The 58,116-nt window shown below is 39.4% G+C and overlaps 6 protein-coding genes across 6 annotated transcripts; 4 read left to right on the forward strand and 2 right to left on the reverse strand.

Annotated features, from left to right (window-relative positions):
- The first annotated feature begins 11,318 nt into the window (after positions 1–11,318).
- On the forward strand, positions 11,319–13,673 carry LOC103400281 (uncharacterized). Its single transcript, XM_008338933.4, has 2 exons — positions 11,319–12,324; positions 13,310–13,673. The coding sequence occupies exon 1, from the start codon at positions 11,417–11,419 to the stop codon at positions 12,311–12,313; it is 897 nt and encodes a 298-aa protein (XP_008337155.3). The 5' UTR covers positions 11,319–11,416; the 3' UTR covers positions 12,314–12,324; positions 13,310–13,673.
- A 643-nt stretch (positions 13,674–14,316) lies between these two features.
- Positions 14,317–18,264, reverse strand: LOC103400280 (uncharacterized). The gene is made up of 5 exons (XM_008338932.4): positions 17,802–18,264; positions 17,196–17,703; positions 16,542–16,743; positions 15,164–15,658; positions 14,317–14,903 (listed from the first exon to the last, which is right to left on the reverse strand). The coding sequence occupies exons 1-5, from the start codon at positions 18,172–18,174 to the stop codon at positions 14,493–14,495; spliced, it is 1,989 nt and encodes a 662-aa protein (XP_008337154.3). The 5' UTR covers positions 18,175–18,264; the 3' UTR covers positions 14,317–14,492.
- Positions 18,265–20,339: 2,075 nt separating this feature from the next.
- Positions 20,340–29,502, forward strand: LOC103456289 (uncharacterized). The gene is made up of 4 exons (XM_029093630.2): positions 20,340–20,812; positions 21,293–22,535; positions 28,791–28,865; positions 29,282–29,502. The coding sequence occupies exons 2-4, from the start codon at positions 21,630–21,632 to the stop codon at positions 29,396–29,398; spliced, it is 1,098 nt and encodes a 365-aa protein (XP_028949463.2). The 5' UTR covers positions 20,340–20,812; positions 21,293–21,629; the 3' UTR covers positions 29,399–29,502.
- Positions 29,503–30,273: 771 nt separating this feature from the next.
- LOC103431352 (uncharacterized) lies at positions 30,274–31,633 on the reverse strand. The gene is made up of 3 exons (XM_008369499.4): positions 31,021–31,633; positions 30,679–30,942; positions 30,274–30,554 (listed from the first exon to the last, which is right to left on the reverse strand). The coding sequence occupies exons 1-3, from the start codon at positions 31,468–31,470 to the stop codon at positions 30,363–30,365; spliced, it is 906 nt and encodes a 301-aa protein (XP_008367721.3). The 5' UTR covers positions 31,471–31,633; the 3' UTR covers positions 30,274–30,362.
- Positions 31,634–34,399: 2,766 nt separating this feature from the next.
- On the forward strand, positions 34,400–36,119 carry LOC103431353 (uncharacterized protein At1g10890-like). The gene is made up of 4 exons (XM_008369500.4): positions 34,400–34,599; positions 34,711–34,941; positions 35,134–35,353; positions 35,586–36,119. The coding sequence occupies exons 1-4, from the start codon at positions 34,514–34,516 to the stop codon at positions 35,844–35,846; spliced, it is 798 nt and encodes a 265-aa protein (XP_008367722.3). The 5' UTR covers positions 34,400–34,513; the 3' UTR covers positions 35,847–36,119.
- A 2,563-nt stretch (positions 36,120–38,682) lies between these two features.
- On the forward strand, positions 38,683–54,362 carry LOC103424871 (cyclin-dependent kinase E-1-like). Its single transcript, XM_029093954.2, has 16 exons — positions 38,683–39,127; positions 39,323–39,433; positions 39,541–39,644; positions 39,744–39,786; positions 39,906–40,004; positions 41,482–41,551; positions 41,787–41,881; positions 41,990–42,023; positions 42,104–42,188; positions 42,393–42,470; positions 51,185–51,232; positions 51,438–51,470; positions 51,704–51,809; positions 52,661–52,867; positions 52,964–53,087; positions 53,918–54,362. Exons 1-15 carry the CDS (start codon positions 38,840–38,842, stop codon positions 53,030–53,032), a joined length of 1,470 nt encoding a protein of 489 aa, XP_028949787.2. The 5' UTR covers positions 38,683–38,839; the 3' UTR covers positions 53,033–53,087; positions 53,918–54,362.
- The last annotated feature ends 3,754 nt before the right edge of the window (positions 54,363–58,116 follow it).

Raw genomic sequence — 58,116 nt, forward strand, 5'->3', positions numbered from 1 at the left:
CGGTCGGATTTACGTTATTCCAAGACCTCCGGTTTTGTGCATCAACATTTGGCGCCGTCTGTGGGAATTGACACGAAAAGTTATGTCGGTTCTCTTTCATTTTTTCACCTCCACCGTAAATCTGCAAAATCTGCAAAAATCCAACAACCCAAAGCTTTCCCAGAAAAACCCAATAAACTAGTCCCCCACAAACACAAAATCAGTTGACTCACTTCCTGCTTCAGTCTCATCTCTCCCTATCTCTATACTTTCTCTCTCATCTGCATACCTGTAACAAATAAGCTTGTTAATGGAGTCTCAGATCTAATCTAGACGAAGTTGTTTCCCTTTCCTCTGCTTCCTCTCTCTCTTTAGAAAACACATTGAAACTAAATAAAAACCCATTTTGAATTCCTATCTATGGGGCCATTACCTTCGTTTTTCTCCGGCTTGCTTCAAATCACGTCAGAAAGTCGGAGAGGGTGGTGGTGATAGGAGGAGCTGGTGGTAGCTGGCGGAGAAAGTGAGAAAAAGATGGGGACTTTAGAACAAGCAATATACACTGTCGGATTCTGGATTCGGGAGACGGGCCAGGCCATTGATCGCCTCGGCAGCAGCCTCCAGGGCAGCTACTACTTTAAAGAGCAGCGGGCTGTTTGGTTCGCATTTCGTATTGATTTCGACATCGCAGCTGTTGAATTAGCATGAAGTCTAGGGCTTTGCTTTTCATTTGATTTGATAGATTTTTGGAGCATTTCTGAGTATTGGAAGCAATTGGGTCTTCGTAAAGGTGGTAAATTGGTGGCCTTTCGACGTGTTTGACACAATAGAAGCAGACATCTCCAAAGATGAGAGTGCCAGCTATTTGACGTTGTGATATCGACGGTGGGTTTCCTGCAAACTGCAGACCAAACCATGATCATTACAGCCATCAAAGAAGCTGGCAATATCAAAAGATTTTTTCCCGTCGGAGTTTGGAAACCAAAACCAAAACCGCCAGGTTTGATATTCACGCCGCCGCTGCCGTCAAACTTTGGCCGGAAAGTTACCGGAGTCCGATTCAAGCAGGCTGCAAGTGTTCACATTTCTAGTGAGAACAGTAACATGGATAAGCAGCAGGAGGAACCCACTCTGAAAACTGGCGGCGCACAGACAAATAGAGACAGAGACACATTGGAAAGCAAAAGGAAAAGAGAAAAAGAAAAAGAAAAATGAGGAGTGATGGCCACAACCAGGCTGTCCAAGAAAAACAAATGGTTTGCAAGTAAAAGATACCTTACAAAGCAACATGGGTGGACAGAGAAGGAGCGGGGAGGAAAGCAAAAGCAAAGAATAAACATCACATCATAATGATGTGATTTACTTTCCTTTTTTTGAATGATGTAATTTATTTTTTTTATCTGTCGGAGACATCTGTATAAACCCCATTAGAGGGTAAAAAAAAAAGAAAAAAGCAAAGCCTAAAATAAATGGGCTGGAATGTTGTGTAGAGGGCGAAGGCCCATAAGCCCAAAATAGCTCCAACCAGGGGATCAAAAGTACGTCCAGTACTCCAAAACTATTCGGCAACCTGCCGCTATTACCACCAACCAGGTGATCAAAAGTACGCTCAGTACTCCATAATTATTTGGCAACCTACCGCTATTACCACCAACCAGGTGATCAAACGTACGCCCAGTACTCCAAAACTATTCGGCAACCTGCCGCTGTTACCACCAACCAGGTGATCAAAAGTACGTCCAGTACTCCCAAATCATAAATGAGCATCACTCACTCAATCATACATAAACATTCATGAGCATCACTCACGTCAACATTCATGAGCACCACTCACGTCAACATTTATGAGCACCACTCACGTCAACATTCATGAGCACCACTCACGTCAACATTCATGAGCACCACTCACGTCAACATTCATGAGCACCACTCACGTCAACATTCATAAGCATCACTCATGTCAACATTCATAAGCATCACTCATGTCAACATTCATGAGCATCACTCATGTCAATCAACATAAACATTCATGAGCATCACTCATGTCAATCAGCTTCAAAAGCTTCATTTACAAAGCTCTAGCTTCAAAAGCTTAATTTATAGAGCTCCAACTTCAAAGCTTCATTTACAGAGCTCCAACTTCAAAAGCTTCATTTACAAAGTTCTAGCTTCAAATGGTTCATTTACAAAAAGCTCCAGCTTCAAAAGTTTCATTTACAGAGCTCCAGCTTCAAAGTTTCACTTGCAAAGCTTCACCTACAAAGTTTCAGTGCAAGGTATACAAATACCACCTCCGAACAACCGCCACTTCGGCCCATACACGGATTTAATTTGAAGTCTCCAACCAACATACTCTATTGACCGAGGACTTGGGGGACTACATTATGTACCATATATTGGGCCTCAACTGGGCCTCATAAAAAATACTTGGGGGACTTAGCCCATTGTTTATGTACTGAGGAGCGAGCCCTTATTCTATAAAAGGGACTTCCCCACTTTCATTAGAGAGCATCCATCACTTATGTATTGAGGAGCGAACCATTATTCTATAAAAGGGACTCCCTTACCTTCATTAGAGAGTATCGCCGCCAGCTGAGCAACCATCTCACCGCGAGCATCACTCTTAGCCCATCACTTATGTATTGAGGAGCGAGCCCTTATTCTATAAAAGGGACTCCCTTCACCTTCATTAGAGAGCATCGCCGCCTGCTGAGCAACGGCCTCGCTGCGAGAATCACTCATAACCTATCACTTATGTATTGAGGAGTGAGCCCTTATTCTATAAAAGGGACTCCCTTACCATCATTAGAGAGCATCGCCGCCTACTGAGCAACCGCATTGCCACGAGCATCGACTCTAGCCCATTATTTATGTACTGAGGAACGAGCCCTTATTCTATAAAAGGGACTCCCCTCACCATCATTAGAGAGCATCGCCGCCTACTGAGCAACCGTCTTACCACCAACATCGACTCTAGCCCATCATTTATGTATTGAGGAGCGAACCCTTACCCTATAAAAGGGACTTCCTCACCTCCAACGCCACAAGCCAAGCCAACCAAGGCAACATAAGCCACAAGCAGAGCAACCTCGCAACATGTGCTACTTCTGGTTGAGCATCATTTCAAATTAGGCACCGCCTCATATCGAGTATCAGTTCTAAACGACATCTAGTTACTTTGGCCCACACATGGACTGAATTTCAAGTCTCCAGCAAAAGACTCTTTTGACTGAAGACTTGAGGGACTACTGTTTATACTATACTTAGGGCCTCTGTATTTAGATCTCGTACAAATACTCGGGGGACTTAAATGTAATTATGTAATAAAGGAATTGGCAAATATGTAATAAGTGAGAAGCCCTTATTCTATAAAAGGACTCTTCACCCTCACAATTAAGGGAGGCCAATTCCTAAGGCTCCTCACCCCCTCAAGCTCTCACTCTTAGAGCCTCTCAGATTCATTACAGATGCTCTATCTCTCCCCCTCAGATAAATACAATATCAGTGTGGACGTAGCCCAAACCTTGGGGTGAACCACGATACATCTTGTGTCATTTACATTACTTGCAGATTCACGGTCGAATTTACGTTGTTCCAATACCTCCGATTTTGTGCATCAACATAGCTGTTGGATAAAATTTCAACGGCCTGATGGGCTTGGTCAAGAGGATCCTCACCCTTTGCTTAAGATATGATCCTAATCCTATGATGATGGGATAAAGATGAAATGAAATGCAAAAGAAAATCTGATGTGATTAGACCCATGGAATAGATTGGGTTCAGAGTTCCGGTTTTGGTAAGATTCAACTGAAGCTTGAGTAACTCAATTTCTATAAACTAGCATTCATGCACGCGCTCACGCACGTGTAGAAGGTATTTTTTGAATCACGGCGTGCTAAGCGCGATTTACACATTTTAAATATATTTATATGCATAAATTGACAAAAGGAAAGTCAAATATTTGAAGTAAATGAATAATCTTATATCATACTAGAAGAAACATCTCATAAATCAATTAAAGCAGCTGAATTCACATAATAAAATCGGTCTTGATAGAATTTACATTAAGAATAGAGAAAATAATATTTAATAAACAATTGATTGAATCACATTATTGCTAGCCTATTGTGAGGCTAAGCCCACCCCCTTCCCCTTAGTGTAGATAATATCGTTTGTTAAAAAAAAATCATTTGACAACTAATTTAAAATCACATTATTATCTGTGTGCGAAAGACCTTTTTTATAACCAGCATTTAATAAACAATTGACTGAATCACATTATTGCTAGCCTACCCCCTCCACCTTAGTGTAGATAATATTGTTTGTTAAAAAAAAACAATCATTTGACAACTAATTTAATCACATTATTATCCGCGTGCGAAAGAGCTTTTTTAAAACAGGCATTACACGCCTCTTAGGATATTTTGAACGTGTTTAAAAATAGAGAAAATAATATTTAATAAACAACTGATTGAATCACATTATTGCTAGCCCATTGTGAGGCTAAATCCACCCCTCTCCCTTAGTGTAGATAATATTGTTTGTTAAAAAAAAAATCATTTGACAACTAATTTAATCACATTATTATTCGTGTGCAAAATACTTTTTTTTATAACTGGCATTACATGTCTCTTAAGATGTTTTGAACGTGTTTAAAATAGAGAAAATAACATTTAATAAACAATTGGTTGAATTACATTATTGATAGTCCATTGTGAGGCTAAGCCTACCCCATCCCCCTTAGTGTAGATAATATCGTTTGTTAAAAAAAAAATCATTTGACAACTAATTTAATCACATTATTATCCGTGTGTGAATGACCTTTTTTATAACCAGTATTACACGCCTCTTAAGATGTTTTGAATGTGTAAAAAAAAAAACAATCACTTAGTAACTAATTTAATCACATTATTATCCGCGTGCGAATGACCTTTTTTATAACCGGCATTACATGTCTCTTAGGACTTTTTGAACATGTTTAAAAATAGAGAAATTGAATCACATTATTGCGAGCCTATTATGAGGTACTAATTATAAAAAAAATAAAAATGAAAAAAATGAAAAAACACAAACACACACACACACACAATTTAATTATTAAAAAAATACTTTTAAAATGATGAAAATGCCCCTGCCTTATTTGATGCATTATTTTGGGATGCCTTTGAAGTTTTTTGTTTTGGGGGCATTTTTGTCCAATTATTTTTGTTGAAGCTTGGTGACACTAAAACACTATTCACCTTTTCTTCTCACTTTATATATAATAGATACAGAAGCATCAACTATGTGGAAGATTCTTTTCAAATCAACACACAAATTTGATGTGCGCAAACTTTTGCTCAACCAGCGACATTCAGTTTAGATAAACAGCACTGGAACCGTAAAATAAGGCTACTGATGAGCACTTTCAATTTGGATAAATAGCACTACTTTGAGACTGACTGATTATCTATCTAAGTCTCGATCAACAAGGAAAATCTCTGAATCTCTATTGGAAGAGGTCACTTCATTAGCTTTTCGATGAGTGAGGTGTTACCAAATTGCTTAGTATTCGGCACATTGAAAGCTGAATCTAATATTGAACTTCATAGTAGCTAGTAGCCTTATCTTCAGGCTTTAGAATTCGAAGGCTGAGACATGTTCTTTCATTGGCCGCAATCGTAAGATTTAGAAGTCATCACACCCAATGCCACAACACTTATGCACTCCCCGAGCAATTTACTTAGAACCTACTATTCTTTCTGGTTTTTGGTTCTTAATCTTATTTAATTAGTAGCCATGATTAGAGCTATAGTACTTACTATGCACAGCCTCACATGACTACAAAGGTGAAAAGACATGATGTATGCTGAAGAAATGTTATTGATTTTAAAAGGATGATGGCATGCCCCACATTCAACGAAGAATGTAGTTAGTTTATTAGTTGTTTGGCATGCGCGCCTTATAGACTAAACAGTTTTTAGGGTTAATATTGCCCTCATCGCGTCTCACATAGTCAACCGTCATTTGCTAAATGGGTAGGAAACATGGAGTCAGACCAACCACTTAGAGAGCATCACGTATGCCCTAACGAATCATTTTCAAGCCCATGCCAAACTTTATGAAAGGCATGTTCATTTCCATGTGAAACTAACCGTTCCTTGGCTAAGAATCTCATAATTTGAGATTCATTTTCTTAAAGTTAAGTCTAACTTGACATCAACGAGCTTTTGTCATCTCCAACCGAATGAGGCCCTGATGACTCGTTTTAGCCCTCTGGCCCTCCAATAAATTAATATTTTAATGAACAGTGTAGGGTCATATTTCTTACCATCTTTAACTGATGGCTAAAGGGCCATAGGGCTCTGTGAACACGGAAAATTCCTGAAACGAAAGAGACAAGAACAACGTGCACAAACAAATATTTGTATTTGATGATTTTGGGTTACAATCTCTCTCTATTTTGATCATCTGATTCGATCTCCGTAAGGTATTAATTTGTGGATGTTTCATTAATCCAAGGGCCGTCGAGGCTTGATCTTGGATGAACTGTTGAAAGTTTCTTCGAAGGGTCGTGGACTTGATCTTTGAAGGTGGATTTGAGCGAATCTTCAAGGAGCCGTTGGGGCTTGATCTTGAGGATGAGTGTTTCTTCAAGGGCCGTTAAGGCTTGATCTTGAATAACGGTGATGAACGGATCTTCAAGGGCTTTTGGGCTTGATTTTGAAGAACCGTTGGATGTGTGGATTTGTTGATGTTGTTGATCCAAGGGTCGTCGGGGCTTGATCTTGGAAGAACGATGAATGAAGAACGAAGAACGCTTTCTTCAAGAGCCGTCGGGGCTTGATCTTGAGTTGGTGATTGTTGATCCAAGGGCCGTGGGGGCTTGATCTTGAATTGGTATCCTGATTGTTGATCCAAAGGGCCGTTGGGGCTTGATCTTGGAAGAACGATGAACGAAGAACGAAGAACACTTTCTTCAAGGGTCGTCGGGGCTTGATCTTGAATTGGTATCCTGATTGTTGATCCAAGGGGCCGTTGGGGCTTGATCTTGGAAGAACGATGAACGAAGAACGAAGAACACTTTCTTCAAAGGCCGTCGGGGCTTGATCTTGAATTTGTATCCTGATTGTTGATCCAAAGGGCCGTTGGGGCTTGATCTTGGAATAATGATGAACAAAGAACGAAGAACACTTTCTTCAAGGGCCGTCGGGGCTTGATCTTGAATTGGTGGATGATTGTTAATCCAAGGGCCGTCGGGGCTTGATCTTGGAAGAATGATGAACGAAGAACGAAGAACGCTTTCTTGATTCTTCGGGAACCTGGATGCTTGAGAGCTTCGGAGTTTCAGAGCTTCAGAGCTTCAAGAATTTTGCCTAATGATTTTGGTTCCCCCTCAAATGAATGAATTAGCCTTCTATTTATAGAAATTTCCAAGGCCTAATTTTGAATATAATATTCCAGATGAAATAAGTCGTTTCTGCCAGGTGTTGACACGTGTCCTGTTTGATGACTTTTCCAACTTATTTCGATTTTTTGTTTAGACACACGCTACGTGTAAAGTTTATGTAATACATGAGCATTGACACTTTGATTTATCGGTCAACATTTATTTACCGAAATTTCGATGTCTACAGGCTCGTTTTAGCCCTGTCACAAAAAACTGTCTCCAACCGAGGGCTAAAGGGTCATAAGGCCAAACATAATTTATTATTTAAATTTAAAAACTACAAATTAAATTTTAAAACTACATTAACTTAAATTTAAAAACTACAACAACTTAGATTTAATATCCATAATCAACATCATCTTCATCATCCGACATTGTAAGAGTATAGTCAGAGGTAAACAACTATCGTTGGGTCCTAATGTCTTTTTTTTTCCTATCAAAATAGGCCTTACTCGTTGGAGTGTAATTCGAAATGTTCATTCTTATCATCCATCTCTTCTTGTATTTGTTTGGCCCGTTCTTCATGCCTACGGTTCATTTCTTCTGCGACAATGGCATTTTGCTCCACCATTAATCGCAATGAGGCCACCACTTCTTGTTGAGCGGCATAATCATCATTCGCCTTGCCTTTTTCCTTCAACCTTCAGGCCTTGTTTCGTCCCATAACCCTAGTTATGGAACCTTCACCCGAAGACGGATTTTCTACCCTTATTTGTTGAATGGTAAGAGATCCATCTTCATCCATATCTACAGCTGATGATGCAGTTCCGAACACCGGCGTAGGACCTACTCTATGTTGAGGTGGATCTTCAAATAACACTCACCCTTTACAAATTTCCCAACAACCGTGAAACTGAAAGGGTTTCGAGCTGCCTTCCATATACAATTCCTCTGCTTGGCGTACCTAGAAAATATAATTACAAAAATTAAGGAAATTAATTTATGAAATTAAATGTAATATAATTACAAAAATTAAAGGAAATTAATTTATGAAATTAAATGTAATATAATTAAATATTTAAAATAAATTGTGGAAACACTTATTTCGTTGTAGTAATTAGCGCCACTTTCATGTCTACTTATAGTTGCTAACAGTGCTTGATGCCATTTGTTCAAACTTGGCTGAAGACGTTTCTTCCATCTTGAAGAACAATTCTCGTGGTTTCGGTTATTCGGTGGAGTGGTGCTTTTGTAGAACTTTAAGTATTTTTTGGACACACAAGTCCAAACACCTTCATTTGTTTGAGAACTCCCCCTCACACTATCTTCCGACACCTATCTATAAGCCCTGCAAATGGCTTTATCTTCATTTCGGATCCAAGCCCTACCTTTCATTGTAGAAAAGGCCATTTGAAAATTATTGAAAAAAATTGAAGGAAATATTTTTGGAAGAGGTAAGAAAATATGAGAATTGAAATGGTGTAGGAATGGTGAAAAATTTGTGAGGTATGATGAATGAAAGATTTAGGTATTTAAAGGAAAAAATGAGATTTTTTTTCAGGCCCAAAAAAAATTCAAAAACCAACGGTAACTGACGTCATCTAGCCGTTGGGGATTCAAAATGGAGCTCAGCCTGGCGCTGGCTGGCTGGATCATTTGGGCTGCCCGGTTGGCCCTTTGGCCATTTTTTGTCCAGTGAGGCCCACTAGCCCTCGGTTGGAGACTGTTTTCGGGTTATTTTCGACCATCTGGACCCTTCAGTTGGACATGACCTTATGTGTACCAAAGTGGACCTAGTCGGAGAGATTACGCCTAAGGTTTCACCAATACTTAACACTCTATGTGGGTTGAGTATTAAATGCGAGATGAGATGTCTCCCGCTAGTCACGCCTAGTAGAGGTGATAACTGCCAGTGTGCACACCACACCTCATGTGATGGACTCATGTAAATCGATACGATGGACCACTCCCACTTAAGCATAGTTGGTGGGCTAATTGGGCCAAAGAAGACTTTGCAAGCCTAGAAGGGCTCACAAATGAGATCAACCCAGAAATGCCTGATTAGGCAATATTCGATTAGATCTTTAAGAGATAAAGGTTCTTACAATCATGACTCATACATAGCCATGACCACTGCTACTGTTAAGAGTCATTCCTAAACATGACTCTTGATTGGTGCCTGTTTGTATCTAAGGATGGGCAAATACCCATTGGTTATGGGTAACCGCGATTACCCGCCCATTTAAATTAAGCGATTACAGTTATAGGTATAATCGTTTACCCGCGAAATTTAAATGGGTGGTTATGGGTATTAACCGCAGTTATAAACGGGTAACCATTTACCCATTTATTTTATATATGTAAAACTAACACAAATCATGTTCTCGATCCAATAATACTTAGCACCCAATAAATTAGCAAGGAATTCATCGGTCATTCTCTCAATAACATTGCTACAGGAATGATGATTCTCATCATCAAAGAATTGGCCAAATTAATTTAAATTCCTTGTGGGAAACCGGAAATTGACAGAAATGCTTTGACAGAAATGTCTTCTAAACAATTTTTGTAACCTAATAATACTTAGCAATATTATATTTACCTTAATTGGCAACAGTTAAAACTATTGTTTGTAAACTATTATTTCAATTATTGGAATGATATAAGGACTTAAAAAATTAAAATATGAAAATGTATGATGAATGTACCTATAACAGTGTTTAATTGTCAAAAAAAAAAGAAATTATGACAATTTTTTTTAATTTTCAAGTTGTTAAAAAACATATAGACGGGTGAAAAGGGTAATAGTAAAAAAAAAGATAAACCGGTTAAAAAGGATAAATGGGTAAACGGGTATTAAACGGGTACGGTTAAATGGTATGCGGTTATGAGTATGGTTAACCGTTTATAAACGGTTATGGGTATGGATATAACCGTTTAGGTAATTACCCAACGGGTAAACGGTTATGCGGGTATGAGTATAAACGGTTATGGGTAAATAACCGCAGTTACCCATCCGCCATAACCGTTGCCCATCCCTATTTGTACCCGATTTTATATCATCGGCCATGCAATCGAGACCGTTCAATGATTAGAGTTCAAAACCGTCGGATGAAAAGTTAAAATTGGAAGGGAAACACTTGTTCTCAATATGAAACCTACTTATTTATTCATTTCTTGTGTTTTTTAGTAAACTAAGAATTTGTCAAACATTTGTATGATATCCCCTACTTTGCATTCCCATTCTTTGTAAGTGAACAATCAGGTCTCATTCCATCATGTTTTTCATCTTTGTGGCGAACGCTTTAGATTCTTGACATAAATTGTATGGTACCCCAACTTTGATTTCAAATCCCTTCCAGATACGTTCATGTGTGTTGGGATGGAGAAAGGAGAAATTAGGTTGCTATGAGAGTTTTACAAATTCTCCTTTATTCAATCGAAAAAAAAAAAAAAAAAAAAAACCTTACTAGGCCGATCCAACCACCTTATATTGATTTGTCATTTATGAAGTAAGATCTCTTCTCCAAATTTATTTTCTTTAACATTTTGTACTGATATTTTTATAGGGAAAAAAAGAAGAAGAGAAAAGTGAGAGAGGAGGGACTGAAGATGAGAGAATTTAGGTACTGTTTGGTATATGGGACGGGACGAAATGGAGTGGAATGAGGCGTTCTGTCCCACGTTTGGTGCACCTAAAACGGGTGGAGTGCGTTGTTTCACGGGTCGAATTTTGGGTGAATTTTAGTTCCGCCTCACTCCCTAGAATGACTCGTTTCATATCCGTGGAACACAAAATTATAACTTCTCCGCCTCTTTCTTCTTCCTCATTATTTCCATCCGATAGCATCTTTGCAGTCTCTTCGTTCCGTCCTATCCAGTTCCGTCCCTCTGCATATACCTTAGAGAAGAGAGAATCTTAGTCCGTCTTTTATAAGGTGGTGTGGAAATTAGTTATAATGCACATAGACGTTTACAAATTACTAAATTTGCCGTGGTAAAAAGTAACCCGGTTTGTGGAAGATAAGGAGTTAAGACGGAAAGAGTGAGAGAAAAGGTAAAGGCAAGATGCTGCCACTAAAGCTGGTGCGCTCTCTTGTGTTTGGAGAAACCATCAACAACAACCCTCTCCTTCTTCCCCAACATCACGACGACGACGACGACGACGACGACGACGACGACGACGACAATGGCAGTCAAAAACAAACGGGCGGCGGAGGAAGAAGCAGAAGCAGCAGCAAATCGAGAACCCCATTTCTCCTATTCCTCCCAACCAAAGAGATTGTCACTGACACTTACAGACTTGCCACCATAGCCAGAGACATGGGCATGGACTTGCATCCAACCCCATCTCTCTCCCACATCATTCTCTCCTTCCCGCCTCCGCCGCCGTCCTCCTCCTCATCTCCCTCTACAGCATCGCCGTCCTCATTTCCATCGTCGTGGTCCTCATCGTCGCTGTCGTCAACGTCTTTACCCGACGACGCGGTTCCCCTCCCCTTCCCCTGTCTCTCCGCCGCCCCAATTTCCCATCTTCGCGCATTTGTCAAGCTCTCCAAAGGCCTTTTCAAGCTGGTTTTTGTGCGCTCCGATTGCAAACCCAGTGAGGCAAATAACGTTGGCAGTCAAAGCAATTGGAATTGCAGCTCAATGTCGCTGTTTTCGCGGCTCACTGGTGACAGAATTGATACAATGGAAGGGTTTTCCCGGGCTTTGGCGGGACTGGGATGGACCCTTTTCAAGACCAAGGAAAACCCAGCAACGGATTCGAGGGAGAGGAGAGTTTTCGGTGGCAGACCGGTGTATCTATTTAGAAAGGTGGATACAAACAGGGTTAGAGCTTGCGCGGGTGGGGAGTGTAGGATTCGGGAGTTGAGGCTGCCCCCACTGGATTTTAGGAATGCCCCTTTGAGGATTTTGCACTACATTCTTCTTATGACTGATGATATCTTCTATCTTGCATAAACAACAAAAAGGTGTGTCTTGCCACCTCTGACTGTTTTGTGTTTTGTTTCTTCATTTCGACGTCGCTTGTAATCTCCTTATACTTTGTGTGTAGTGATACTATGCTAAGATATTATCAGTGAATCATACATCTTTTTGGAGTTTTCTAGCCAATGTATGCCAACCGTTGCCTTGAATTGGATCGTTTTGGTGTTTTGAACGTATAAATGTCTAGGAAGGATGAGCCATCCTTGGCTCGCCCCGGAATCAAAACGAAAATTAAGTTTGCTTTTGTGTTATTGCAATAGGGAATTCAAGGATGACATCATTTGAAACTTACAAGCATCCGAACAGTGGTTTAAAATTTCTCATCATGTTTTTGGAAGGCAGATTGAATTGACACTAGTTTAAGCCTAAGGGTGATGGTGCAGCGGTTTAAAATTTCTTATGCATTGTGTTTTTTGGAAGGAAGATTGACTTGATTCTAGTTCATAGTTTAAGGGTGACAATGGTTAAATCATAGTTTTGGGAACAAATTGACATGAGACTAAAGCAGAAGGGGGTTATTTTATAATTTTTTATTTCGTTTATCCTGAGATTTGAAATATCATGAGTATACTTATTATTTCTAGTACCATGACTCTTGAGATGACTCTTGAGCCTGTGGATGCACAGTAATTTAAAAAAAAAATATGGAAAAAGGAAGATGAAGAAAAACGTATGCTTGCTCACCCGATGTCTCTGGGGGTGGACTGATTGCAGCCATAATCAGTCCAACAATTGTAACTAGTTTACAACTTGAAGAACGTAAACCGAATGAAAATGAAAACCCATGAGAGCTGTTTAGGAAAATGGCCATGTTTGGCAAAAGAATACAAAAAGAACCCATCAGAGAAGTTCTTTCTTTTTCATTTTTCTTATTTTTGTCTCTTTGCTGCACTGGATTGGCTAAATTTTCATAGCTATCTCCTTCCCTCATCTTACTTTCTCTCACTAACTCTTTATCTCTCTTTCTAGGGATGTTCATGGCAGCTTGACCCTTCCTCTCTATGAAGGATTACCAAAATTGGCCACCGTCTATTCCTTCAAAAATATGATTTTCTTCAAAGGTACCCATTTAACTTTTTCTTGAATCATCGGAAAATATGTTATGGGGTTTTATATAACTTTCCTTGCCAATTGTAATTATGAATTGGTGAGGGATCACTGAATTGAGTTTTTTAGTTTTCAATTTTGTTTTAGTAAACCTCACCATTTTTAAATGATAGTTGTGATTGGGCGAGGTTTCAGTTATATGTATTTATCTTCTTGTAGACCTCACTATTTGTAAACTACTTATGCCATCATGTGGGTATCAAATTCTCTTCTTTCTGTTAGTAAAGGTTTTTAAGGATCTTTAAAATGTGGGATCCGTTTCTTAAAAACTAGGACTAGAAGTATGAAAATGGACTGAAATGAGAGGAAAACTGGGGCCATAATATTTGAACTCTCACTCTATGTGCTACAACGACTCTAAAATATTGTGGTACAATCATGTGGATGTGGGTATTCCAAACATGATGACATGTTATTGCTCATTAACCTGCAAGTTGACAAATTTAGTATTGTAAAGATTAGGTGGTTAGGATAGGCCTGCGTGGTTCACTTCAATCGTAATGAGGTGTGTTCGCTGGTTTGGCTTTGTGGTTTTGTTTCAAGTGTGATTTAGTAAGTGGATGACATTTTGAAACCTGGAAGTTCCATGAGTAGGTATTACAAACTTTCCTTCTTATTTTTACTAAAGAACATGTGACATTGGAACCATCCAAAGGGGAAAATGGGGGAAGAGTCGTTGATGAGAACGGGTAGGACTAGGAGGGGGTTATCGAGAAAATAGCCTGAAATAAGTAGGAACGTGTAAGTGGATAAGAGTGGTGGGTAAATATAATAGTATGTGATGAGGTGCCCTAATTCTGATTATGGGGTTAGCAAGTGACCACATTAGTAAAGTTAATAGAAGTCAGAATTTTTACTCTCTTCGGACATTGGGATAAAATTTTCTGGATGAACACAACTTTAGATTGTACGGATCAAATACAGTAGTGGTCATAATTCAAGGTCTATCAATGTAACTTAGCTAAATAGATATGAAGTTCACATTTTTTATGACAAAGAAACCGTACGTATCATAAAAATTAACAAACATATGAAAGAATTGTTGTTAGACTCTGAAGTAAAACATGTTGATGTCTATGTCTTCCAGAAGCCTATGCTGAGGAGGAAACTTGGGCAAGCAATTAGCAATGTTTGTAGCGGTTTCTAGATATAAGGAAAATTTAGTGAGCAGCTTATTGTTTCCGTCTTTAGATGACTTTCCCTGTGTAGCATTGTCCCCATGGGTGGGCAAACTATCGACATCGAAGTTGAAGTTGGTCTTCCCTATTAGGTCTTGAAGTGCCTTCTTCTTGTAAGTCCAACTTCCACTTCTCAAACTGAAGTTATATAAAGGAAGAAAACGTTGACCATACATAGCTATGAACTCCAGCGCAGCTAAAATGGACTCCAGTTCATCGTTTGACATGTAGTAGGGAAAGCTGATTCTAGTCCACCCTGGTTTCACTCCGAGATAGCCCTGTACATAATTTTCTTAGAACCCATAGTAATCTTAAACTGTGTGTTAAACGTTGAACATTGTAAGAAAATGTTTCGTTTCGGACTGTATGACATCATAAGTAAATCTTATGTTTGCCGAATTGGGTATTTTGACCATACATCAGGCTGTGCAATTTAGATTTACAGTCTGTCGCCATAAGTCTGGCAAGAGAACATTACCCGAGCATTGAAAACTTAGTGTGGTAGGAGAAGTTGAAGATGAATGGGATTAGGAATTACCTTCTGAATGGCAGATCTATAGGCATGTGAAAGAGTGTTATCAATTTTGAGGAGATTGTGACCATAGGGTGCAGCACAATCGCAGCCACCTCGAGCCTGAATACCGAATAGATCATTGAGTAGAGCTGCGACGAAGCCCCCATGAAGGGGCTTGCCTCTGCTGTTTCCTGTCTCTCCCCACATGTAGAGCCCTTGGTCAGCTCCCTCTCTGCCAATATCTGTTTTTGTGGCAGCCTTTGAGCAATTGGTCGTAGAATAAACGAGGAAGGACAAAATGGCTAGTCTTTGGGCGCTCGTATTTCCTAAAATCCATATGTTTTGGTTAGGGAGAAGCCTCTCTAGTGCCCTTTTAACATGGAGTTGCTCTTGCTTTTCAATGATTTGATAACCAATGTATTCCTTCACCCAGAAAGCCAAGGCTGCTCTAATTGTTTGGATGATTTGAGGAGTACCGCCGTTTTCCCTCTCTTCTATGTCCTCGCAGTACACTGTGTCCTGCATTTGTCACATAATATATGAACTTGCACATATGATAAAACTACAACATATGTGATGTTAGTTGCCATTAAACCGCTCTGTTAGAGAAAATCTCGAGTTCAAATCCCATGCCCGTTAGTTTGAATGGTCACATAAATGATAGAATTGGTTTAATAAATGCCTGAACACAACATTTCTTTTTTAATTTTTGTTAATAATGATTGTCATTGATAATGTATGAATGTAATATTAAGAGAAAATTGGAATATTGGTTTTTGAATTTTAACCTAATTGGACTGTGAGTATTAAGACTTGAACTTGTTACAATGTGGAGCGATGATCTCTTTCGGTAACTCTGTTCGAACCCATGTTCTTAGTTTTTCCTTTTAACCTTTTATTTTGGATGAAAATTCTAACGGTGTTACCTAGGAGGACTGTTGCTACATGAATCAATGCTCCAATTATCAGTAACATTAATTAAGACATATCTGTAAATTAATGACATAATGAAAAATTAAACAATCATAAAGCAGCAGAAGGAATTGCTTTGTTTTTGTGGTGTCAAGATGTCCAAGTCAGATGCTATGAATCTAGAACCAGATCACATGATTTTCGTGATTAATTGACAATTAATCCTACTTTTGGCAAAACACAAGATTAGTACTAGGATTAGGGCCAACAGGATCATTTTGGTGAGGAACCTGAATATTCGCAAATCGTGTACGTTCATCGTACATTATGCGGTTAGTTTTTGTCAAGTATTGTTTATGTTTATTTTTAAATAAAAATATTTAAAATAATTTCTGATCGTATGATGTACGATAAACAAATACGATTCACAAATTTTTGAAACCCTCACAAAAAGGATCCGGCAGGTATCGGAACTCGGGTTAGGGAATACCTTAGGATTGAAGCCATTGACGTAAGCAACAGTCCCACCTCCACAAGTTGACGGGGGAAGAGACCTGAGCTGATACAGGGCCTTGCTCATCACAAGTATGCCTGGGGTTCCGGGCCCACCTACAAACTTGTGTGGGCTCAGGAAAATACCATCGTACCCGTCCATCTGTCCACTCCTCATCTTAATTTCCACGTACGGCCCACTGTATTTATTTGTCACACACCGAATCAATACTAACACGAGAAAATTCAGTTTAATTAAATAACGACATGTGTCAGTATACCAACATCGCTTGTATACGAACAAAATTAATTTAATTAATTGGACCAATTTTTTGTTCAATTTAATTTAACCAATTTTTATTTTCAATTTAATTAATTAAGAACAAAATTAATTCAATTAATTTGACCAATTTTTTGTTTAATTTAATTAAATAAGAACAAGTAGCAGTATACCAAACTAGTTGATAAAAAATCATAAAAAAAAAAAAATTTGCAGTTTTTAGTTGTAATGTCCAAAGGTTCTACTTGCATTTGACTTTATATTTTTAACAAAGGCATTGAGGTTCTTCTGCGATCGATTCATCTCTCCTGATATGGCTTGTATGCAAAAACAAGATGAAAGAAAACGAGTGGTGGGGTGTAGTCGGTTTACCTTGCTGCGAAATCAAAGCATGCAAAGCCGCCATATTGATGAAGAAGTCGAGCGATTGCTCGTGTATCCGAATAAATTCCGGTCACATTGCTACAAGCCGAGAAGGAACCCAAAATCGGGCGGTTGGAGTACTTGTATGACTCGAGTTGTAGTCTAAGAGCCTCCATGTCCAACAAGCCATCCTCGTCCAGACCGATCTCGATCACTTGAGCTAAGCTTTGCCGCCACGAGAGGAGGTTCGAGTGGTGCTCGTAAGGGCCGACGAAAACCAACCACCTCTCTTCCATGCCTATTAAATCACTGCCCAGCATTCTATCTCTTAGGGTTGATGGCACGGCAATGCCCATCACTTCTTGGAGCCTTTTGATTGCTGAGGTAGTGCCTTGGCCGCACAGCAAGAGTGCATCATCCGCTCCAACCCCTAAGCATTTCTTCAAGTACTTGACTGCTTCTCCCACCATTTTCGTCGTCCGGTTTCCGACGAAGCTGTCACAGGTGTGAGTATTCCCTTTAACATGTCAACACACACGTTCATTTAGTAGATTTGTTCTTGAGATTAACCAACTACTCGTAACATTTGATACAATACAGAGTTAATATACGTACCGTAAAAGGGAAGGACATTTTTGACGATGAAGTTTTCGATGTAGAGAAGAGAGCGTCCGGAGGCAGTGTGATCGGCGTAGATGAGTCTTCGTCTCCCGAAAGGAGAACTGAATTCTGCAGCAGCACCGACGACTTGAGAGCGTAGCCAAGACAGCCTTAGCTGCTCGGACTCGCTCTTTGGCACCTCCTCCATCTCAAGTGTTGCACAGAATGACGATTCTCCGCCGCGGTTGCAGTCGTCATAAGGTGATGAATCTGATGATTGATGATCAGGAGAAGCTGATCTCGTACCAGTACTGCTGATGATTGCTGTTGGGGAAGGGGAGTATTGGGTTTCTCTTAAAATGGGTTCCTCCAAATATTCAAATTCCATATGTTAGTTAGCAAAGATTAACGAAAGGAAGAATTTATGAACAAGAAGAACAATGAGTTGGAAGGAACATGTCATACATACAAACATACATACATACATATATATATATATATATATATATATATATAATATAAAGAAGTTATGAATATTCCGGTGGGTTTGCAATTGTATTGACAAAGTAGATAGACAATGCGGCACCCGCATTGCATTAAACCAATGGGACCTATTAAATTCGATTCAAATATTGTGCCTTTTTCTTGCTGCCGCTGTCTTTGTGGAAGGTTGAACGCATTTGGATTGGATTTTACGCGGCTCTCATGCCAACAGTAAGTAAAATCCGAGTCTCTGACATCATTTTGGTTCCATACAAAACCACGGCTTACCTTTTCATTTTTTATTTATAAACAATATTTTACACTAAATTCATTTCAACAGCATGAAAGAGCTTCTAACGTGACTAAGGGCTGGTTTGGTATTGCTGTTCTTTGAAAAAAAAACTGCTGTGAGAATAAGCGGCTGTGAAATAAATCAGCAGAGTGTTTGATAAATTTTTTTGTAAAAGTGCTTTTGAAAAAAAAAGCAGCTTTGGAAAACTGGCTTTTTACAAAGCACACGGAGCTACCGTGCTCCTTTAATGAAAAGACCCACTATCAGACTGTTTTTTTTTTCAAAAGCACTTTTACAAAAAAGTTTACCAAACACTCTGCTGATTTATTTCACAGCCGCTTATTCTCACAGCAGTTTTTTTTCAAAGCATAGCAATACCAAACCAGCCCTAAGTATATGTCTGCAACTTTTTCTAGAAATAAAAAACAACCTAACTGTTTGAACTAAAAAATAAGGTTGCCACTTAGTACTATGATTTAGTGATATTCCTCTTCATTTATAAGTGAGAGGTCTTAGGTTCCATTCTCGCCAAAGATGAATTCGAACCACATCATTACTAGTCTATTGTGATATTAAGTTCACCCTCTCTTATTAATGTTGGCAGTATCCCTTGTTTAAAAAAAATGATGTCGGCCATTTTATGTTGGGTCAATAATCACTTACTAACCTAAACAACTTTGGGCCTTCGTTTAAAGAAAAAATAAACAGTGCCTCGGCCCAAACAGCTTTTGCTTTTTTATTTGAATTATTGAGCATGCTTTCACAAGGGGAAATACTTTGGACAATGCTCTGGTGAAAATTTTGATTCTGACTAGAGACAGAAATCTTTATTCTTCTTCAAGTATGTTATTTAATTAAATTTAATTCTTGAATTTAAATATAAGGATGATCATAGATTATATCATTTGAGTTATGTGAATTGGTTGATATTAAAAATGAGAATATGATTTGACGCTTGTATATGTTTTGTTTTCGGTTTTATTTTTTATCAGATTTAATTAAATGGAGCTTGCATGCCTCCTTCCTCTTATTATTCTTGGAGTTGTAATTTTCTATTACTCTGTTTCTGTAACTCTCATAATCCTTTAGTATTTTATTTTTTGAACAAACGATATTATTTACATTAAAGAAAAATATCACTAGACCGTAGTATTAAATGATTAATCCTTTAGTATTAGGTTTCTATTATGATGTATATATTTAGGATAGTTTATGAAGAAAAAAGAAATTAAGATGATCCCAAAAAGACTCCCACCTACCTCAACCTTTCGACTAAATTGTGTGGCTCGTAATTTAATCAATTAAGTTCATAATTAACTCTTTAATCTATATGATGTGATATCATTGAATTATTGCTTTTAATTTCTGTTTAAGAATGCACAAAACTTGTAACAAAATCCTCGCTAAATAATTATTTAATTGCAAAGGAAATTAAGAAATGATTTGTGCCATATTAGCACACTAATAACATAATTGACAAAATCTAAACAAAAGAACCAAATGGATCGAAGTCGAAATTGACGGACCAACAGAGGAGGCCAATTTGAGGAAAGAGGATCCTCTCTGTATCCATTTTGTGGGAATCCACATCTTAACCGTTCATCGTACATCGTGCGGTCAGTTTTCGTTAAATACTATCTGTATTTAGTTTTAAATAAAAAAATTAAATAATTTCTGACCGTACGATGTATGATGAAATATTAAAATATGAGAATTCCTAAAACCCTACAATTTAAATCCGGATGCGATCCAAGTCCCAATTTGAGAGACCTCCCGTTAACTATTTTCTCTTTGTATTCTACAAGGGAAACTTGAAGTAAACGAGAAAGTTAGTGTTGAATAGTGTCTGATGTGGGGACAGGTGGCAGCAAATATAATGAAGGGGACACTGAAACTTCTGGGACAAATCACAACCAGTCCCTTCCTTCAGTGTCCAGTCCTGCGATCTCAGGTCAGCTCTCTTTTCCGACGGCTTTGCACTCTACTCTTGCATTTCGCTTTCCCAATACCAAACCCTAAATCCCTCCCACTGTTTCGTTCTCAACCATCAATCCAATCCAATCCAATCCAATCCAATCCCCTTCGCCTTCAGGCTTCCGGTGCCGTACACCTCAATTCCAATTCCAATCCTATCCTATCTCCCTCTTGCTTGCTCGCTCTTTCTTCAACAATCGAACACACAAACACTTAATATCTGTCCTCTGCTTCTTCAGTCTAGTGCGGCGGCGGCAACAAAATTGAAAGGAGCAATGTAAGCACCCCTCATCGATTTTGCTTGTCAATTTCTTTCTGCATCTACTTAATTCTCTGAATTATACATTGTTATAGGGTTTTGATTTTCTATTAATAGGGGTTTGATTTTTCAATGCATTGCGATATGAGGCTCTGTGAATTGAAGTTTAGTTTAGCAAAATTGTAGCTTATCCATTTAAATCCAATCCAATCCGCTATACCAAACGAGGCCTTAATATGGGTGTGGGATGTCATGTTTGTGGTTGTCCTGCTGTAATAGTTTCTTTTTCTATTATTTGGTTTATAATTCTTAAACTATTTCCTGTTTACTTTTTAGGTTTGTGGTTTCTTCACATTGTATATGTTCATATAACAACTTAGGTTTGTGATTTTACAGTTATTATCCTAGCATGCTTTTATCTTATGTTGTTAATTATAACTTGGTCGTCGACATGCCTCTCTGACATATTTCCCATGCACTGCTGTTTTTGCTTGTCAGTGGATCTAACCGTAACAGGGTCTATAATGACTCTACGTGGGAGCAATGTTTAGATTAAGTCTTATTAGAGGCTACAAGGAGATGCAGAGTTCATGTTTCCGGCTTTTTTAATCTCTTTACCGGCCCTTGTATTATGCTTGGAGGGTTAACTTCCTTTTACAGCTGGAACTGAACTTTTGTTACCTGCCATTATTCTATGGAACGGCAGTTCTTGCCTTATGTTTCTTATGATTGTACACTTGATGTAATGACCTGGATGTCGGAATTATACCAAAATAGAGAGGTTCAATAACTCAGTTGCACAAATTGCCATCTTGAAATTAAACCTCAACACTTGATGGGCAAGGAAAGCTTATCGGAAGCTAGCATTGTAGCCTGTGAGGACGATGGCTCACCTGGACATAGTGATGATATTGGTACTCAAGCACGCCATAGTCTTGACAACGAGGCCAGCTTGCTAACTTGTCGCGTGTGCCATTGTACTGAATCGGACAAAAGGGGAGATGCAGCGTTAGGGTTTTTGGGTATTGTTCCTCCTTTACAAGAAGCATGTATAAGCAACGGGGAAGTAAAACCTCATAGTACGCTAGTCCCTAAAGATGCTGAATGTGATATTTCCGCCCAGAAAAATGTTGGAAAAGAATCTGGTTTTTTGGAGTTTATAAGCCCTGATGGAGAGGTTTTCATATGTAGTGCTGATTTAGAGACTGGTTCATGTCACCATGAAGACATGTTAGTTGAGCTTGGTTGCTCTTGCAAAAATGACCTTGCTCTGGTACACTACGCTTGTGCACTCAAATGGTTTGTCAACCATGGATCCACTGTTTGTGAAATCTGCGGACGTGTTGCAAAAAATATCAGAACTTCAGACTTCAAAAAGGTTATGGTCTCCTTAAAGGAGTATGAAATATTGAGGGAAAGAACTGCTAGGGGGGAAGCCGATGCCGCACAGGTCAATACATGTGCAGGTATAGATCCTGACGCTGTAGCTGCTATCAGAAGGCAACGACTGAGTGAAATTTCGCTGTGGTTTACTCCATATGGTAATAGTAGCAATAACAATAATACAGATAGCAATTCTGTTGAAATTTCACAAGTTGCATCGGAACAACCTTTGAATCCTGTCATTGTTCCTGCTGAAAATCCTGCAACCAAATGGGCTGTGGAAGGTACTGGAATTCTGCTTGCTACAGGGCTTCTTACTGTTACTCTTGCTTGGCTTATAGCTCCTCGTGTTGGGAAGGTACGTTAGATTTGGTGTCATTCAATTATCAAAAAATGGTGCAGATAGGAATTTTTTCCCTTTAAATTCTGCAAGCTTTGTGGGGAAATTAATTTATTGGACCATTGACTGATCTTTACATGCTAGTCAAATTTGAATTTTTTCAGACATTAAGAATTTTTTTTTTTGTCTTGAGAAGAAACGATAGAATTTTATTAAAACAATGGAAGGAATTACAACAAATGGATAAGAAATCCACCAACTAGCAAAACTAGCTGATTGTCTGTTTTCATTTCTTTTTTATTCTTCTATGGTGAACCATAATTCTAAGCGTTGTGATTGGTTTGCGAGGCCTATTTTCTCTAGTATTCCTAGGTGGTCTAGGAGTTGAATTAGTAAAGAAAGAGTACTATCCTAGTTTTACTAGGTTTAACCACCTAGTCTTCTTTTCAAAAAAATGAAAAGATATGTAACCCCACGGCCTATGTGATATAATTAGGCTGTTTCTGAGAGCACATTGTCATGCAAAATACGTATTGAGAGGTATGGTGTGAGAGAGGGATTGTTAGCACTGCTTTGGGGTTTTAGCTAGGGTTCAACTAGTGCTTGTAATCTGTGCTATTCTTCTTCTCAAGGGATCACATGGGGAAGTTGGCAAAGTTAGCCGAACCTCAACAACAATTATTTGTGTGTTGTGTGTGTTTGTTTCATTTGAGTTCATATTATTCTGCAATATCGCATATTTAGCTTCCTAGGGTTTGTGTTTCATCACAGAACAATATTACCAAGATCTTAGAGGTTAAGAGAAATTATGGATCACCTTCATAATTTTTAGAATATATGTGATCTTTGGGACAAAATTTTGTTTTTTGAGGTATGGATTCGGTGCTCAAAGATTGAGTTTCAGCTTGAGACTGAGTAAGGAATGGTATGTTTTGATGCACAAAACCGGAGGTCTTGGAACAACGTAAATCCGACCGTGAATCTGCAAGAAATGTAAATAACACAAGGTGTATCGTGGTTCACCCCAAGGTTTGGGCTACGTCCACACGATATTGTATTTCTGAGGGAGAGAGAGCTCTGAGAGTGAGCTTTGAGAGGGGGTGAGAGGGCCTAGGGATTGGCCTCCTCTAATTGTGAGGGTGATGAGTCATTTTATAGAATAAGGGCTCCTCACTTATTACATATTTGCTCCTTCCTTTATTACATAATTACATTTGAGTCTTCCGAGTATTTATACGAGATATAAATACGGAGGCCCTAAGTATGGTGTAAACAGTAGTCCCCCAAATCTTCAGTCAAGAGTCTTTTGGCTGGAGACTTGAAATTCAGTCCATGTGTGGGCCGAAGTAATTAGATGTCGTCTTGAACTGGTACTTGATATGAGGCGGTGCTTAAAGTGAAACGATGCTCAACTATAAGTAGCACATGTTGCAAGGCTGCTCGGCTTGTGGCTTATGTTGCCTTGGTTGGCTCGGCTTGTGGCGCTTGAAGGTGAGGGGGTCCCTTTTATAGAATAAGGGCTCGCTCCTCAATACATAAATGATGGGCTAGAGTTGATGCTCGCGGTGAGGCGGTTGCTCAGTAGGCGGCGATGCTCTCTAATGATGGTGAGGGAGTCCTTTTTATAGAATAAGGGCTCACTTCTCAATACATAAGTGATGGGTTAGGAGTGATGATCACGGCGAGACGGTTGCTCAGCTGACGGCATTGCTCTCTAATGAAGGTGAGGGAGTCTCTTTTATAAAATAAGGGATTGCTCCTCAGTACATGAATAATGGGTGCTCTCTAATGAAAGTGAGGGAGTCCCTTTTATAGAATAAGGGCTCGCTCCTTAATACATAAATAATAGGCTAAGTCCCTCAAGTATTTTTCATGAGGCCCAGTTGAGGCCCAATATATGGTACATAATGTAGTCCCCCAAGTCTTCGGTCAATAGAGTCTGTTGGCTGGAGACTTCAAATTGAATCCATGTATGGGCCGAAGTGACGGTTGTTTGGAGGCGGTATTTGTATACCCTACGCTGAAGCTTTGTAGGTAAAACTTTGCAAGTGAAGCTTTGAAGTTAGAGCTCTGTAAATGAAGCTTTCGAAGCGGGAGCTTTTGTAAATAAAACTTTTGAAGCTAGAGCTCTGTAAATGAAGCTCATGAATGTTTATGTTGATTGACATGAGTGATGCTCATGGATGTTAACATGAGTGATGCTCATGAATGTTGACATTAATGATGCTCATAAATGTTTATGTACGATTGTCATGAGTGATGCTCATGAATGTTTATGTACGATTGTCATGAGTGATGCTCATGAATGTTTATGTACGATTGTCATGAGTGATGCTTATGTATAATTTGGAGTACTTGGCGTACTTTTGTTCACCTGGTTGGTGGCATGAAGGAGAGTATGGGTTGTACATTTCATCACTTGGTTGGTGGCATAAATGGCTAGTTGCCAAATGATATTAGAGTACGGGTTGTACATTTCATCACTTGGTTGGTGGCATGAATGGCTAGTTGCCAAATGCTATTAGAGTACAGGTTGTACATTTCATCACCTGGTTGGTAGTAATAGCGGGAGGTTGCCGAATAATTTTGGGGTACTGGGCATACTTTTGATCACTTGGTTGGTGGTAATAGCGGCAGGTTGCCGAATAATTGTGGAGTACTGGGCGTACTTTTGATCATCTGTTTGGTGTTATTTTGGGCCTATGGGCCTTCGTCCTCCACACAACATTCCAGCCAATTTATTTTGGGCTTTGCCGTTTTTATTATTATTATTATTATTACTGTCTGATGGGATTTATACAGATGTCTCCGAAAGATAAGAAAAATAAATTACATGTTTTCAGCATGTTGATGGGCATCTTTTGGTCCAACAGAAAGTGGAGACGGGGAAACTTGGTGGGCATCTTCTTATCTTTAATCATATTATCCCGTGGGATAGTGGAATAGTGGAGCATCTTCTTTTCGGCTTTTCCTTTTCTGCTTTCTTTTGCTTTTACTTTCTCTTTTCTGTTTTTGTTTCTTTTCCTGTAGCTTTACTGGTAGTCTCCCTTTTCTTTTTTTTTCTCTTTTGCGTTGTCCCCCATGTGTTCCCCCATGATTCTCCTCGCTGGCCTCCACATGCATGCTAGTAATATCAACAGGTCCAATCATTTCAGCCACCCCACCGAACTGAGCATTAGCATTCACCGAAAAGAAGAGGAAAAATTGGGCAGCTATCATGCATCTCCTTAGCTTCACGATATGCAGCTTCCAACTTTTTGTTACGGTTTGGTGTGCTGGCCCAGACACCATATTTGATGCTCTTGTGAACATTATCTTCACTGTATGACTTGATAATGAAGAACTTAGCATCTTTGTTTGTAGAAGCATTATGTTTGGTGTTCTCCATAGAGCTATCAGCCATGATTTGACTCTTTGGCTTTGGGGCCCTCGGGCCCCGATTCTGCTCATAAAGAATACCAAGGGGGGTATTGCAACTGCATATAGGACCGCGGCCCCTTACATGCCGCTTGCTATTTTCTAATGATAGAAAGCCACGATTGTTAGCTCCAAAGCTAGAAAACGATGCACTTCCAAGGCCAGATCCCTGATTATAACCACTGGGCATGTAGCCTCTGTTATAAGACTTCGAGATTGACTAGCATCTCAGCACTAACTTCACCAGTGAAGGCACCACCCTTCTTGACCCAGCAGTTTTGTGCCGCGACATGGAAATCGAGCCTCAACAAACTCTTCCCTACTGGAATAAACACATACGGTGGGCTAACCACAAACTCCACAACGTCTTGTGATGGAACTTGTCCCTTGTTCAGTATGTTGACGATCTTCTTCACCTCATCGAAGGTTCCATTGCATTTCTAGTTGCCACCGACGAAGAACTTCCTGCCCATTTTTCTCGATAATCTTGAAATCGCATAGCGGATAATGTAAAAACTGTGTTGTGAGCCTTCGGATTTTTAGGGTCCTCCAATCGTCGTCCGCCGGCCAAGACCTTTGCTGCTTGGCAGAGGCGGAGCCAGATCTGTCACCAACCTTTCCCGTTGCCTCTCTTCTTCCAGCGTCGGGACCCTCCAAACCCTCCAAACCCATCAGCCCAAAATCCATCTCAGTAATCAGGCATGAGGTGGCTGATCTTCCCTTCTTCCAGCGCCATCTTCCGCTTTGTAATTTTCAACCAAAATGCAGATGTCGGTAAAACTAAGCACCAAGCTCGTGAAACCACTTCCCAATCCGATGCCGACGATGGCCAGAACCGAAAGCCCCTTGCTTTTCAGCGGTGGCAAAGGGTACCCATAAAGCTCTTTGTTTCCCTCAAACGATGTCGCATCGAATCTCGGCAGGTTCCCACTCCGATTGCCAAGCGAGATCGGAATTGGACCTGCGAGCTGCTTGTTGGAGACGTCGAAGGCGGAGAGGTGGACGAGAAGGTCCAATTGCTGGGGAATGGGGCCGGTGGGGAAGTTGGAAGAGAGGTCGAGGGCCTGGAGGTTGGTGCAGTTGGCGAGGAAGGGGGAGATGGAGCTGCGGAGGGAGAGGAGAAGTAGAAGCAGTTCTAGCAGGAGTAGAAGCCGAAACCATCTAGGCAAAAACGTCAAGTTGTGGGAAACTTTGGTTGCGTTTGGTAACTTTGAAGGTTTAGGATTTTGGGTTTTGGAGAAAACAGAGAGAGAGAGAGATTGGTGCTTTGTTTGAAGAGGTGAAAGAGATCAGAAGCAAGAGAGAGGCAGAGAGAGTTTTGGTTGTCCCCTGGGTTTTTTGCAGATTCACGGCGGAGGTGAAAAATTGAGAGAGAACCGACATAACTTTTTGTGTCGATTCCCACAGATGGCGCCAAATGTTGATGCACAAAACCGGAGGTTTTGGAACAACGTAAATCCGACCGTGAATTTGCAAGAAATGTAAATAACACAAGATGTATCGGGTTCATCCCAAGGTTTGGGCTACGTCCATACTAATATTGTATTTTTGAGGGAGAGCTTTGAGAGTGAGAGCTTTGAGAGGCGGTGAGAGGGCCTAGGGATTGGCCTCCTCTAATTGTAAGGGTGAGGAGTCATTTTATAGAATAAGGGCTCCTCACTTATTACATATTTGTCCCTTCCTTTATTACATAATTACATTTGAGTCCCCCGAGTATTTATACGAGATCTAAATACGGAGGCCCTAAGTATGATATAAACAGTATGTAATCAATCTGTTAAACTCTTTGAAAGTAAGCAGTGGAAGAAAGAGAGCGAGATTCAACAATGACAGGACTATGTATGGTTAAGGCTCATGTATGTTGTGGTTGAAGCTTGATAGGGAGAACCCTATAAGTTGGGTGATTCCCGCAGGCTGCTATTCTATCATATGTGAAAAGCGTAATAATGGACTGGAAGGAGCTGTGTACTAATATTTATTTAGACTTTGGCTGATACCAAGTTTCTAAAAGATGTTAGGCGCTAGTCAGGCGGCTGGCTAGGGACACTTAGGCGGACTAGGCAGATTTAAGTAAATTTATTATATATCGTATAAATAAGTGCATTCTTATACTTAAAAAGTACACATTTGCATTGGGATGCATAAATCTTGAAAAATAGGATGATATATAGATAATAAAGTATTAGAACCTAATGAAAACTTGAGGAACAAGCATATAATGTGTTTTTATCCAAGTATTCAACAAATCTCTTACAATTTAGTGAAAAAATTAAAAGCAAAATGAAAGATCTATTTTCGGTCTAAGTGAGAGTCGAGACCTAGCTAGGTGCCTAGGCAGATTTAGGCAGGCTAGATGGGGATTTTTAGAACAGTGGTTTATACTGCTTAGGCTGTGTAGCGTTTATTGTATAGATCAAATTATGATTTGTAATCTTTGTCTAGTTACTTGCAGTCTTAAGTAGAATTATTGGATCTCGATTTCTCCTGAGTTCAATAGAATCTCCCTCTCCCTAATTTGGCTTGATTGGAAGGGGGCAGCCTTAAAGTTTTTATTAGGGTGTTTCCTTCTCGTTTGGAGCTGTTTGTGTTTATTCTGTTTTGTGTTCGGGGGTGGACCATTCTCTTTGTTCCTCGTTTTTCTTCTTTTTAATAATACAATCTTTCTTTTTTTTTAAATAAAACAAGTGCTTCCTAGGATAAAGTTCTCTTCATATCAAGTCAAAAGGGCCTTTAATCAACTTCCTCGTCTTTTCCTATTAAGGCATTCTTAGAAATAAATCATGTATTACACCATATAGTTTCCTTTAATCACCGTCATTTATTTCATTATTTGATAAACTCTAGTTTTTTGTGCAGAAAACTGCCAGAAGCGGTCTTCATATTCTCCTTGGAGGAATTTGTGCTTTGACAGTTGTGGTTTTCTTTCGCTTTGTAAGTAATTATACCTTTCTCGTTTTTCATTTTATCCTCCATTTATAATGTTTATTTGCATTGAATCTGGATGGTGCTCTATGTGTGGATTTCACTAGACATTATTAAAATGGGCAAACCCTTATGGTTTACCTTCCTTCCCACCACCCTTCTTCCTCCCTCTTTTCCCCCATATAATTTCCCGTTATCTCAATCACAAAAAGTGAAAACTAAAAACGAACTCTATGTTGTGATTTCCTTGCCTTCAATCCTGTACTTGATTTGAATTGATATTCATAGGTTGAAGAAAGTTGTGTTATGCTTCGTTTTCAACTAATCATATACATTTGAGGGAATTTTGATTCTATCCAACAACTACCGGAATCATTATGGACCGAATGAGACCGTAATAATCATTTTGGTTTTATATGTTGCAGTTTGTGCTCACCAGGATCAAGTATGGACCTGCACGCTACTGGGCAATATTATTCGTTTTCTGGTTTCTAGTTTTTGGTATCTGGGCGTCACGGACACATGGTTCCCATACAACATAATTTTCTTGGATCTTTTTGTTTGTTTGTGTTTGTATTTGTTAAACCATTGTCTTCCAAAGAAACCTCAACACAACAGAATTTATATATTTCAGAGTTTATTTGTTTGTTAGCCTGTCTTTGATGGGTGCATTTTCTGTACTTCAATTTTTCCTTTTTGAAGAACAAGACATCTGCAATTACATTACATGATGTAGCCAACAACAAAAGAAAATCGAACATCATGTAACATATAACATGGTCTCATCTCATGAACCCCATCAGATCTAATACGAAACTCCGGCGCCACAGCAATCATGCAAAGGCAGTGGTACTTCTGGATCATTTATATACGGTCGTGGCTGCTGTTGTGCGGCTTAGGCAGACAAGTAAGATGTGCTGTTGTGCGGCTTAGGCAGACAAAAGTGAGAGGTCTAAAATTCGAATAAACTGAGAAATGTCACGACCACATTGAAAGTAATGAAAATTGGTCATGTGTGCCGCGCGTGGATGGGCTTTTATGTCTTTTTACTTGAGTCTGTATGAGCTCTGCGTGCCCAAGCTGTAGGATTAACCTAAAGACCACGCCACCAACAGAAACCAGAAGTGAATGCCGAGACTGAGAGAGAGCGATTGAGGCGTCACGATTATGTAAATCACACGATGTGATGGTTGAAGGTTGGATTCTATTTTTATTTAAAGAATGATTCCAACCATCAACAACCATATCATATGATCCACAGAGTGGTTTAAAATAAGTCTTCTAGCAACACCCCTTTTAGGTCGATTCGAAAGAGACACTAATCAAGCACAACAGAACCAACCAGCATTCAACAATTGAACAAGAAATTGCAGTCATGTGATAACAAATAATAAGGAAACTAAGAAAGCATCCAAACTGAGAACAAGTGGCAAAACCTATATATATATGTGTGTATATTCCATGCTGGGAATTGGAAGAAACATTTAATTTAACATTTGGAAATGTTTACTGCAAAGCATTAGAAACAGAGTAAATAAAGTCCAAGAAGCCTGTCCCCTTAAGAATACCTTTCCCAGTCAAGAGTTCAAAATCTAACAACAACAGGAACCCAATCACTGCCGCCTTCCCGTTTATTATTTCATTCCTCCCCGTGAAGCCGAACGCCACTTCCATACCCTCATCCACCACCATTTTCACCTGACATCGCATACCATACGCGAACACGTTAACTTCGGACTAGACTACTGTGATTTGTCTGTAAGAAGGAATGGCTCGTTGCACTTGCACCGCAAGTTATTAATAAGAAGAAAAAGAAAAGTACCTCATCCACATTGACATCTGTGGCTGTAAAACCAGGTTGAGCCTTGCCACTGAAGACAATCTCGGCGGCAGCGGCAGCATCATCGGAAGCAGGGCCGAGGCTGATGTAAATGTTCTCTTCATCAGTTTTGACGGGGTAAACGAAAAGCGTCCGCAAAGCAGGTGTAAGAACTCTCAGCACGGGGTTTTTCGGATACCACTCCTTGATGCCTCCGGTGCGCAGATCAAATGTGCTATCAGTTGATGGGCAAACTATACACCCATCCTGCACCCACAACAGTTAACTCTTGATTCGTTATTCAATCAACTACAAAAATGTGCCAAGCGTATAATTGCTACCTACCTGGGTGAGCTTGGCATTGAGAAGGCCTTCGCTGTAAGCCCCTTCGGCAGGGGACCGATTCTCTATTGCATACACCTGATCCTTGTACCACAGCAACAGTATGGCCTCCCCATCCTGAATTATCACCCGCCGCTCCCCCCTTGGCAGCGCCGCCAGCGGCACCACCGGCACCCAGTTGTCTCCTCCTCCCCCTGACGCCGACCCTTCCTCCACGGACACCTCCATCGCCTTGCACCTCGTCGTCAGGACTACCCGAGAGGTAGGATGGTAATTCCCCACAGTAACAGATGATGATACGGGAATTGGATTAGCAGCAGCATGAGCATGGTAAAAGCTGTGCGGCGGTTTCTGGGAAGTGAGGAGGGGGCGGGCAGATGCAGCAGGTGTAGGACGAGCACTAGGGTGGTAAATTCGGGGCAATGCCGGGGAAAAGGGTGAGGCAGTGGCCATGGAAGGAAGACTGGTAATGTTTGGGTAGAGGAAAGAGTGAGTAGCAGGAGAGGAGAGGTGTGGAGGTGAGGGAGAGAAAGTGAAGGGTCAGCATCCTTCCGGACCCACGGCAAGTAGATATTGGATAATTCAAAGGTTGAGCAAAGGTATGGTCCTTGTGCGAGCCACAACCCCTATTATTTGGCCTTTGGATTTAAATTCAGTTTATTTAACATTTAACGACAGAGAGAGGTGGGTTTGGATTAACAAGAAACTAGTAATAATATGATTTAAATTTGTATTTGGTGAGAATATGAGTTAACAATAATATGATTTAAATTCGTATTTGGTGAGAATTGAACCTAAGACTCTCACTTACAAGTAAAAAAGAATATAACTACATCGTAATACTAAATGACACTAAATTCATCTTTAGTCTACCCCTATTTTTATTTTGAGTTATTTCGTTTTGGAAAATTATCAATAACTCTAAATTATATTCATTTTTCTTTCAATCTCTAATTTATGCTTGCTACTCATTAGCAGAGGCTCTTTATTGACTAAAATATTATGAAATTATGGTAAAACCCTTCATACATAACTTGTAACATCCCACATCGTTCAGGGAAGTAGATCATGTAAGTCTTATATGTATATTCCAATCTCTACCTGACACAAGATCTTTTGGGAACTTACTGACTTAGGATTTCATCGGAACTCCGAAGTTAAGCGAGTTAGGGTAAAAGCATTCCCAAGATGGGTGACCCACTAGGAAGTTCTCGTCTGAGTTTCCAGAAACAAAACTGTGAGGGCATGGTCGGGGCCTAAAGTGGACAATATCGTGCTACGGTAGAGTCGAACCCGGGATGTGGTAGGGGCCTGGGCGGGGATGTGACATAACTTCAATCCAAACTAGTTATGATCGTGGGTAAGTATATAAAACACAAAATAAGGGGTAAATACGGGGTAACTCGGTGTGGTTGGGGATGTATTTTAGGTTTGTATTCCACACGACATGTCTTACGTGGTGAATCATGTGATGGTAGTCAAGAGAAGATGAAATGTCTATGTGAGCCTTCTAAGCTCCGAAAGAGTGGACTAACGTGGCAAAGACACCAGCTAGTTCGTTTTAAAAAAGAGAGGAAATTGATCAATTTTATATACTTATGAGATAAATCAGATGAAAACAAAATAGTTTAGGAGGTAAATTAGTAAGGAGATGATAGTTCATGCGATAAATGATTGTTTAAAGAAGTAAGGTGAGAGTAGGGATGAAAAACGGTTATGACGGTCGGGTAACCGCGGTTATTTACCCATAACCGTTTATGTTCATACCCGCATAACCGTTTACCCGTTGGGTAATTGCATAAACGGTTAATCATATCCATAACCGTGTACCCATTTAACCATAACCGTTTACCAATTTAACCATAACCATTTACCCGTTTTGAACCCGTTTGTCATTTTTTACCTATTTACCATTTTTCACCCATCTACATGTTTTTTTTTTACCAACTTAAAAATTACAAAAGAAAATTTTATTATAATTTTCGTTTTCTGATAATTAAACACATATATTAAATTTTAATTGCTTCAAATGGATGAGAAGATGTCTTTATATTGCTTCAAATTGACTTCTCAAATTAAATTGATTAATCAAATATTTTACTTTAGTTAGTCGCTTGACCCCCATCAAACCGACCTGACCCTTAGAGCAAGCCCACCGGGGGTGGGATAGGCCGGCACCCAATGGAAAAAACAGGCTGAGACTTAGCCAATTCACTTCAGCCCGTGGAATCGACTGGCACCCAGCCCAAGCCAGTCCACAGGCCGGCCTAAAATCAACAAACCTTGGGACCGGCTCAAGTGACGCATAGCTGACGCCAGCATAGTGTAAGAGGGAAAGGAGCCACGGAGCCATCAACATCGCCAACATGAACAACAACGCCAAATTAGCTGCGATGACGAACATCAGCAATAGCCCTAGTAGCCACAGCAACACCGTGGAGTCCTCATCCCCGCCATCTCCGCGCCCACTCGACCTCACTCTCAAAACCCCCCTCTTGTCCACCGGCAGCGACTACTTCACCGCCGCGATTCAACCACCCCCCTCTTGTCCATCGGCGACGGCTACTTTACCGCTTCCCGTCCCATGAGCTTCTCCAAATCTGCATGTGCATTTCCCCCAAATCCGACTACCTCCCACGATTCAACCACCTAAGATTGGAACTTTTGAGCTTTTATGGGAAAGTGGAATTCTGGGATTGGAGTTTTGGGGTTAGAGCTGTGAGTTTATGAGAATCGGGTTTTTGTGTGTGGAAAGGATGGGAAGTTGTAGGAGATGAAGGGAAGGAGAAGTCAAAAAGTAAAATTAAAATTATTATTTTATAATAAAAAATAATAATATTTTAATAAATTGACCAGCCTATTTTTTGTTTAGGGATGGAAATATTTTGGCTTATTACTGTTTACTAGGGTCTATTACTGTTTACTTGATTGAATAAATACGTAAGATGCTGACGTAAAATTTTTAGAGATGGACTTGCTCTTAGGATATCTCAAGGGCTGGACTTCTTTGCCATGGTGTGCAAGTCCAACACCAACCGGTGCGATATTTGTTTGAAATATCATCACCGTAACGTTTTTTATGCGTAAGTAATTCTTGCTTCCTACCGACACTTAAAAATCAACGGAAGGACAGATCTGTCAAATAAAATTTGTGGATTTTGAGTACAGCAGCACAAAAGCAAATCCATAAAGAATCCGCTTGATGCCAGCAACACCTATACAAAATTCACTAAACAAGAAACTCAGTTTACATATATTAAATTAAATGGATAAACGGATACTTGCTATAATTTTGGGTAATATCTATAATCAATGGATACCCATTATAATCATAGGTAATACCATAATTATTTATTTAAATTTCACGAATAAACGGTTATACAGTTTGTTCATTTAAATGGTTATCTCCGTGAAATTTAAATAGGCCGGCAACCATGCGTATTTTGCCCATCGTAGGTGAGAGAGATCAGAAAGGAAAAAAAGGGAAAAAGAGAAGATGGGACGGAGCGTATCGAAGTCGCCGTCGTACAGCAGAGGTCGAAGCCGGAGAGATCGAAGCCGCTCGCCCTACTCCACCTCCAGGTCACTTCTTAACCCTCATTATCCCATATTTTACAACTTAAACTCTCCAATTTTCAAATATTTATTCAAATATTTACAAGTTTCTGATTAATTGGTTGTCGGAAAACACAGAAGAAATCGTTCGAGTGCCTCCCCGCGCCGCCGTAGGAGTCGGTCGGCAAGTTACAGGCGACGCAAGAGTCGGTCTCCGACACCCAGGCGACTTAATAGACGACATAGAAGCAGAAGCAGAAGCAGCTCTTTGTCTCCTCCTTTGCCCAAATCTCACAGTCCACGCCTGACCTCAAACGAACGCAAAAATGCTGCTGACAAACTCAAGAAAGAGGAGGAAGAAAAAATCAGGTCTATTTTCTTGATTGTATAAACGATTCTTAATGTGTTGGTAGTTGGTATATGTGAATTAGATAATTTTACAAGAATTGGATGAAATGTGGTGTTTTGCATAACATTTCGGTTTGGATAGTTTGCGGATTTTACTTTCGCCGACCGTGGTGTGTTTGTTGCTTCTGTTGAATATGCCGTTTTCCCTATTAGGCGGCAGCAGGAGGCCGAACTCAAACAGTTGGAAGAGGAGACTGCAAGGAGACTTGAGGAAGCGATTCGGAAAAACGTGGAGGAGAGGCTGGCTTCAGATGAAGTTAAGTTAGACATTGAGAGGCGTATAGAAGAAGGTTGGAAGAAATTGTTTGAGGATGTTAAGTCTCAACTTGATAAGGAAAAGGAAGCTGCTCTTTTTGAAGCAAGACGGAAAGAAGTAAGCAACTTGGCTTCTGGCCTTAATTTTATCTCCTTTCATTTGGGTTGCCACATGAACACAAATATGACATTCCGTCTTAGCTTTGGGAATTTTGGCCCTAAAATGGTGCTGTTGAATGAATAAACTTGATCAAATAACGCCATTATCGTCAATGTTTTCACATCCTATCATCTAATGTTTTTATTGATTATCCCCATAATCATTTGATGCGGTTCCACACATTACTCAGGAACAAGCTCGGAAGGAGAGAGAAGAGCTTGATAAGATGCTGGAGGAGAACCGGAGGAGGGTGGAAGAGGCTCAGAGAAGAGAAGCTTTGGAACTGCAGACCAAAGAAGAGGAACGGTATCGAGAGTTGGAGCTGATTCAGAGACAAAAAGAAGAGGCTGCGAGGAGAAAAAAACTGGAAGAGGAAGAAGAACATGCAAATCTGATGAAGTTGTCAAGTAAGAGTAAATCTCGGTCAAAGTCTTTTGGTGGTGGTTTTTAACGGTGGCATGTGCCGATCATTTTGTACTGCTATCTGCTACCATCAAATACTATTGACTGCAAGTCTAATATTTGACAAATATTAGTGAGATATCTTGTTTTATCCTACACATAGTTGTTTCTCTCTTTGATTGCCTCTGGATTTGAAGGTCCTCAAATTGTGACTTGTTGACATGTGTTTATTCGGTTAAGGTACTAGCCTACTAGCTCAAAAAATGAAAGCTGAAACTGGAAATGAAATCGAACAGCCTAAAATCTCTTTACATTATCGTAATTATTGATCCTTCTACTGTTTACTTTGTCATCTGGCAAATTCCCACTCTATTCCAATCTAAATGCAGAATACCAACACCTACTTACAGTATCAGTTCAAATTTATAAAACTTAATGAGTTGCGCTTGACGTAAACCTACTCAGCAGTCCTGTGCTTATTATGTATTGGATGATCTCTTAACAATGACAGGGAGGGTTGTTGAAGCTTTCTTCCCATAAGAAAAACAGTACAATTTATGTCATCAGAAACATTCAATAACATAGAGGATGCCAAATATTCTGCTTGTTTTGGAGTCCACAAAGTAGTGAAACTTGGAACATCTCAGAGTAAATCTCCTCTCTGTTAGCGTCTACCATTTGACCTGAGTTTGGGATTGAGCTAGGGGAAGAACTTGACGCGGGCGTTTTGAGTGGTGATTGGTAGGTTTCCTGCTCTTGAGCGTTCTCATGTAGCCGACCATGAAAATCTCCTATTTTCTTAGCTATGGAATTAGTTTGTTTAGCAGGCTTGAGTGTTTAGTTAATTTATCCATGTCAGGAAGGCAGATAGATCTCATGTGACTCGGTTCTGAAACTTTGAAGATCCACCACCAGGAGTGTAGCTTCTTTTCTTAGAAAACTAAAGAAAATGACTTGAAAACTTTGCGTTTTAACGGTAAGGAAAAAATAAAGGGTAAAGTGAATAGTATCAGGATTGACTTTTTAGTGTAAAAATATGGTTTTTCGTTAATGTAAACAGTACGGGAGCTTTTCGTTAAAGTTTCTTATTTTCTTCTCTTGATGTTTCAGTTTGTAATCAGAGGATCTGTAAATATCCCAAAACGATTCAGACAAATCTAAAGTGAACTCCAAACCTTCACCCAAATCAGAGCCAAATTCGGACTGGACAGAAAATCGACACCCATAGGAAACAAAATCCGGTCACAAAGACCGGTACCTAAACAACTAGGGGTTCGACATAACCCGGCCACAAACTGGGGGAAAACAAAACTCTCCACAACGAAATGGGGGAGAGAGGCGGCCGGCCTTATTACCGGATGCCAGGAAAGAGAAGTTTGACGGTGGTGTTCCGCGCTGTGTGTTTTTAGATGATGAAACTTTCTGTGTGGTTTCATTATTTGATTTGCATTTTTATTACTCGTTGCTCATGCTATCGGTTATTTCAATAGCACGTTGTGGATCATCTCGATAGACTCTACAATTTTGTAGCTTCATTTTATCAAATGAAAATGGATCATCGACGGAGTAGTTGAATAAATTGTTTCGATGGCGGATGCTTTAAAAGAAGAGAACTTTAACGAAAAACTCCCGTTACTGTCCACTTTAACGAGAAATCACATTTTTACACTAAAAAGTCAATCTTAGTACTATTCCTTTTACTCTTTATTTTGTCTTTATCGTTAAAATTCAAAGTTTTCAAAGTTTTTTCATTAGTTTTCTTTTAAAAGAAAGGTTTTCTCCACAATGCCCAAATCGGAAAACATTGGAATTGATTATTGCATTTGATGTTTTGAGTTCGGCTTTTTTATGGATTCGTTTGGATGTGCTTTTAAAATGATTGAAAGCTGCTTTTAAAGAAAATGTTTTTGAATTCTAAAAGCACTTTAAGTGTTTTCTGTAAGAAGTACCAATTATGTGCTTTTTCCATAAATCACTTTCAGTGCTTTTCCAGGATTTACTTGCATTTTTACTAAGAATTGGTTCTAAAAACATTTTCATCAAAAACGTTTTCAGTCATTTTAAAAGCACATTTACATGTCACATTACTTTTTATTATTTTTTATAATTAAATTTAAGGCTTAATTATAATAAGTATGTCTAAATCTTATCCCTAATTTAATTTCAGTCGGAACTTTCTTATAGTTTCTTTAGTGCTTGAACTCAACAATGTGTTGTATTATCGGCCATTTTTACTAAGGTTGTCTATACTTTTATTAAATTTAAAGGTATTTTAAGAACTTTTAAGACAAATGTATGAGAAGTAAAAATGTAAAACTAACCAATATTTGTAAAATATAGTTGACCCAAAATATAACCTATAGAAGAGTGGCTTGGGTTGGAGCTCTCATTTTACTTGGATATTTTACCTTATCTTTTGTTTGTTTATTGGGTTTCTTTCTTCTAAGCCTTGTATTATTATACTAGTTTTTTAATATATTGGAAGTTTTTTTTAGTATATCTATATTTTTACATTAAATGGAGAGAGAGTTCGGCAAAGGCACACAATGAGTAGTTTAATTTGGTATCAAATTCGCCATTCACGAGATTCAAACTTGAGACCTATAGTTTTTTAATATATTGAAAGTTTTTTATTAGTGCATCGATATTTTTACCTTAAGGTGATGAAGAGTTCGGCAAATTTACATAATAAGCAACTTAATTTGGTATCGAATTCGCCATATTCATGAGATTCAAATATTCTAAGTAAAAAAGAATATCACCAGAAATACTGACTGGCATATTGAAAGTACTATTAATGAAAAAAAAAAGAGTGGAAGAAAATCGAAGAAAAGACTAAAGCTGTGGGTCCCGCCGAAAACATTGGAAGGAAATCAAAGACTGGAAAAATTAGATCAAATCCCAAATAATAATAAGAATTTGTAAAGGGGGGGCGGCCGGGAGGGGAAAGGAGGTAGAGAGCACAGAAAGAGATATTTGCCTATCTTCGCTACTACTGCACGTACAGATACAGGTGGAGTGGCAGTGGAAGTCCAACGCAGCATGGGTGACGGCAGCGCAAGCGGCAACAGAGACCATAACAACAATCACAACCACCACAACAACCACAGCCATGGCCACGGCCACAACCACGGCGGTGGTTATAGTAACAAGCCGGAGTGGCTGCAACAGTACGATCTCATAGGGAAGATCGGGGAGGGCACGTACGGCCTGGTGTTCCTTGTGAGGACCAAGTCTCCTTCCAACCGCGGAAAATCCATCGCCATCAAGAAATTCAAGCAGTCCAAGGACGGCGATGGCGTCTCCCCCACCGCCATCCGCGAAATCATGGTCTTTTTCTTCCCTTCAATTTATTTACTTTTGAATTGCAGACCCTAACGTTCGAAATTTCGTTTGGGAATTTTGTTCAAACATTAAGAAAAATGATAGAGAGTTTTTTCCTTTCCTAATTTTCCTGGTTTCCCATGAATATTACTTTTAAAAGAAAATAAATTTGAAAAATGGTGATGTTTTTGGATTGTTCAGTTGCTGCGGGAAATATCGCACGAGAATGTGGTGAAGCTTGTGAATGTTCACATCAATCACACAGACATGTCCCTCTATCTGGCTTTCGATTACGCAGAACATGACCTTTATGTGAGTATCTGATGTTTTCTCCTTTCTTCTTTCGTTCATTTGAAATGGGATTCTCGAGTTCCGCTGATTGAAGAAAATGTGGTGGGTTGCGTACATTTGCTTCACAGGAAATCATTAGACACCACAGAGACAAAGTTAATCAAGCTATCAATCATTACACTATTAAGACATTGCTCTGGCAGCTGCTCAATGGACTCAATTATCTCCATAGGTATGGCTTTGTTTGTTTGACATTTGCCGCTGCTGATGTTTCTTTCTGTTGCTGTATCTACATTATTGTTTGACTACTTGTGTGCCACCTTCCTTGCAGTAATTGGATCATTCATCGCGATTTAAAGCCATCTAATATCTTGGTATGATTTGCATAACCTTTCCATTCTCTTCTTGATGCAACTTTGTTTGACTTTGTGTTGCTTACAAAGGGTGAACAATCATAATTTTTTGCTATGTTTACTCGATTTTTTGTTCATAGGTTATGGGCGATGGAGAGGAACAAGGAGTTGTGAAAATTGCGGATTTTGGACTTGCAAGAATATATCAGGCTCCTTTGAAGTCGTTGTCTGACAATGGGGTAAGGAGACGTGTTTGTATCACATAACTGCATTGTCAATGTCTGGAGTACCATGAATTATATATAGTTTATAGATTCCCTAAGTGTATTAAACTTTTGGTTTTTAGTGGTTTATGTATCAGCATCCCCTTTTATTCCCTTTTTATTCTCCTTTTCTTCATTTGTTTGTTTGTTTTTGTTTTGGTTTAAGAAACACTCCTGTTCGTTACCATTGGCAGTAATGCATTCATATCTTCACAACAACCATAACTTCCACAAGGAAAGCAATTTCTATTCCAATTGGAATTTTTTAAAGGTTGGCATTCACTTGCTGTGGAAGTATGATCCTGTATGTATTCATTATATGTGATAAAGTGGGATAGAAAAACGTATGTGACCTAGCTTTTAGTTTGCATAAAAGGCTGCTTTGGTTGGGGCAATAATTGGCTTATCTCAATATGATTATATTAGTTACCACTGTCTACAAACTCGCCTTGAGGTGTGGGTTGAGTGAGGTACAGAAAATCACCTTAGGTGTACTGTCCTTAGCGAAAGCCAGGAAAAATGCATGCCTTGGTGACAAGTCGGCGAGAGGCGCATACCATCTTCCATGAGGTGGCGCAATGTTGGCTGAAAGAAGAGATGAAATCCCCCTCACCCCCCCCCCCCCCAGGGGGAAGAAATAAGTGAAACTGTATCGTCATGCAGTTGGGGGTCTTCCTTTGTTGAATCACTGTGCTTCATTTTGGGTTTTCTGGTCTTGGGCTTGTGGTGTTTTAGTATAAGAATGAAAAGATGTGGTCCCATGTAGCGACCAGCAAAGTAATGTTATGTATGTGTGCAGCACACTTCCACTTGAAGATAATTTTAGTTATGAAAAAATTTCTGTGTGATTCATAACTAAACTTTTGAGACCCGAATATCAAAATAGAAAGACTACTAATATTATAAAGCAAGATGCTTAATCTTGTAATTTTATTCTTTCTATGAGAAGAGTTGAACAAAAGTGTAACAGTAGAATACAGCGAGGGTATCTATATCATATTTAAAACTTATACATACATACTTACAGATTATTTTTATTAATTAAAATGATTGATTCTGAAGGCTTACGCCTAAATGCCACAAGGCTTACACCTTGCCCTTTAAATTATTATTAGTGACAGAGTGATGCACCTGAGAGTGGGGTGAATTGCAAGGATTTTCAAAGTCACTGAGCATTCAGTGGTTGAATTGAAGATGATCTGTTTGTTCATCTTTTTATCATTATATGTTTTTCTGTAATTTGTTTCTCCTTTTTTTTTGCCATTATTGGTTTGTTAGATCTTTTAAATTTTTGGATCTTCTTTTTCCTGTTACATCTACTGTACTTGGTCAATGCCCTTTTCTTATTGTTTTGAGTAATTAAACCTTTTTGCAGCCCCTAATTGATTGCTTTTATCCATTTGCATTGAAACAATAATTCAGACTCTTAACGCGTTAGATATATTACTTGCAGGTTGTGGTAACCATTTGGTACCGTGCGCCGGAGTTGCTCCTTGGGGCTAAGCACTACACAAGTGCTGTTGGTATCCTCCTACACCAAGTTATTTATCCTATTTGTATTAAGTTCATGTGGTTAACATGTGATTACAATCATGAGCGCACATTGGTAGATTACCTAAATGCAAAATAGTTCTAAAGGCTTGCCTCTTTGTTGTTTGAATATTTTTATTTTCAGTTGATGTAATTATGTTCTCTGGTGTATTGAATTATATGAGCAGATTAATTTTAAAGACAATGTTTTCTTAATATGAAATTTAGATATGTGGGCTGTTGGATGCATCTTTGCCGAGCTTTTGACTTTGAAGCCATTATTTCAAGGCGCAGAAGTCAAAGCTATAGCAAATCCTTTTCAGGTTGTGAAACGTTGAATGTATTTACATTTTTGTACACTTTTATTACTAGTACTGTTTTAAGTTTCGTAATTGTATCACATCTTCTAATAATAGCGTTCACTTGTGCAGCTTGATCAACTTGACAAGATATTCAAGGTCTTAGGTAATATGTTTTACCTTTTAGGCCATTTATCTTTTATAAGTTCCATGGAGCTACCTTATAGTCAACACTTATCACATCAGGTCATCCGACACTAGAAAAGTGGCCAGCACTTGCAAACCTTCCACACTGGCAACAAGATATGCAACATATTCAAGGCCATAAATAGTAAGCTTTCTCATATCTAATGTATGCAAAACTTGTTTAGTTAAACATATAAAAAAGAAAAAAACCTTGTGCTAGGAATCTGAAGAAATTATTTTTTTCTAATTTGTCATTCTCTAGTAACTCCCATGTTTGGCTTCATTTTTTTTTCTCCCTTTCCTTGATCAAACTAACCAGTTCTTTTTTCCTGCTGTATGCTTTTGACAGTGATAATACTGCATTGCATGGTGTAGTTCACCTCTCTCCAAAAAGTCCTGCATATGACCTCCTATCTAAGATGCTCGAGTAAGTGGTGCCTTTTAAATTTACAAGAATCTCATTTTGTTATTGTTGAGCACATAGAGAGGATGACACTCATTACTATACCCAAAACATTGTAATTCTCATTTTACCAATTTTTCTAGTTTTTTCTAATTTTTTAGGATTCTAATTACAAAGTACAGAAAGTTATCCTTACAAATTTGGAGTGATGATACATCATGAATTGTTTTAATAAGATTTATGAATTGAGTGCCCTTTTAATTGCTAATAGAGTATTGTCGTACGAAATCTTTGAACATAAATGGTCTCTTGACTATAGAAGTGTAGATATTTGTTGATAATTCAAGATTCAAGGATTAGATATGAGCACAACATAGTTAGAGGCCTAAAATGAATGATTTCTGTGGACTATAGTAAGGTTCTTAATCCCTATCTTTTCATCCAAGTTTCAGAGAAAGGTTCTCTCTCTCTCCAGAGAGTAGTTTCTTCTGATTACAACAGTATATAAAGTATTTTAAGACCTTGACTGGATTATCTTTACTACCATGCAAGTACCAGGATAAATGACAATTAGAAGGGTACTAAAGGAACATTCTCTTCCTTGGGATTTCACTGACCAATTATATAACAGTTTGAGGCTGATCGATTATGTTAGTCCCTGTATTTTCATTGTTTGGCTGGTGACTTGGAGTTGGATTTTTCGATGAGATGGCTAGTTTGTACTTTAATAAATCATTTGAAGGAACTGTTAGCAACTATAGATGTTTAATGGAGATGATGGATGTAAGATGAGGATACCAGGTCTACTGTTGTTCGGTTTTTCACATTGGTGAATCAGTGGTGAACTGGTTTGGACATGCTTTTTTGTTCACAAGTTGTAAACCGGAAGCTACAAGTAAATTCAGATATTTCAAGCTAATTTGTATATGAATTATGAAAAGCAGTTAAAGGTGTCAATTTGGATCTACAAATTTAAATGCCATTTTTTAGTATTGGTTGCCTTTCTTGTCCATGTGCTTGCTTATTTTTGTACTAATTTTTTTGTCAAGATTCAGGAAGGTCGGAGCTTCTGACTCAATGTGATTAGTGCGTACGCACCTCAAGTAGGGTTGGATACGAGTACGAAGGAGAAATTTTGGGAAGACCTTGGAGACTTGGTGCAAGGAATTGCTCAGACGGAGAAGTTATTTATAGGAGGAGATCTAAATGGACACGTGGGCAGGGAGACAGGCAACTATGGAGGTTTTCATGGTGGCCATGGTTTTGGAGAGAGAAACGAGGATGGGGAAGCTATCTTGGATTTTGCAATGGCATATGATCTCTTCTTAGCCAACACCTTCTTTAAGAAGAGAGAAGAACATGTGATCACCTACAAGAGTGGGTCGTCAAAAACACAAATAGATTTTCTTCTAATGAGGAAAGGGGATCGTATAACTTGTAAGGATTGCAAAGTTATACCAGGAGAGAGCGTGGCTAATCAACATCGCTTGTTGGTGATGGATGTACATATCAAAAGAGGGAGAAAAGAACAAGACTTGGAAGTGCCCAAGGACTAGATGGTGGAATCTAAAAGAAGAAAAACAAGCCATTTTCAAAGAGAAGGTAATCACCCAATGTGTGTGGGATAGAGAGGGGGAAGCTAGCCAAATGTGGGATTCCATGGCTAGTTGTATCCGAAAAGTAGCAAAAGAGGTATTAGGAGAGTCCAAGGGCTTTGCCCCACACCAAAAGGAATCTTGGTGGTGGAATGAGGAGGTACAAACAAAGGTGAAGGCTAAGAAGGAATGTTGTAAAGCCTTATACAAGGAGAGGACCGATGAAAATGGTGAAAGGTATAGAAAAGCGAAGCAAGAGGCGAAGAAAGCGGTCAGAGAAGCTAAGTTAGCGGCTTACGACGATATGTATAAACGACTAGATACCAAAGAAGGAGAGTTGGATATCTATAAACTAGCTAGAGCAAGGGAAAAGAAGACAAGGGACCTAAACCAAGTGAGGTGCATCAAGGATGAGGATGGAAAGGTTCTTGCTACAGAGAACGCGGTTAAAGACAGATGGAGAGGTTATTTTCATAATCTTTTCAATGAAGGACATGAAAGGAGTGCTTCTTTAGGGGAGTTGAGTAACTCAGAAGAGTGTAGAAACTACTCCTTTTATCGTCGAATCCGGAAGGAAGAAGTGGTTGTAGCTTTGAAGAAGATGAAGCATAGAAAAGCAATAGGCCCAGACGATATACCAATCGAAGTGTGGAAAGTTTTGGGAGAGACAGGTATAACATGGCTCATTGACCTTTTCAATAGGATTTTGAAAACGAAGATGCCAAATGAGTGGCGAACGAGCACTTTGGTGCCTATCTACAAGAATAAAGGCGACGTACAAAATTGCATGAACTATAGGGGTATTAAGTTAATGAGTCATACAATGAAGCTCTGGGAGAGAGTCATTGAGCATAGATTGAAGCAAGAGACACGGGTTTCGGACAACCAATTCGGGTTCATGCCAGGGCGTTCAACCATGGAGGCAATCTATCTCTTACGAAGATTGATGGAAAGATATAGAGATGGGAAAAAGGATTTACACATGGTCTTTATAGATTTGGAAAAAGCGTATGATAGGGTCCTAAGAGACATTCTTTGGAGGATCTTAGAGAAGAAAGGAGTACGAGTAGCATATATCCAAGCTATAAAGGATATGTATGAAGGAGCAAAGACTGCCGTAAGAACTCATGAAGGACAAACCGAAAGCTTTCCCATAACTGTAGGATTACATCAAGACTCATCCTTAAGTCCTTACCTTTTTGCGTTGGTAATGGATGAGTTAACAGGACATATTCAAGATGATATTCCTTGGTGTATGCTTTTCGCAGACGATATAGTGTTGATAGATGAAACTCAGGAAGGGGTAAATGCAAAGCTTAACCTTTGAAGAGAAGTGTTGGAATCTAAAGGTCTTCGCCTAAGCCGATCAAAGACAGAATATATGGAGTGCAAGTTCAGTGCAGATGGAGGCCAAAACGAGTTAGGGGTGAGGATCGGAGATCAAGAAATACCAAAGAGCGACCGTTTTCGTTACCTAGGATCTATCTTGCAAAAGAACGGAGAATTAGATGGAGATCTCAACCATAGAATACAAGCTGGATGGATGAAGTGGAAGAGTGCATCTGGCGTGTTGTGTGATCGTCGTATGCCACTGAAGCTCAAGGGAAAATTTTATAGGACGGCAATAAGGCCGGCGATGCTGTATGGCACAGAATGTTGGGCGGTGAAGCATCAACACGTACACAAAATGGGTGTAGCGGAGATGAGGATGCTTCGTTGGATGTGTGGGCACACGAGAAAGGATAAGATTAGGAATGAGGATATCCGGGGTAAAGTAGGAGTAGCCGAAATTGAAGGAAAGATGAGAAAAAATCGGTTACGGTGGTTTGGACATGTGCAAAGAAGGCCTACTGACGCTCCGATTAGAAGATGCGACTATGGGACAGAGGTTCAGGGCCGAAGGGGTAGAGGAAGACCTAGGAAAACTTTGGAAGAGACTCTAAGATAAGACTTAGAGTACTTGGATCTAACGAAGGACATGACACAGGACCGAGCACAATGGCGTTCTAAGATTCATATAGCCGATCCCACTCAGTGACTTGGATTTTCCAAGTCTCCAACCGAGAAGTTTTCCTCACTCGAAAAATTAAGGGAACACTACCCCGACCTACATGCTCCACTCAGAAAGCTTCAACATACAAGCTTCAACAAAAGAAAATTCAAAGAACTTAGCGAAGAAGGCTTTGTTGTATTTAACACAATACGTTGAAATGAAGGAAAACTTATTTATTGATATCCCCGATAAGCTACAAATATGTACATATACATGAGTCAAAATAAACAAACAAGATGGAGCCTTCACAAAGGTTGCTTAGGAGAAGTCTCAGCAGTCGGTAGAGCCCCAGAAAGAGAAGGCATCAGAGGGGGATCATTCGGAGCCTCAGTACTGGACAGAACCCTAGAAGGAGGAGGCATCAGAGGTTGATCATTTGGAGCTTCATTACGCGGTACAGCCCCAGAAGACGAAGGCAATAAATGCCTTTGGAACAAACCCACAAATCTCTGATGATCAAGTAAAACCTGACCATCAGTTTCCTTCATCTGGTCAAGCTTCCTCTTCATGTTTGTAGCATAGTCATGTGCGAGCCGGTGCAACTGTTTATTCTCATGCTTGAGCCCTCTAATCTCCTGTTTGAGACTCATCACTTCGGCCGCCAATGATTCAACTTGGCGGGTTCGAGCAAATAGGCGTTGGGCTATATTAGACACAGAACCTGCACACTGAACACTGAGAGCCAGTGAATCCTTAACAGCTAACTCATCGGACCGTTTGGAAAGTAGTCTGTTATCTTTGGGAGTGAGAAGGTTCCTGGCCACCACCGCAGCGGTCATATCATTCTTCATCACGGAATCCCCAACGGTAAGAGGACCAGTAGGGGAGACGAAGGATGGGCGCCATATGTTGTCTGGAGAAGGCGGGGCTACCTCTTCAACAAGGTTCAAGTCAAAACGACGGTCGGAGGGGCCAGACATTTTCAAAGGTATTGAAGAGAGAAGAGGTCGGACAAATCAAGATCTTAGAAGTGCAAGAATGAAGCTTCTACTGGTGGAGATTCAAGTGTGCTTTGGAACTTAATGCCAGCCCCTATAAAAAGCTGCACTCGACGGAGCTTCAGACATCGAAGAGGCGCCTGCTCAGAAATCGAAGAGGCGTTTGCTTTCTCAAAAGCTGGGCTGCTTAGAGACCACGAGGGTTGATCTCATAAATCGAAGAGGTGTTTGCTTTCTCAAAAGTTGGGCTGCTCAAAGACCACGAAAGCCGATCTCAGAAATCGAAGAGGCGCTCGCTTCCTCAAAAGCTGGGCTCCTCAGAGACCACGAGGGCCGATCTCAGAAATCGAAGAGGCACCTACTTTTCCAGCCTTGTCAGCACCTGTCACACGCACACTCAGCTTTGCGGAAATTATGGGTATTCTGTCGAAGACTTCTGGGGAAGTAGAAAACACATGAATCTTACTGTCCAATCACCCACTTCCCACACGCAGCAATAGCTCATGGGTACCACAGATAACTTTGCCAAAGTTCTCTGCCAAAGTTGAGCACGTGAAGCTTGCAGCTCCCACTACATCGCTCTGACCAAGAAGGGTAAAAGAATAGCAAAGAAACAGCACTAACAAAGTTTAGACCCATAAATTTTGAAGGTCTAGCTACCATATTATTACCCACAAGGGTAAAGGAACAGTACCACTGTTGGATAATTGGAAAGTCCCTGTGTGTCAACCTCTGTGCCTCGTGGCAAGGTAGACTAGCAAACATGCCCAACCTTTACTCACATTCGAGAAAAAACTCCTAATAAGATTGCTTGCTCCAAAATCGAAGAGGCACCGTCCTCCGAATCTCGAGAGCCAGACTCCCAACATGACTACTTTCTCAAAAATCGAAGAGAGGGTAAAGGAACAGTACCATTGCTGGATAATTGGAAAGTCCCTGTGTGTCAACCTCTGTGCTTCGTGGCAAGGTAGATTAGCAAACATGCCCAACCTTTACTCACATTCGAGAAAACACTCCCAACAAGATTGCTTGCTCCAAAAATCGAAGAGGCACCGCCCTCCGAATCTCGAGAGCCAGACTCCCAACATGATTACTTTCTCAAAAATCGAAGAGACACTGCTCCCCGAATCTCGAGAGCCAGACCCCCAGCATGATTGCTTTCTCAAAAATCGAAGAGGCATCGTTCTCCGAATCAATCGAAGAGGCGCTCGCTTTCTCAAAAGCTGGGCTGCTCAGAGACCACGAGGGCCGATCTCAGAAATCGAAGAGGCACCTTCTTTTCTAGCCTTGTCAGCACCTGTCACACGCACACTTAGCTTTGCGGAAATTATGGGCATTCTGTCGAAGACTTCTGGTGAAGTAGAAAGCACATGAATCTTACTGTTCAATCACCCACTTCCCACACGCAACAATAGCTCATGGGTACCACAGATAACTTTGTCAAAGTCTCTGCCAAAGTTGAGCACGTGAAGCTTGCAGCTCCCACTACATCGCTCTGACCAAGAAAGGTAAAAGAATAGCAAAGAAACAGCACTAACAAAGTTTAGACACATAAATTTTGAAGGTCTAGCTACCATATTATTACCCACAAGGGTAAAGGAACAGTACCACTGCTGGATAATTGGAAAGTCCCTGTGTGTCAACCTCCGTGCTTCGTGGCAAGGTAGACTAGCAAACATGCCCAACCTTTACTCACATCCGAGAAAACACTCCCAACAAGATTGCTTACTCCAAAATCGAAGAGGCACCGCCTTCCGAATCTCGAGAGCCAGACTCCCAACATGATTACTTTCTCAAAAATCGAAGAGACACTGCTCCCCGAATCTCGAGAGCCAGACCCCCACCATGATTGCTTTCTCAAAAATCGAAGAAGCATCGTTCTCCGAATCTCGAGAGCCAGATACCACATACCACTTTTTCAAAGTGCTCTGACAGAGTTAAAACATGTGAAGCTGGCAGCTCCCACTACCATGCTATGACCAAGCAGGGTAAAGGAATAGCATTACTACTTGTTGTTAGGGAGACTCCTATATATGTCGACCTCCATCCCCAACGGACAGGCAGACCTGCAAAAATGCTCAACCCTTCCTCATATCTGAGAGGGCACTCCCAACGAAGCCTTTCAAAATATTCAGCTTTCTTTCCCCCCGATAATACCTTTGCAAACAAGCTATACTAGAGCAAGAATATCTCATATCATCAGGGTTAAAAGCAAGAGTATCCCATATCATGCTTTTTCCCTGTCTTTTCCTTTGGCCTTGTTTTTACCTGCAAGACAAGGAGAAAGAGAGCAATCAGTCAGCACTTGAAATCAAGCTCCCAGCCAGGAACTGACAGCCTGGAACTCCTTACCTGATTACTTACCTGGCATTGCTCTCGAGTACTCATCTTCAACATCTTATGTTGCCAGGGAAGATACCGCATCTGCTTGAGGAACAGATAGGGCAAGTGCGAAGGATACAAGGAAGCATGTGGAGACAAGCGTAACAGCACACGTGCCGATCCATCCATTACTCTGTCAAAAGCAAAAGTATCCCATATCAGCAGGGTCGAACGTACTCTAGATTTGATGGACTTGTTTTGACCCTCAAATTCTTCAGTCGGCCTTATACTCTGGAGGAAACCAGAAAACCCTCCAGCTCAGTTCAAGAATAAGCCTGTGGAAAGTTACTTCTTCAAAAGCAAAAGTATCCCATATCATCTCTTCTCATTTTTCTTCTCTTTATCCTTCATGCTGCTGCAAGATGGGGAGAAGGTGAACAATCAGCCGGAGCTCTGATTGCTTACCTTGTCTGTCACCTCTTTCAGCAAATCCCCTAGCTCGGCGACTTGGAGGACTCCTACTACATGGTTTGTATCGCGCTTGACCAAGCCTGAAACTACAAGTAAGCTTCAAGTGAAATTGATACATTACCTTGTGCATCTCCACCAGTTAAAGATACCACCCCTGGATGGAGGAAGAGTACTTCCAGAGAAGCTGCCACATCTACCTATGAGACAGATAAGGCAAGTCAAGATGATACCACACTCCGATACTTAGAAGTTTCGTGATTACGAGATCATTCTCCCACAATATTTCCTAATGTCATTTGTACTCTAATGTCATTTGTACTAAATCATTCACTTGTACTCACTAAAGGAGAGCTTGAACCTATGTACTTGTGTAAACCCTTCACAATTAATGAGAACTCTTCTATTCCGTGGACGTAGCCAATCTGGGTGAACCACGTACATCTTGTGTTTGCTTTCCTATCTCTATCCATTTATATACTTATCCACACTAATGACCGGAGCAATTTAGCGAAGATCACAAAAAGCGACCGTTTTCGCTACCTAGGATCTATCTTACAAGAGAACGGAGAATTAGATGGAGATCTCAACCATAGAATACGAGCTGGATGGATGAAGTGTAAGAGTGCATCCAGCATTGTTGTGTGACCGTCGTAGGCCACTGAAGCTCAGGGGAAAATTTTATAAGACGGCAATAAGGCCAGCGATGTTGTATGGCACAGAATGTTGGGCGGTGAAACATCAACACGTACACAAAATGGGTGTAGCAGAGATGAGGATGCTTCGTGGGATGTGTGGGCACACGAGAAAGGATAAGATTGAGAATGAGGATATCCGAGGTAAAGTAGGAGTAGCCGAAATTGAAGGAAAGATGAGAGAAAATCGGTTCCGGTGATTTGGACATGTGCAAAGAAGGCCGACTGACGCTCCGGTTCGAAGATGTGACTACGGGACAGAGGTTCAGGGCCGAAGGGGTAGAGGAAGACCTAGGAAAATTTTGGAAGAGACTCTAAGAAAAGGCTTAGAGTACTTGGATCTAACGGAGGACATGACACAAAACCGAGCGCAATGGCGTTCTAGGATTCATATAGCCGACCCCACTTAGTGGGAAAAGGCTTTGTTGTTGTTGTTGTTGTTGTATTTGTTTTTGTCTCTTCATGTCTATCATACAGTGCCGAAATTTTGATAAAATTTACAGTTGTTTGACTTAAAAAGTGTTGAACTATAACTTACAATATGTTTCTGTAGTAATTAGTTACAGTGGCATGTAATTTGTAAGGTTTTGCAGTTGATCTTGCATTACATTTTTCTTAATGAAGATAAATTAATTGTCTGTTTCTTTCCCCAAACAACTGTGTGCAGATATGATCCTCGAAAGCGTATAACAGCTGCACAAGCATTAGAGCATGAGTAAAGCTTCTTGTTTCTTTATCTCTCATATTATGCTTATTATTCTTCCTCCATCCTTCCCTTTCCCTCACCCTCATGATCTCCTGTGAATGAATTATTTAACAAGCTAATTACTACAGGATTCGGGATTTTAATATTCTTAAATAAAAATTGTTACCCAAAAATATAATTGCTTTCTAAAAAGATTCATATTTTTTGCTTTCAGGTATTTTCGTATCGAGCCTCTACCAGGTCGCAAGTAAGGTTTTCTTCTTCATTAACTTTTACTTCCCCTGTTTGACTTGGACCTTTTCTTTTGTGATATGCCCAACCGTTTTGAGTCTCTTTATTTTCCAATATGTTGACCACCTTTTCATGAATACCACCTAAAAGTTTGAAAAAGAAAAGACTCTAATGGAGATACTAGATGCTATTGTAAGCATATAGTGCGCCCATATATCTTATATTGACAGGTATATTATTAATGATCAGTGCTTTGGTGCCTACCCAAGGAGATAAAGTAGTGAATTATCCTACTCGTCCGGTAGACACAACCACAGATTTTGAAGGGACAACTAGCATTCAACCTTCACAACCGGTATGTTTCATGGTTTTACAACTAAATGAGTAGACTTCTGTTCCAAAGCTGCAGCTGTTTAAATGAAGTGCTGACCATGGTTTGTACAAAATTTAGTTGGAATTTTAGAAATAGCTGTGAAAGCCAGAGTAAAGAAACATAATGGAGCACTACTCAATTTTGTACTCTACTGTTTCGGGGGTTATACGTATACTTTAAAATAATACATTCTTGAAAACATTATAATCACAAATTTTGATTTGTGTTACATGTTGGATGTAGAACAGGAAATCACGATAGTGTTGCTATTAGTAGATAAATATTGTTCACTGAGTTGAAATCGTCCACACGTTTAGTTTTGTAAGAAGCATTATCTTTTATGATACTGTTGAGGGGAGATGCTTTTAGTTTAGTTCAAGGTCCGTCTGTCAGAACCTCGAATCCCCTTCCACCCTTTTTAGCATTTTCTTCTCTTTCAGTTCCTGGTTGATTATCATAATTTTATTGCTCAGTGAAACTGGTCATATCCATTGTTGTAAGATGTATCAATGTGGTTGGACATGTATCAATACTAATGACGTTAATTTTGTTTCCATCTTGATATACTCATTATGAATAATTGTATCACATCTGCTTTCCTCTTTAATTGTTAATCAGAGGACACAGAATTAATTTACGTTAGAATTTATTCAACTATTTATCTGTTTTATATCCCATAGAACAAGTTCATCTTTGAGTGATTTCCTACATAGAAGAGTGTTACGGCATGAAAATAACATGTTTGCATATAGTAAACGTAGGAAGTCTTAACATCTCAATCTTTGTTCACTATGGTATGTGTGCATTGCTCATCGTACAATTATCTGGACCAGGTATCGTCTGGAAATGCAGTATCTGGAAACATGTCAGGTGCTCATGTGGGGAGATCTGTACCCAGGCCTATGGTTAACATGCAAAGAATGCAGCCTCAGGGCATGACTGCTTATAATCTTGCATCTCAAGCAGGGATGGGTGGTGCAATGAATCCTGGCGGCCTGCCAATCCAGCGTGGTGTAGCACAGGCCCATCACCAACAACAGGTATATTGTGATGAGTATAGATTGTTTTGTCCTTTAGAATAATTCTTTCTCTTAATTCATGCTGGTTTTATATTTTATTTTATTTTTCAAATACAGTTGAGAAGGAAAGATAATGGAATGGGGATGCCGGGATACCCTCCACAGCAGAAATCCAGACGTTTCTGAGGAATATTGCACCTATTGTACTTTAATTGCCATGGATGATCTGAAATTCATGAAGGTTAGTTTTTTTATTGGTGCTTTGCTTCATAGGCTACTAGTACTTTAAAACTGTTCTTTATCTCTTCATCATTAAAAAACAAAAGAAGGTAAACTCCTTTGACTTTTCCTACTGGTCTTACTGACGCGGGGTTGAGATTTCAAACTCTCATATTCCACTGCCTGTCCCAAGAATCACTAGTTTTCCTAAATAATTCAGAATCCTGTAAATTAAAAGGAGGAGAATCTATTACAATCTATCAACCATAACCAATAATCTTATCAGTATCATTTTTATTTATTGGACTGCATTTTTGTTAGTCTTCTCTTCTCACTGTTGCATAAAAATAAGGCTTTGTTGTTTTAAAGATAAAGAAATATACTTTTTAACCTTTGTCTTGAGGGATTTCTGAACTGGAAGTCTGGAACTCATACTTGTGTAAATTTTCCATTAGCAAAACACTGCAAGTTCCATCTTTTCATCCCCACAAGCTCCTCTTGTTATCAATTATTCTCTTGGTACCTTTGATCTCCCTCTGCATCTGAGGCTCTGTTGGATTTATTAGTATAAGGCTTACCTTTCTACCAGCTCCGTTAGCCAACTGGTCTTATTGACCCATAGCATACATTATCTGCTCGAATGGACCTGTACCCATCACCACTTCCTTAAATATACCTGTTTTATTTGACTATCTTTTAATCGAGAATACTAAATCATGTGCACAATGCTTTGTGAAAAAGATTGATGCACAAGCTTGATTCGTGAAGAAACTTGCAGCCTAACTTGTTTTATTCTATCTTCAAATTCCTTCAATCTTTCTTATCCTATCCATGCATTTCATGTTTTTCCAGGTCTAAATATTGAGGACACAAAATTTCATGTTATTCTGTCAGAGGTGGAATGCTGTAGAGGAAATTCGGTTATTCTTAGAATGCTGTCGGTGCAGTGGGACGAAGATTTCAGTTACCGCAGTCTAACTGGTGCTCTTGTAGGTCACAACGTGCACACTTCCAAATTGTGACTCGATTTCTGTAAAAATTAGTTGTTAAGCCGGAACAACAGTAATTAGACAAGTTGTATGAACGCCGCATCGATGAGCTTTAAGTATTTAAGCATCCATTCCTCACTAACAGAGAAAACAGGGGAAGGAAGGATGGTAGGGGATATAGAAAGAAACGCATTTGTTTGGATGAGATCCCCACCAACTTTTAACCGGGACTCTCACACTCTGTTACATATGTATGTGTATAATATTTCTTGTAATTGATGTTTCAATTAGTCAACTTTTAATTCACACATAGGTATTGGGTTGCAGTTGCATGTGATTGTTTGAACAGCGGACCTCAAATTGATTCACCAGCACCAGCAGCCTATCCAAATGAAAATGGTAGTTGGTGCCGTAACCCTTTTTAAGCACCTCCGACTTCCGGCTTTCGGCTTCCGCCCGCCCTCAATCCCCTTTTCACAGCGCCAACTACGGCAATGGTTTCACTCATCCGTCCCGCTCTCCCGCCGTCCCTCCTAACAAAGTACAACTGTGAATGCAAAATGCCACGCTAGCCATCAAAGTGCAATAGTGAATGCAAAATGGTTTCACTAATCGTTTTGTGGAGATGATCTAAATAGGCAATGGCGGAGTTGCCTAAATCTAGCACTCGATTTTTTTGGAGTTTTTTTATTTGATGATGCTCTGGCTGAATGCGCTGTAGTTTTGCGAGTACTTTGATCCGACTTATGTTAAATCTTTATTAGCTTTTTTGGACTATGGATGCTATGGAAGTTTAGTAACTGAATGCTACTTGAACACACAAAACTGATGCACTCGCTAATACCATAAAATTGCGCAATATGGAAAGTGAGTTGTAAATCCTTGCAAGGTTTGCTGCTTCTTCTTTGATGTGGGACTTTACCCTAACATATGGATAAGATAAATTGGGTGACGTGAAACACTTGTGGGCCAACTTGTTCCTATACTATGAAAGAAGTTGAAGATCCACTATAAAACTAATTAATAATATTGAGACTAACTCAACTTCTTATGAATCTTTCAAGGTTTCTGATGTGGTACTTTGTATTTCACATACACTACTCGGGATAATGCTTTCCTCGCTCCTAGTATGGAGGAACATCCTTCTCTTTGCTATCATCATCTAAATATCATTTTTGGAAAGAAAAAAAAAACATTCGAACTTGAGACCATTTAGTCATCTATATTAATTTGTTGAACAAGGCGATTGTTATGATAGCAAATAGTATTTTCTTGGAACCGTCAATTTCCTTGATTCATTTGGATGACTAAGCAGTCTCCAAATCGAATGATTTTCTACGTAGATGATTTTTAGTTTAACATTGCAACAAATGTTTGACTATGTTAATTAAAATTATTCGATGGATAGATTAGTACAATTCGACTAATATGTGCATCAAATAGTACTATACAGACTATTTCAGCACGTCAGACAGTAGTCATCGGCGGAGCCACTAAGGGACCAGAGTGGTTTCGAGCCCGTCCTAATCACTATGTAAGAAATTTCCAACAACCTCAAGCCTGCTATTGTAGAACCGTGAGACATGAGGAAAGAGATGAATTTTTCTCGAGAAGAAGTTGAGTCGAATAATGTCGTGTCTTATATTTTTCTAATAGTTTTGTTTGTTTTGTCTTTGTAGTTTAGTGAAACTCAAGGATAGGGTTTTAAAATGGACTTTAATATTATTTCTAAGACAACCTAATCAACTATTCTTTACAACCCTCCTCCTTGCCCTCATTTTCTGTCAAACTGTTCAAACTAGATTTCTTTGTATTTTCTTCCTATAATTTCAAATTTAGTACTCGGTATATTGGTCTCTACCTCCCACTTAATTGTATTAGACACTTCTTTTGATTTTCTCTATTAAATTTAATTGGTCTTTCAGTTTTATGAACCTTACTTCAATTGCTCATGTTATGATTCGAAATTATATATATATATATATATATATATGAAAAGATCCTCACTCACAAAGAATTCTGACTCCGCCACTAACTATATTGATTATTATAATAAGTCAAACTCAAGTAGTTAGCACAATCCGTTGTAGCTTGCAATTAGCCGTACTACGAGGCAACGCATGTGGATTTTCCGCGCCTTCGGTGGCTAATACGGCAATGCACGGAATGCAATCCATTGAATATAGAAAAAAGGTAAAACTTAACTTACAGTCCATTAAATTTGATGACAATTGCAATAATAGGAAAGGGATCCGGATCCCTTCTACCAAATCCTCTCAATCAACAAATTCGGACCTTTAAAATTTGATCAAACGGCTGAAAACAGAGAATATGTTTAAAAGTTATAATAACTTTAACTGTTGGATCAAATTTTAAGGGTTCGAATTTGTTGATTGGGAGGATTTGGTGGAAGGAATCCAAAGAGGATCCCTTTCCGCAATAATATAAGCAATCCAGTTGCATCACAGTTGTAATTGATATATATATATAAATATATAACTGTTATTAGCATTCCAAAAATCTCGTTATACACTTCTCATAAGTGTATTTTTCTTTCTAATTATAAAAAATTTGGAGTGCAAAATGAGATTTGTGGAGTGCCAATAACAATTCTTTTTACACACACACACACACACATGCCCTTTAAGGGAAGGGATCCCCAATTTTTTAACAAAATGGGAACACTCTCTTGACTATTAGATTTGGCTTTAATGAAATTATGTGGTTGAGATTAAATCACAGCCCACATAATCTCAACCACATAATTTCATTTAAGTCAAATCTAACGGTCAAGAGGATGTCCCCATTTTTTTTTTTAAATGGATCCCTCCCCTTAAAGGCTTTATATATAGGCCCGCAAAGGGATTTCCATTTTTTTTTTTTAAATGGAAATTAAGTGTGGGGCATTTAAACATCAAGATAAAATTTCATTATTTCTTATATAACAAAGTATTCGTTAATTTCTTTGAACTCAATTAGATGTCTTAAACATTTGTTATTTGACTAATATTTTGTAAGGATGATCTATGAGGTGCAACTTGAAAAATAAACAGTTCAAATCGTTAAAGTTCGATGTAGTGTGGACCCTACAATTAATCCCTATTTTTATAAAAAAAAATGAGGATCCTCTCTCTCTCTCTCTCTCTCTCTCTCTCTCTCTCTCTCTCTCTCTCTCTCTCTCTCTCTCTCTCTCTCTCTATATATATATATATAGGAATTGCTTAAGGGGAGGGATCCCCATTTTTTCAAAAAAATGGGGACACACTCCCCACCATTGGATTTGAATTAAATGAAATCCTGTGGTTGAGATTCTATGGCCTGTGTTTTAATCTCAACCACACAATTTCATTAAAGTCAATCTAACGGTGGGGAGCATGTCCCCATTTTTTTTTAAAAAAATGGGGATCCCTCCCCTTAAGCTCCCTGTATATATATATATATATATATAGTGATCGTCTATATCTTGTCGTAAAACCGAGGCCCAGGGGTGTTGGGACTACTTTGGAGTTATTTATCTCATAAAAAAGAATGTAACGCAACAGAATCGATAGGCAAGAGAAAGAAAGAACATTCAACGTATTACACAAAAAATTTATTCACTCACAAACTAGTACAAGAGGAAACACTCAAATATTCTTAGAAGCTTTGTTGCTTCTTCTCACTTCTCACTTGGCACTCTCACTTCTCACTACTTGCTCTCTTGGTTGTTACATCACATAGCTTAGCACCTCACCTATTTATAGGCAAGGTTTGCCAACTTTGGCATTGCTAGAACTTTCTAACTAATGCTTAACAACCACACATTTTTACAAGATTCTAGATCTTTCTACAAAAAACCTTAGATATTTATGCATTCATTCCACCAACTTAAACTGTGCTTGAACTCTCTAGCATGTGGATAAATCTTTCTTTGCGTATGGGTCGGATCAATTGTCTTGAGCCAATTCAACAGGGGCACCTGGGCGGAATCACATACGTGCTCGACTGGTCTAGCGATTCTCTGGAGATCGGGGAAATAGAAAACATGCATGCACCACATCAACTTATCAACTTGTTTCTTGT

Source organism: Malus domestica, chromosome 15 (assembly GCF_042453785.1).
Source record: "Malus domestica chromosome 15, GDT2T_hap1".
Lineage (NCBI taxonomy): Eukaryota > Viridiplantae > Streptophyta > Magnoliopsida > Rosales > Rosaceae > Malus > Malus domestica.

Bases quoted from the DNA above. Each gene is read 5' to 3' on its own strand.
- LOC103400280 (XM_008338932.4), bottom strand. From the start codon at position 18,174: ATGGAATTTGAATATTTGGAGGAACCCATTTTAAGAGAAACCCAATAC. The intron at 16,744-17,195 runs GTAAACCGACTA...AAATAAATACAG, and splicing joins TGCTTTGATTTCGCAGCAAG to TGGGCCGTACGTGGAAATTA. The intron at 15,659-16,541 runs GTATTCCCTAAC...TGACAAATGCAG, and splicing joins TCAATGGCTTCAATCCTAAG to GACACAGTGTACTGCGAGGA.
- LOC103456289 (XM_029093630.2), top strand. From the start codon at position 21,630: ATGGGCAAGGAAAGCTTATCGGAAGCTAGCATTGTAGCCTGTGAGGAC. The intron at 22,536-28,790 runs GTACGTTAGATT...TTTTTTGTGCAG, and splicing joins TAGCTCCTCGTGTTGGGAAG to AAAACTGCCAGAAGCGGTCT. The intron at 28,866-29,281 runs GTAAGTAATTAT...TATATGTTGCAG, and splicing joins TTGTGGTTTTCTTTCGCTTT to TTTGTGCTCACCAGGATCAA.
- LOC103424871 (XM_029093954.2), top strand. From the start codon at position 38,840: ATGGGTGACGGCAGCGCAAGCGGCAACAGAGACCATAACAACAATCAC. The intron at 40,005-41,481 runs GTAAGGAGACGT...TATTACTTGCAG, and splicing joins AGTCGTTGTCTGACAATGGG to GTTGTGGTAACCATTTGGTA. The intron at 51,233-51,437 runs GTAAAGCTTCTT...TTTTGCTTTCAG, and splicing joins GCACAAGCATTAGAGCATGA to GTATTTTCGTATCGAGCCTC.
- LOC103431352 (XM_008369499.4), bottom strand. From the start codon at position 31,470: ATGGCCACTGCCTCACCCTTTTCCCCGGCATTGCCCCGAATTTACCAC. The intron at 30,943-31,020 runs GTAGGTAGCAAT...TTGTGGGTGCAG, and splicing joins TCAATGCCAAGCTCACCCAG to GATGGGTGTATAGTTTGCCC. The intron at 30,555-30,678 runs GTACTTTTCTTT...ATGCGATGTCAG, and splicing joins CAGATGTCAATGTGGATGAG to GTGAAAATGGTGGTGGATGA.
- LOC103400281 (XM_008338933.4), top strand. From the start codon at position 11,417: ATGCTGCCACTAAAGCTGGTGCGCTCTCTTGTGTTTGGAGAAACCATC.
- LOC103431353 (XM_008369500.4), top strand. From the start codon at position 34,514: ATGGGACGGAGCGTATCGAAGTCGCCGTCGTACAGCAGAGGTCGAAGC. The intron at 34,600-34,710 runs GTCACTTCTTAA...CGGAAAACACAG, and splicing joins TCGCCCTACTCCACCTCCAG to AAGAAATCGTTCGAGTGCCT. The intron at 35,354-35,585 runs GTAAGCAACTTG...CACATTACTCAG, and splicing joins TTGAAGCAAGACGGAAAGAA to GAACAAGCTCGGAAGGAGAG.